The 72,089-nt window shown below is 42.4% G+C and overlaps 1 protein-coding gene across 1 annotated transcript; it reads right to left on the reverse strand.

The window, feature by feature from the left end:
- Positions 1–4,053: 4,053 nt before the first annotated feature.
- On the reverse strand, positions 4,054–54,795 carry LOC124620125. Its single transcript, XM_047146796.1, has 5 exons — positions 54,469–54,795; positions 26,713–27,161; positions 18,989–19,088; positions 6,112–6,273; positions 4,054–4,089 (listed from the first exon to the last, which is right to left on the reverse strand). The coding sequence occupies exons 1-5, from the start codon at positions 54,793–54,795 to the stop codon at positions 4,054–4,056; spliced, it is 1,074 nt and encodes a 357-aa protein (XP_047002752.1).
- Between the last annotated feature and the right edge of the window lie 17,294 nt (positions 54,796–72,089).

Raw genomic sequence — 72,089 nt, forward strand, 5'->3', positions numbered from 1 at the left:
TTTCACCACTAACGAAGGAGGTAGGAATTCGGCAGATATGAACCTGAATCGTCATCAGTTCTTAAGCCCAGTGGCTTTTCTTTTTAAAGAGCACTGGAGTCGAACAAAACAAATGTCTCAGGTTTTTTCGAGGTATTAGAAGATTACAGTAAATACTGCCACCCATATAACGTTGATAAGACAGGTTTGAGTATTGTGCACAGTAAACTGTCTCAAGAAATCGGAAGAAAGGGAAAGTATCAAACTGAAGCCTTAAATCTGCAGAAAGGGGTGCATAGCTTGTTTGAGCGTATCAGAACATTTTGTTTCTCCTTGTTTAATTTTTTCCAGGTTCAAGAGAATGAGAATAATTGATAGAGTCCCATCAGGAAGTATCATCTGAGTACTCGCATGTGGTTGGGTTCAAATTCACTTGTTTACAGAGTGGTTCGACCATTTTATAGAAACGGTCAAGCTGAATGAAGATTAACCAGTTCTCCTAGTTTAAGACGAGCACTACAGCCATGTTCGTAACGCTAAAGTGATTGATAAGGCCAGGATGAGCCCCATTTGCATACTTTCATTGCCTCCTCACTCAACACACACACTCCAGCCCCCTTGATAAACCTTCCATAGTAGCATTTAACGTCTACTACAGTGAACAAGCAAGACAGTTTACAGTGCATGCTCAGCAAGCTATTACGGAATTGCTCTGGCAGTCTATCTACAAGGTAACACTGGTTAGAGTGGCGAAAGTGGCTTTAAAGCCATAGGGTTTTATCCTTTGAACGACCACCTGTTCACAGACGCCGATTTCCCACGTGCTTAACAGAAAGCTCAAAACTCTTGTAACAGTCCATCACCACCAGCTTGTTGAGGTACTACCAGACGCTGCTGATGTCTCCTCACCAGTACAAGCGTCTGCTGTCTCTTCCAACTCTGAGCCAGGTTAACACATGACCTCCAACAGCACCGCCGTATACGCGGTTATCCTCAACCAGAAAAGTCTTCAGAATGTCCGCTGCACACCCATCCTACATCGGAGGCCCACCCAGGACTGTCGGCTGCTGTCAGCCCTTTTGACACTTTTTCACCACCCACAGTCGGAAAGAAAACTTCCAACAGAGGTCGGAAGGCTGCAGTAGTTTGCTTGATTACAGGATCACCGCACAAAAAACAGCTCTCACATTCATTGGACAGGTCAGCGACGAGGAAGAAACAGATGTTTCTTCCTCACGCACAATTGAAGCATAATCAAAAATAAAATGAAAAGCTAACAGATATTTAAAAAAATCAACGGAAAAAGAAAGAAGTCCCGGTTCGAGTCCTCCCTCGGGCATGGGTGTGTGTGTTTGTCCTTAGGATAATTTAGGTTAAGTAGTGTGTAAGCTTAGGGACTGACGACCTTAGCAGTTAAGTCCCATAAGATTTCACACACATTTCAACATTTTTTTTTTTTTTTTGAAAAAGAAGGAAGTATCTACGTCTGACGAATTCATATGATGAGAATAAACCTTCCCTGGATGAAAAGGAGTGCGTGTATGGGTACATGGTGTATGTGCAGGTGTGGACAACGACGTTTACAAACGTCATTATAAAAAACAAACTTACACTTTAAACTTGTTTTTCAATTTCTTCCCTTCACGTTAAGGGTGGTCCATATTAGAACTCAAGCAAAAATTTCGCGTTTCTGTAATGGTTTTCGAAATAGATTACTTAAAATAAATAGTTTTATTTTTAATATGCTTAGTCCTCCAAAATATTGAATAGTACATGCTATACTACAATTAGAGGGGTCTTTTAGCGACTTCACTGCCACAAAAATTTTATTGCCTAAAAGCAAACGGTAGCCCATACTTTGACCTTCTACCCTGTTCTTTATTTTATGAAGCTTGTGACCTACGTGTATGCGGCAAGCAATACTGATTCAGAGCACGTCCTCTTAATCCTAAGACCACTTCCTAGATTTCAGGTAGGTACTTCTTTAACACCTCATGCTCCACATAACCATCTGCTTGTCTCTAAATAAGGCGTTTGAAGTCTAAGAGCTGTCCTTGGAATTTCCCTTATAGACTGTATGGGATTATTACTGGACAAAGCATCAACACAGCTGTGAAAAAGTCTTGCATCTTAGAAGTCACCTATAAAACACTAAATCTACCAGTGCTGCGTTTCATCGATGATTATCATGAATTCTTTCGAATTTACAGTATTATCCGATCTTCGAATTCTAGAAATAACTTTGAGCCCAGACCTAATCGAGATGTGCACATGAAAAATGTTATTTCAATATGCTATGCGTACTTTGTCTAAGGCATCTTTCTTAACAGCTGGCCAATTCAAAACCATCCAGCATACTTTTCCCGCTTTCAAATTTATATTTGCTCCAATTGGAGTATGCCATTATCTGGGGATGTGAAACAGAGCTCGCATGGGTTTCAGTTTTGAATAGGTTAAAACATTGTCTATGGTGTTTACTTTTTTATCCTTGCATCTTTTCTCCCTTTTTTGTACTTGGTCATCTTTATGAACTCTTTCTATTCGATTGTGAAATGTGAGATAATTTATTTTCTTTGCACGCTTCTCTCTAACTCCCTTCATCACAACATGTGTATAATTGGTGTATATAAATGAAAGAGATGCCTTATTCTATCCACCGGCCTTATAACTAAGGTTTTGATTATGTTAGCCGCATCTGGGAATTGAAATGTATCAATGATAACATGTGAAATTTGTGCCAGACAGGGATTAGAACCCGGAGTTCCCACTTTACGTCAGCGGTCGCCTTGATTGCCCCGGCCATCCGAGCAAGTTTCCATTCCGACCCAAATTCCCGGCCTGTTGCACATTACGGACATAGCGACACTACCCGTGAAGTCCTTACTTTCAGTGCCTGATTCCCGTAAGAGATCAGGCATGGTGTGCATCTGCACTGAAAGAAAGGATCGTTGGTTGTCGTCGCCTATATATATATATATATATATATATATATATATATATATATATATATATATATATATATGGAGGAAGAGTTATAAATGTGGTATAGGGGTAGTAATAAGAAATACTATGATTTCTCGCCCTATAACTGCTGTACTCTAGTAAACTGCTTATAAACAAACCTTAGCAACTGTAAAATTCTTTGGGATGCATTCATATTACAGCTGGCAGCCAATACGGGTAAGTAGAGTTGTTTTAACGAATTGACTAGTAAGAATAATTGTTGCTGTTTTGTCGAGAACTGACGTTCTGAGTCCGTGGCTATATACAAAATATAGGTTGACTCTTACAGTGTCACTTTTTATCATGCTATTTATTTATTTAAAAAGCGCCGTTACCAATTTCGAATCGACAGATTCAATATCAGACGGCTTGTTGCCGTTAAGATACGTGTAAAATGTCTCTTAATATGAATAAGCCGTTAGATGATGAACCTGTCGGTTCGAAACCGGTAACGGCGCTGATTAAATAAATAAACAGCATTATAAAAAGCGGCTGGTTGCTGCTGGCTTCTCTGTAAGAGTCAACCTATATACAGAATAATTGTTGCAGGCTGGTTGTTTTCAGTTTCATTCTTGTCATAATACATAAATTATTAATATATTTTCCAGACAGACATTTAGGTAATACATTAAGCTTTAAAATGGGGTGTTTGTTGCCTTTTTAAAATTTAATTTTTGATTATATTCACATTTCAAAATTTCAAGATGGCTCTGTCACTAATACGGAATATTAGCATTCCACATTTGTACCTTACTATTCTATATTTATACCCTATCCACAACTTGTTTTATTTATAGGTATTGCTTCAGAATGTCTTCAGGAGCTGGAAAGCAGTGGGATGAGTCTGCTACACAAACAGCGATTAAATATGTTACAGAAGAAAAGATGGGTACACTGAAGGCAGCCAAATCTAACCAAGTTCCCATGGCCACTCTATTTAGGCTAGTAAAATCAGATTTACCAGCTGATTTAGCCACGAAGACCAAACTTGGACATAAAACTGTTGTATCTCCCGAACAAGAACAACAGCTGATTGAATACAGCATGAGAATTGAAAGTAAATTTTTGGACTTACCCGAAAGGATCTTCAACAGATGGCATTTCAGTCTGCAAAAGGCAAAAATATCCAGAATGCATTTTTGGGCTCGAAGAGCGTGGTTACGTCTGTTATTAAAGCGGCACAAAAAGGATACTTCGATTATAAAGTCCAAAGTAACTTCATGTAATAGTTCTCTAGGACTCACATGAGAAAATGTGGCAATATTTTTCTCTCTGGCTTCACAAGACATAGAGATAAACAGATTTCCGTTAGACAGAATGTACATTGTTGACGAAACTGGTCTAAGTCTTGTGCAGAGCTAAGTTCCCTTCTTCGGAAAGAAAAGCCACAAGTAGGAGGCATCTCTTCTGCAGATGGTATATCATTTGTGACCACTTTCACCTGCATGGGTGTTACAGGAAATTTTGTCCCACCCATGATATATTCCCTTGTAAGAACCGCAGCAACAGATAATGTCCATTCTCGCATGCCATCCCTCTAGGTGGGTTGAAAGCCAGCTCTTCACTTATTAGTTTCAACATTTCCTGAGAAAGGTGAAGCCAACAGCAGAATCACCGATGCTTTTGATTCTGGCTGCGAATTACAGCCAATCCAGAAATCTGGATGTTACAAATCTCGGACGCGAAAACCATGTCAGCATCTTGTGTCTGTCTCCCCATGCCTTCCACAAGATGCAACAGCTGGATAAAACTTTCACGAGTCCTTTGAAGGCCTGTTACTCTGAGCGTGTGTACGTACGGATGAAGGAAAACGCATGTCCAGTAACAAGCATAGACATCGCCGAATTGTTTTGGAAGACCTACCTCAAGTGCCAGACAGGGGAGATAGCAGTAAGTGGATTTGGGGTGAGAGGAATGTACCTAGTAAATCCTCATATTTTTCAGATGCAGATTTAGTTGCCAACAGTTCCACACAATGAAGCATCTGTAGGAGCTGCGTCTTCTAAAACTGAAAAGGCTACTACTTAAGGGGGGGAGACTGGAGGGGGGGGGGGGGGGGAACATCTTCGGCCACATCTGGAAGTTTCGTAAATAAAGAAGAGACCAGGCACCAGGGAAAGAAAAGCAGGTTCTTCAGCAGCCTTAACCTCGTCGCCATACAACAGATCTCTTGAAGTATCACCGACAGCAACAAATAAACCGTAGACAAAGAAATAGAGGCCACCAAACCATAGAAACCAAGAATCATCTGATTGTGAGGATGATGTTTTAGTGATGATTCGTCCACACTCAGTATTGTTCCGGACAATAGTTAACCCACTAATGAAGATGCCAACTGACTCTTCTGTTCAGTAAATGTTTGCAGGACAAAGCAAGGGGACAATGGGTAATGTGTGTAATGTGTGAAATGTGGGCACTCACTGAATGCGAGCCGCGTGGGATTAGCCGATCGGTCTAAGGCGCTGCAGTCATGGACTGTGCTGCTGGCCCCGGTGTAGGTTCAAGTTCTCCCTCGGGCATGGGTGTGTGTGTTTGTCCTTAAAACAATCTAGGTTAAGTAGTGTGTAACCTTAGGACTGATGATCTTAGCAGATAAGACCCATAAAATTTCACACACATTTGATTTTTGAACTGAATGTTCACGTTACGATAAAGGACGATGTGCGTGAGACTTTTGCAATTGAAATTACTTAGAATAAGGAATTTAATAACCAAAAGTTGTATATTTTTGTGTTTTTCTATTGTGCTGTTATATGTTATAGTGTTTTCTTTGACAATGAATGGACATTTCCATATTCCTGACGTTAACCTTAATTTAGAAATGTTCTTGACGGGCCGGCCGGTGTCGCCGTGCGGTTCTAGGCGCTTCAGTATGGAACCGCGTGACCGCTACGGTCGCAGGTTCGAATCTTGCCTCGGGTATGGATGTGTGTGATGTCCTTAGGTTAGTTAGATTTAAGTAGTTCTAAATTCTAGGGGACTGATGACCACAAATGTTAAGTCCCATAGTGCTCAGAGCCATTTGAACCATTTTTTGTTCCTGACGTAGTATGTTTTCAAAAATACAGGAAGCACTAAAATACATCCCCAAGCATGTGCTACAGATATTTTATTTTTAATCTTCCTCACCGCCACGAATGACTCCCTGGAGAGGGGGAAGAACCCTCCAGCAGTGATCCGCAGAGGTCTCTGCGCGCGGTGCATCATCAGCAGCAGCGACTTCTTGATGGACACGGGGCATCCCTGCAGTGACGTCACCGCGTCGTATGCTGCCACGGCCAGATTCTCGCTCTGCAACAGTCCAGCAGCATAGGGTTGTCAGAATTTGTTGCTATCAAACCGGGACGTCTCTCTAAAATTAACTACAAACGGCCGTAACTTGTGAACCATAAACCGGAACATTTCGGGACACTTTTCTTAACGTTAAAAAAGTGAAATATTTGTGCAAATTACTGCTGTATTCAATTTATTCAGTAAAATAAATAAATAAATGAACGCTTTAAACTGCAATTAATAACAGAACCCAAGGGAGGGCATTTCAATGGTAATAACATTTTACAATATTAGTACTGGTAACACAAGAATTTTTTATTTTGAAACATTAATACGAGATACAAAATTGTCTACTGAAACACTGTATGTTGAAGTGCAAAGTTCACATAATTTGTTGTTCTAAGCCTCATATTTATCCGAATTCTGAGCTTAGGAGAGAAGATCTTTCCGCTATATGATGTATTCATAAAACTTAGAGCATTTCATCTGATAATTAAAAACACATTTGATTATTGCTTCGACCGTTGGTACTTGTAATCTGTTTCGTTTCTCAGTCCATTGCACATTCATGAGAGAAAATACTCGTTCCACGTTTACATTATGGCCTGGAATTCACACAGATTCGGCTACTGAGAATACTGTTCTTCGCATCCAATCTGTCGAAATTAATAACTCTATTTCTCCTGACATGATTCACTACCACAGTTATAACTATTTTGGTTGATTTGTGGTTTAGTGCACAGCTCGAGTAAAGAAAACGCTGTACAAATGTTTTTATCCTTGTGACATTGCTCCACTTAGGTTCTGTGTCCAGCAACAGCCATTTAAAAATGGAAAACTCACTGAGATTTGGTGACCATTTTTCTAATGAGCTGTACACGTTTCATGTAACTGTTCTACTTCAACATGAAATTTTTGAATTTCACTAGTCAATGTAACCTCGCTGTTCCGCAAGAGAGACATTTCTTTGAGTGGGATAAAACTTTCTTTATGGCGTTCTATGATTCTGCTAGTATTTTCCACAATAGCAGCTACTTGTATAACACTGCTGTCTGCTTTCTCAAACACGCTCAAATGACTATGCAGGAACCACAGATACGCTTCCGTTAACAGATTCTGGAAGAGAGTTGTCAGAAATTTAGGTGTCTTATCTTCTAAAGGAAGAATTATTTAAGAGCATCATAGAACATCAGTACTCTCTCTACAGCAACAAACAAAGCGAAACACCTTGTTTTTCAATGTGACAACAATGCATGATACTAAATGTCTACAAACACACAAAACTCCTTTAGACACTCCGTTCAAACTGTGTACATGGAGAAGTAATTGAAAAGTTTAATTATAAAGGTTTCTACGTCAACACTCACCACATCAGCGGCTGTCTTGGCGGCACTGTGTAGTATCTGAGCAGGGCAGCCAACTCCTAAGAGATTTTCGTTTAATCCACTTTTCAGTCTAGCAAATACATTATTTGTACCTGCTCGTCGCACTCCTCCAAAATTAGTGTTAGCATTGTCATCGAAGAATCTATTTTATTTTCTTCGAATGCAGTAATGCAGTAGGTGCCTATTGTAGAGGTGGTTTCATTTGGCAGCGAAACTAGCTTACGCAATTTCATTTGAATGCCATTCTGAGGTGTAAAATATTGGACAGTTAATGTAAATAGGTTTTCAACCTTGTGATTATTCGCATCTGTAGCTATAAAATAATAGTGGACCAGTGAAAGGTCGTCAAATATTTGTCTGACAACGTCAGGTGCCAAAACTCTTTTCAAAAGTGCTGTTGTTTTGGTTCTGACCAACGTCAAACTCTTCGCTGTGACAGAATCGTTAAAAAGATTGGAGCTTAGCCTAGAAGTACAGTCTACAGATTTCCAAGAATATTATGTTTAACGGTATGATAACATATTGTTAATTCCGCTGCTGGTACTGATTGCCTCTGTTTCGATGACTTTGAAATAAAAAAGCTGTCTAGTTTTTTGGAAGTGCTAGCATAGCACATGATTGATTTATGCTTTTGGCTGACTAAATGATCTGTATATCTTCCCTTCCTCCATGTTAAATGGAAACATATGACTTACACATTCCACATTCCACTTCATGTCATGTCTTCCTCGTTTGATGAAAGACCATTCTTCTGTATATTTGTCTTGAAAGGAACAATTTAGTTTTGGCATTTGGAGCTCACTAAAGACACACGCAAATATGAACAAGCAAAATAAGCCTCTGACAGAGAACCATGTAACTGCAACGTCTTAACTGAACTAAATTCCAAGGCAAGAGTTAATATCAGAGGCTGGTAGGTGCAGCAATGAAACAAAAATATCATTATTTTGCTTAACAGTGAAAGTTAAAATACAAATCCACTCCACCATTTGGGAAGAAATAGACGGTATGAGAGTATTACTTTGGCATTACAAAATCGTGACTAAACCGGAAAACCAGGACGTCTGGCAACCCTACACCAGCACCCGCTCCACTAATGACGACGGTCACATACGTAACTGTTCGATGCAAGCAAACGTAATCAGTTACTATATTTCTGGCAGACCTATATCGTACAATGGATCTAATAACATGTAAATTGATCAGAAGCCGTGATATCCTTTGTTTCACGGTCAGAACCATACTAGAAAAATTACATTCTGAAAATTAACACACCCATAATTACGAGATTGATACTCTCGCCCAAACTACACTGACGGGGAAAATCTCGCGTCACCAAGAAGGAATAGTGCGAGAGAAACGGAAGTTCGTAGGTATGTTTTTACATCTGAAAGATGACGTCTACTCAAATTTCGCGCCATTCGCGTAAGAGTGGCGCTACTAGCGCCATTATGAGGATGTAAATCAGATAAATATGCACTGTAACGGTGTTGAGAGTTAGCTACCTTTGGGATTGGACTTAGTGTGTTGATGTTAGTCAAGATGTGCGCCATTAAACATGAATATCTGAAATGGAAATCGGTAACAATGGTTTATTCAACAGTTTTCATTCAAAATTATTTATTCAGACATTACCAGTTTCGAGATATCAACTCTCATTGTTAAATATCATTTATATAACAAGAATCATAAAATAGGAAGGTCATTAAAAATGGTAACCACATACCTTGACAAATTATCTAACTTCAGTAGATCACTAGCTGTCAAATAAAAAGTATGGCAACGTATTTGTAACCTATAATGCTAACGGTTTACCAACATATATTATAAATAAATTGTTGTAAAATGACTCTTATATGAATAGCACTGACTTGTAAAACTGTGCATATACAAACTCCGTTAAAACAAGATAATTTCACAATACAGAAATCACAGTATGTTTTGTAAATGTAGCTTCGATTTCAATCTATTTATTGTGATTGCTGTGAAAGGTGGATTTACTTTTATAATAAAATATCATCAGTGGAGGGAATCAGATAGTATATAAAACCATTTAAGGAAGGGGCAAGCAGAATTTCTACCTGGAAGTATTAAAAGGGTGACAACAATGAGAAACTCCCTACACAGGTGGCATTTCATACTGAGCTTTTAATTTCCAGTACGTCTTAATAAAGCATTTTCACTGGTGGCTGTTAAATAAATATTTCACTTCAATTTCCACCAAATACATCAAATCAAATATAATATCCTACGATATTCACAGTTGTGGCGTCTCAAAACTGGTCTCCCTTTCACAGTTACAGTCAAATAGTTGGCATTTAATCGTATGAAGAAGTATTTTCAGTGCTGAAATTTTACTTCTGAATAATTTAAATAGGTTTAATCAACCATGTCAAACAGATAAAAAAAACACTTTTTTGCCATCAGTTTCGTGTGTTCCATATTCTATTTCTCACTATGAAGCAAATTTTTCACTAAAACAACCATGGTGCAAAGTAAAACTGTATGATACTTCATATGAGTTACTGACTGCTGAGTGACTCACTTCTGTAATTAGGTCGTCCCCGAACCAGCAGTAGATAAAGAGCTCCGCAAGCATGGCAAACAAATAGCAGCCAAATTTTCCAATCTGTTGTAGACCGTCTGCACTCTGTGAAATAACTGCAATTAAGAATCAGATAACAAAATGCTACAGACAGCAAAACAAATTCCATCACTAGCTTAAGAGTACCTTAAAGTGGGCCAGTTTCTAAGTATTTCGTTCATACACTGTATTCCATTAATCGCACCTTTAGGGAAGTGAAACGAATCAATTAATGGGGATGAATCGGATCATGCATGGACAAATATCTGTTTCCATTGGTAGGCGATGTCGGTCTTTTTTAGGATAAATGAAGACAGCACGTTTCCCTGATTCAAGAGTATTCCAGCAGTCTAAAAGATTCTGAAACGATCACTGAGAGATTGACTCTGCCATGCCAAATGACACACATACTACATTTCACAAATAGAAAGAAACTATTGGAAAAGTAACATTGCACATTTCACAGACCTAGCAATCGTTTATCATAATGTGCGCTCAATAAAGAATGAAATGCAGTAATTTGAAATTTAGATACTATCTTTTAACTTCTAAGTAGTTTGTTAGAGTAAGTATAGGTGTCGAGACACAGAAATGTAATATGTAATATTACCGTTTTATGGCAGGACAAACCCTTATTGCATGACTACTGCTAAGGTTCGAGAGTCAAGCAGTTATATTAGAAAAGGAACAAAGTTTTCATCAAGACATGCCCTTAGTACCGTAAGTGACGACAAACACTTTGAAACATCTGCTGCTAAATTAACACGACTTGATGTCACTAATAAATTAATCATTTTATGTGTATATAGATCATCCGGTGGTAACTTGGACACCTTATCCGATAAATTAACGGAAAAAGAAGATATTGTCTCAAGTGCGAAAGTCTAAATAATTTTGTGCGGAGGCTTAAACAAAAACCCAAGTATTATAAATGAAACTAGTAGCAACCGCTCAAATATCTTTCCGACTTTTGGCATAACTTTGTTAGTCAATAGTGCAACAAGAATTACTAGAATGATTACATTAATAAGCGACCGAGAGGCGACAAATATGGACAGGGATAAGTGTGACATGTCTGTAAAGGATTTTGAACGGTCAGGACATTTGTACCAAAAAATAATAACAATAAAATTGGGTATGGAAAAAAGTCAGTATGCTGCAGTCCTACAAAAGACATTTATCAGAAATCAAAATACAAGGTCTTTCAGAGAACCAGCAAAGTAAGTTGGGAAGTGTACAGAGACATCAATGTAAATGCGAAATTCTTTAAATTCTGAACATGATCTAAACTTAACTTTGGAAAGACATCTCCAAAAGTGCCCACATCGGTAACGATGTCTTACAAAAACAAGTAGATAACAGCAGGTGTTAATAAGTACTCTCAAACCCTTAAATACCTCAGTTCCATTAAAAGGAATGATAGTGTTTAAGAGCTCTTAAATTTCTATTGGAGTTGCAGAAAGATTTATAGGAAGGTGCTAATCGCTGCAAAAATGCATTTACTTCCAAGTTAATACGCAATACAGGGAATAAAAGCAAGACAGTATAGGAAGTCATTATAAGGAAACAAGGAGAGCCAAACAAAGGCATAATAATTTAATGATCAAGAAGGGGGATAAAGTAATAAATGATCCATAGTACCTATCAAACTTGGTGAATGTGCATTTTGAAAACGCTGCAGGAAAATTACAACGAAAATTCCCAGATTCCAATATATCACATCTAAGTAATTACTCAGTAAAACTGTACAAAATCTAAAAAAATTAAAAGTCGGTAGGGTCAGCTAATAACGTGTGTGCTGAAACGAACAATGTAGAGCATGCAAGCTCTACTAACACACACGAAACATTCACATCAGAATATTTAAAACAGGCAAGAGTTGTACTGCTAATGGAAGATAATGCAGAAGACATGGAAAACTACAAGTCAAATTACATGCGGTTACCATTCTCAGAAATACTAGAATAAGATATAAAAGACAAATTAATAAATTGCTTGAATAAGTACAACCTTTCATGTGTATCGCAGTTTAGTTTGCATAGTGGTAGAAGAACGGAAACAGCCGCAGTAGGATTCACAAAAGTGTTAGTGGATGCTATTGACAAAGATGAATGTGTCAGAGGCATAGTTTTATATCTTTTTAAGAACGCTGACAGTCTTGGTTATAAGATTCTGCTAAATAAGCTAGAAGCATTAAGAATAAGAGATGTAGTTAAGGCTCGTAGGATAGCTTACAAAGAATGGAGATAACAGATGCCTAAATGTATTCTAAGCTCTCAGTAAAACACTAACTAGAACCAAAATACATTAATGAGTTTCTCATCGTATCATGTTAGGGCAACGACTTCCCAGTAGTATTTATCATAAGGAAAAATTCTCTTTGCTGACTATGGCATTATTATAGTCACTGAGAGAAGAAGGGAACTCACTTCAGAGAAGACATATTTAACTCTCGAGAGAGTTTACAATTGGACAATATACAATAAAATGACATTGAACACAAAGGAAAGGAATGCCGTGCATTTCAGTCTGAAGAGGGAAAATGGCAGTGTTAAATTAAATGTAGATTGCACTCCATAGACTATGTAACAAACAGAAAATTAATATTGATTTTCAGTTGAAATGCTGTGAACACTAGGTGATACTTGCAAATATTATGTCTTTAGCGACCTGTCATTAAAGTCGTTTCATTAGTGTCCTGTGTTACAGCCAGTGGCTTTTACTTACATAATGTTCATATGTACACTCAATTCTTAAATGGTTCAAAAGCTATGAGCACTACCGGACTTAACTGCTGATGTCATGAGTCTCCTAGAACTGAGAACTACTTAAACCTAACTAACCTAAGGACATCACACACATCCATGCCCGAGGCAGGATTCGAATCTGCAACCGTAGCGGTCGCGCGGTTCCAGACTGTAGCGCCTAGGACCGCTCAATTCTAATATATGGAACTCTTTTACTGAGAATAAATACACACAATTTGAACATAGTATTCAAACTTCAGAAAAGGGCCCCAAGAATCACAATTAAAAATAGTAGTCGAGTTCGTTGTAAAGATGAGTTCAAATCACAGCGTATTTTAAATACACCATGTGAGTACATTTACCGATATATCATTGCATGTAACATTTTCACACTACATATTTTCCTTTTTTTTCTGTAAAGACGTACTCCCAGAGCTATGCGGTGTATAATACTAACACGTTATCCTCTTTCTGAGTTCAATATATCACATTTTATAGAGTGATACTCATTGTTGCAGGCTAATAAATGGGATGTTGCAATACACATAGTGGAAATTAGGGTATGCAGTGTTGGCAGTGTGCAGTGACTGGTAGAGAGAAACGAATGAACAGTGTGATACTAGCCTTTTACATTATTAAATAACTGATACATAAAAAATAAATGTACACTAGGTATGAACCAAATGAGTAGCACTTTTTAAAATAGAGCGGCCTTGTATTTTGGAAGGTGGAGGCTCGAATCTACATCCGGATATCCTGATTCAGATTTTCCGTGATTCCTCTAAATTACTACAGGCAAATACAGGGATCGTTCCTACCATATCACTACAGAAGTATAGAAAGGGATTTCCTTTCGAGCTGAAGAACAAGCTCATAGAGACACTAATACACTCCTGGAAATGGAAAAAAGAACACATTGACACCGGTGTGTCAGACCCACCATACTTGCTCCGGACACTGCGAGAGGGCTGTACAAGCAATGATCACACGCACGGCACAGCGGAGACACCAGGAACCGCGGTGTTGGCCGTCGAATGGCGCTAGCTGCGCAGCATTTGTGCACCGCCGCCGTCAGTGTCAGCCAGTTTGCCGTGGCATACGGAGCTCCATCGCAGTCTTTAACACTGGTAGCATGCCGCGACAGCGTGGACGTGAACCGTATGTGCAGTTGACGGACTTTGAGCGAGAGCGTATAGTGGGCATGCGGGAGGCCGGGTGGACGTACCGCCGAATTGCTCAACACGTGGGGCGTGAGGTCTCCACAGTACATCGATGTTGTCGCCAGTGGTCGGCGGAAGGTGCACGCGCCCGTCGACCTGGGACCGGACCGCAGCGACGCACGGATGCACGCCAAGACCGTAGGATCCTACGCAATGCCGTAGGGGACCGCACCGCCACTTCCCAGCAAATTAGGGACACTGTTGCTCCTGGGGTATCGGCGAGGACCATTCGCAACCGTCTCCATGACGCTGGGCTACGGTCCCGCACACCGTTAGGCCGTCTTCCGCTCACGCCCAAAAATCGTGCAGCCCGCCTCCAGTGGTGTCGCGACAGGCGTGAATGGAGGGACTAATGGAGACGTGTCGTCTTCAGCGATGAGAGTCGCTTCTGCCTTGGTGCCAATGATGGTCGTATGCGTGTTTGGCGCCGTGCAGGTGAGCGCCACAATCAGGACTGCATACGACCGAGGCACACAGGGCCAACACCCGGCATCATGGTGTGGGGAGCGATCTCCTACACTAGCTGTACACCACTGGTGATCGTCGAGGGGACACTGAATAGTGCACGGTACATCCAAACCGTCATCGAACCCATCGTTCTACCATTCCTAGACCGGCAAGGGAACTTGCTGTTCCAACAGGACAATGCACGTCCGCATGTATCCCGTGCCACCCAACGTGCTCTAGAAGGTGTAAGTCAACTACCCTGGCCAGCAAGATCTCCGGATCTGTCCCCCATTGAGCATGTTTGGGACTGGATGAAGCGTCGTCTCACGCGGTCTGCACGTCCAGCACGAACGCTGGTCCAACTGAGGCGCCAGGTGGAAATGGCATGGCAAGCCGTTCCACAGGACTACATCCAGCATCTCTACGATCGTCTCGATGGGAGAATAGCAGCCTGCATTGCTGCGAAAGGTGGATATACACTGTACTAGTGCCGACATTGTGCATGCTCTGTTGCCTGTGTCTATGTGCCTGTGTTTCTGTCAGTGTTATCATGTGATGTATCTGACCCCAGGAATGTGTCAATAAAGTTTCCCCTTCCTGGGACAATGAATTCACGGTGTTCTTATTTCAATTTCAAGGAGTGTATTTCCCCATTCCTAACTATTGTGATGCCATTCTCCAAGGACTTTCTTACGAAAACTCACATGGCCTGCAGCTGATCATGATTGCTTGTTTACGATACATTTGTGACTTTCTTTTTAAAACATATCACACAAGCCTACGAACAATTATCATTGCCACGTGTCGATAAGCGTAGAGGCTATCACACTCTATCGTCTTCCCAATCACAGCATTCTCCCTTATTTGTCTTCTACTCTCACTCCAGTGTCTGAACAGCACAGATGAAATACTCGTTCTCAACAAAGTAAAATTCTCTCTGTACCATTATATAGCATTACCATTTCTAAATAATTTTCTGCATCACAATCCAGACTTTCCAACAGTCTTCTTCAAAGATTATGAGAGAAATTAAGTTACTTCTAAACATCAAAAGACAGCTAATGGTCCACATTATATCACAATAACAATCTCTCCCAAATTGTGTGCAGCTCTTTCCCGTCAGACCCCTCCCACAGAAATTTTCCTTACGCCTTGTCATCATAGTTCTCCATTTAACTTATGTTTTTTCTTAACAGCCACCTTCAGTATCATTTCAATCTTCTCCTTTTCCTTTATCCATTCCGGGTCTGCCGGCCGTTGTGGCCGAGCGGTTCTAGGCGCTTCAGTCTGGAACCGCGCGTCCGCTACGGCCGCAGGTTCCAATGCTGCCTCGGGCATGGATGTGTGTGATGTCCTTAGGTTAGTTCGGTTTAAGTAGTTCTAAGTTCTAAGTGATTGATGACCTCAGATGTGAAGTCCCATAGCGCTCAGAGCCATTTGAACCATTTCGGTTCTGATAATACTAAACATGACTTCAAATTTGCTAAGCTAGTCTATGTTTGGTATGTGTTGCTCCTGGTCAGGCTAGATAAGCAATTAGTAAGGCCATGGAAGGTCTGCGGTCTCGTGTTTTTCAGAGGAGAGTTGTAAGTACGAGGTGTCCACAATCAAAGTTCCACTTTCGAAACGCAGTAGAAAGAGAACCACTGGTTAGAACGACGTAAAATTTGGACAGCATGTTCTTGACTCAGGAAGAAACGTCACGGAATAAAAAAAGCGAAAATGTTACCAATTATGGCGTTGTAAGCGTCTCAAAGTAAATGGGATCACCTTCAAATGACAGATGAATTGCAATACCACGGCAATGATCGGAACCGCACATTACGCCATCCCTACTGATCAACATGCATAGCTGCGCTAGTTAGATAGACTACAGTCGTGGCACTGTTAATTAGATAAGCCCACGCACCAAAGTCGTACCACATCGCATGGGAAAATTTGGTTTTTAATTGTCCTGAGGCCAAAAACAGCATGAAAAGCAAAATGACATCGCTTTTGAATTGTCCTGGGGCCGAAAACTGCATAAAATCAAAAGAGATCGGTTTCTAACTGTCGTTGGACTGGCGCAAGCCGTAGTAAATATGCTATCCAAAATTTGATATCGAGAAACAGCATGTTCCACAACAGATGGGGGTGTCTCGGGGATTATGCTCAGATTGCATTGCGCAATGAGTACCTTCAGTTCAGTTACTTTCGCAACAGGAGAACGGAACATCTTTGAGATAACCCCACAGCCAGAAGTCAGACGGCTTAAGATAAGGATGTATGGAAATGACGGCTGATAACTCCAGCATTTCCGAAATGGCTCTGCAGCAGCTGCTTCACTGGCTGTGCAGTGTGCGCAGGAGAGTCAACTTGCATAAGAATTATCGTACCCAGACATCCACACTGTTGAAGGATTTGACTAACGTTGGTGCGCAAAAGATTATCACAGCGTTCAAATAAATTACGGGTTTGCTGCCGGGTGACGTCGCCGACCACCGCAGATATTTCGACAGGAGCACACCCCGTCATTTGTAAAGACATTGCTTTCCCCGAAAGTCGATAATATTTTTTTTCTTTTGTGCATTGCCTTGTCATAGTACGCATGTATCATTCATTTCAACTATTCTTTATTTATTAATACGTCACATTGTTTCTTCATTCATTTTGCTACCTTTTTATATTTTGTATTGTTCGAATATGAATGTTCTGGTTCTATATGCTTTGTAAATCTTTGGTTAGGCAGGAGAAGTACTGTGTCAGAGAGAGAGCGAACAACTATCGATAGAGAGCGTGCGAGTTATGGTACGTGGTCGGTTCGTGGGTGAAAAACGTTGAAAAGTTCGGTGTGAAAGGCGGTGATACGCGGAGGAACAATTAATTACAGTGTGTCTGCTGTGTTAATAAGAGTCTGTGCATTATTAAGTGCACAGTAAAACCTGAAAAGTATATCGAGTGTTTGCGGTGACTATTTTACAAACTGTGTGAACTCGTGACAATTAGCCATGTATCAGATACCATTGTCGTTTGGAGACACTAACTGTGAAAGTGGAACAAACCAAAATGTTAAGTAAAAGAATAGTGCTGTGATTTGATCAAGAAACATTTATTATATCGTTCAAACTATCTTAAAGACGACGACGTAAATTGAACTGATGTTTAACGAATTGTTATAGTGATGAACAAATGTGACTGTTTTCCTGTGGCAACACGGTGAAAGAACTGTGCGAAGTATTGGCATTAACCGGATATATATCGTAAATACTAAAGACATTGCATAATTACGACCCACCCGCACCGCGTGATTAATAAACTTTTAATAATTAAATGTCGCGCGCGTAACGACAACTCACATACTGGAACTATTATTATCGCGCCAGTGCTGCCAGCTCATTCGACTACAATGCAGACGGGGACCACCGCCGTAACTGGAATATTAATGAAACAGGAGGATCTATCATTATCTTCACGCCACGAACCAGGATTCACTTCACACATCGTCTGCGCGGACCACCGCTGACGTCATCGCCCTGCCTGCAGCAACAGTTAAGAAAATTACTACCCTTTCTCTCATTTCAAAATTAAAGACAATTGCAGTTAAATTAACTATTTTAAAAGTACTGTCACAATATCGTAATTTTGTTTTGTCCCAATAAATATTCTTTCCATTATTTCGTCTTGTTGACAGTGTTGAAAACCCTCCAAATTAAAGTTCAATTAATAATTTTCCTTCAAAATTCTTCCCAGACATTTTTCTACTCACTCTAATTTTATTTTAATGTTTGTTTGTAACTTCTTTTGGAGGGAGTAAAATTAGTTACCATAAAGTTACGTATATTACCAGTTGATGCTGTCCGCCGTTACCGCTTGAAAACTGCACCTATTTTCTCATTGGTTGTCAGCTTCAAAACAAAATTGCGTATTTCGTGGGCATCTAGCAGATGTGCGATGTCTATGTAGGCCGCTACAATAGCTTGTTTTTACTTTTGCAGGTTTACAGGGATTATATTGACTGTAATTGTTCGTTTGGCTCCCGTTAAAGTTATTTATCGCATCTATATAATAATTTTTACTGAATTACATAATTTTTTTTTCGTTCATTACTAACAGGGGTAATCAGATTCCTTTTATAGGTCATGTTTTATTATTTAAGTGGTTTTTTTTAATTAGAAGTAGAGAACCAGTTTCTTTACACATTCTCAAGGCACAACTGCAGTTGTGTAAGTGTTTTTGTAAGTTTTATGTTGCTGTGTAATCCTTGTAATACACAAAGGGAGAACTGCTCTCATTTGGATCCAATAAAAGAGTGGTTCTCTGTGCAAGTGGCGAAACGTTAAATCGAAGAGATGGCTGGATGTTGTCACTCACCATGGCGACCTGGAACATCTGGAAGCAGGCGACGGCGCCTATGGAGAGGCTCTGTCCAAGCAACATCCCGCCAAGGCAGCGTTCCAGCAAGTCTGCGTTCCTGTCAACGCACAGCACCCAAGACACACACACTGTAAGAAATCGACCGACAGGCCTTACAGACTGTGAGACCAGCTGTTAAATGTGTCGATAAAGAAAAAAAATTACTTTTCGAATTACATTAAGTTAGCAGACAGAGGCGATATTTAATAGTTACAGCGTTACAGGTGCTCATTAGTTCTTTATACTGTGGCTATGTTTGCTAGTGTTTAATGATTCCAAGAGATCCTCACTCAGATGGAGACTAACACAGTACAAATTACTCAAAACACAAACCATGTTGCATTTATTCCACAGAAATACAATAAATCTGCATTGTAAATATCATTACTGGTGAAGTCGTCCTCAGCATGTAATCGACTCAGTATCTGTATCCGACCTTCACTTGGCACAAAGACTGCGAGGCACCTCCTGTAATTTCACATTTAATTCAAGGAGACGGTAAGTGCCTCTTAATGCAAGCACATTTCCCACACTCAATACAGTGGACACATGTAAGCCAACTAAGGAATATAACTGCTGTTCACAAAGACCTTATTGGCACGAAACATCCATAAGTTTTCGGTAGCTGCCACCATATTCATCAAAAGACTGGTGCGATATTCTGCTTTGCTGCCACACACAGAGATTAATAGCTTCTAAAGGTGTGTATGAACTACAATGCTCTAGAGTGCTAGGAATTGTCGGGGAGCAAACAGTTCGGCCTGTTACTGCGAAATGGAGAGAAATATTTACCACTGCCTTTGAACTATCCAGTTTCTCTTTAAATGCCGAGTTTAGTTCGTTCTGTCAGCGAGTTGTTAATCAGATGCGTAGCTTCGAGGCACCTTTGAGAACTCGTAAGACTTCTGTGCTTGGTGCATAAGAGGAGGACACAGAACTAATCACTGGATCAGCTTCTCAAAAGCTCGAGTCAAATTTTCGAACGAATGAAGTTAATGAAGACGATAAGATCCTGGTGATTCAGTTGGTGTTAAATAGTCAGTAAGTTACATGGTTCACAGTCCCGTTTATAGAGTGAACAACATACGAAGGTTGTGGAGTGGTGTGACGTCATGAGGGTAGACTTCGCATGTAAATACAACGTATGCTTAAAGATGAAAAATTATGAGTGCACTTACATTGATGTTCAACGCGAATTTGTAGAATGGATACCTTTTGTGAAATTACGAACCACAAAAAGAACGTAAGACAAGCAAGTATTCGCAAACATCAATATTCAGAACGGTCAATTTTAACGAAACATGAGACAAATAGTAAATGGACATGAATAAGTATGGTGTGACCGAGGCTCTCAATTTCAATGTAAAATTCAAAGCTACTTAAGTAAAGTGGTCAGGGGGATTACTTAATCGTATGCATCTTTTATGGAGGCTGATATGAAATTGGCAAACGGTAATTGCGATTCACAATATATCATTAAGTGACCTCGCTGACTATCAGTGATACGTTACCAGGTACAAGAAACAATGTGTTTTGTTAGAATTACAAGTTCGTCCATTAGGACGTCCTCATATAGCAACAAATCAATGTATATAACAATACCTATCCAAGCAGTGATAGTGAACGAATGTTCATGCGAAAAATCATGAAAAAGCATAAAATACTGATGGCACTTTCATACTGCAAATAAAATTCTGATTATCCCTGCACACGTTTAAGATGACAGAGATAATAAGACACTTAAGACAATCCCACAGGTTACACCATTCTGGCGGGACTTTTGGCATAACCTTGTACTCGAGTCGTACTCAACCTTGTACAACTCGTTCTTCCAGTCCAACGTGTGCGCGAGTGACATGAGCGCCATCGAAGTTTACCTAAATCTGCATGACCGAACTCGGATTTGAACCGTCCTCCTTCCGAATGCGAGTTCAGTGTGCTAAGCGTTTAAGCAATCATTCTTTCCGCCCTCCATGTCTGACTGGATAGGGAAGAAACCCCGATAACTAATACAGTGGACTGTATCCTTTACCAAGCACTTCGTCGTGATTTGCAGAGTAGCTGCGGTGGGTGTAGATTTCATCCAACGTATTGATACCTGTCACCACATTATTTGCAACCCGTTACCAGATAAGCTCTCTTTTACTGCCGAAGAGCTGGCCTAGTTGGTAGTGTTGACCCATGTAACTTCGACGTACTTCGTCTTCCAGGCGTTCCACGTGGAGATGCATGATTGCCTCTTAGAATACCTGTTGTGGCGATGTGAACAGTAATGCTGCTGTGGTGTACAATGTACTGCTCGGAAATTTAACCTTTGTGCATTTGTCATAACGTTACAGAATTACATAGGCGCGAAAATTTTTTTCCGTCACACTCGTACCTGTAGTTTGCGATCGCCATGCATAATGTCAGGTTTACTTCGAGCCTAGAGTAATGTGGACATTATTTTATATTGCCTTGCCTCCATGATTTCTTTTTAATACGCTCTTCCCATGAGGGGTTGTATGACGTAAGACAAAGTGTTTCACAACTCCTACTACAGGCTTGTAGGAGCTGTACGGGGAATTTAGTAGACAAAGTTTTGATAACGGACCCATGTCCGGGAATAAGTTTAAAGGTCAGATCCCTTTCAAATCTCTCGCTTCACGACATGCGTACAGCGGAGTCAATGAGCTCCACAGGAGTTGCTGCACGGGATGACAGTGCTGTTCGCTGTACAAGGCACGTATGCAGTGCCTGCTTCCAACCACATGGTCGACAAACTCTAGTTCGCGTCCTTGGAACACGAGTCAACCCTTCTATTGCGATCGTACCTGTTTCTGGCAGCAACTGTAGTAGTCAGACCAAAACGTGTACGGCGTTCAATAAGTAAAGCAACATTTTTTTCCCTCGGCCAGTTTCGGTTGAAAAAAAAAAATGCTGAGTGTACTGTGGGACATCATAGAATATTCCCGCTTAAGCTCCTATGATTTCATGATGTTCCAATAGGTGGCACCACTATACGTAGCCTTCAAAATGGCCTCTGTAGCGGAGGTGTGTTCCGAGCATAAAGCTGTCATCGAGTTTCTTTTGAAGTAAAACTGGAGCAGCGCAGTTATTCATAGGCGCTTGCTGAATGTTTACGGAGACCTCGCAGTGAACACGGTGAGTCGTTGGGGAACGTATCTGTCATCATTGCTACAAAGTCGAGAAAACCTGACCACTCGATACGATCGCCGAGGCACAATAAAACACAGCACTGGTAAGCTAGACGTCTCTGTTCGTAGTACTGACACACTAGTTCACCAGTTAGCGTACTCAAAGGAGTGTGGCCGTTGAGTTTCTCGCCACCTAACAGAAGACCACAAGGAGCAACGAAGGACCATCCGTGCGGCATTGCTTACGCCTAACGAGTCTGGCTGATTGTGAGAATTTTTTGTCGCAATGATCTGAGGCCATGAAACATGGGTTTATCGCTTCAAACCGTAAACAAAACGGTGACCCATGGGGTGGTACCACACCACCTCTCCTCCGAGGCAAAATCTGAAAGCTCCACCCTCAGCTGGTAAAATCATGGCGATGGTCTTCTGTGACTTTGAAGAGGTTTTTCTGTTTGATGTCCTCCCTCGTGTTGTAATGATCAATTCTGTAGTGTATTGTGCTACCCTTAGAAAACTGATGAAACGACTTCAGTGTGCTCGTCGCCATAAAAAAACAAATGAACTTCTAGTTTCCTATGCCAACACAATGTCTCACATCAAGTATGCGCACCCGAGAGGAGCTACAAAACTTCCTCCTCCACACAACAGACCGGATCTGGCACCTTCCGACTTTCATCTGTTGGGCTCAATGAAGGATGCATTTTGCGGCTGACAGTACATTATTAATAGATAAGTTGCAGCAAGATGTTGACTCCGACGTCGACCATGAGGACATCCAGGCTCTCTCTGTAAGGTGGCATTAAGGCCGTCACACTGAACAGAGATTATGTTGAAAAATAGTGTTTTGTAGTCAAGAGAGTGGGCTCCAATCAATCCTGACTGAGACCAACCTGATTTCAGAAAGAAATGTGTTGCATTACTTATACAACGCCTTTCGCATTATGTAGTGGACTACCCCGATCCTGGATACCTCGATACATGCGTTGCCGTGAAGAGGGACGATTTAAAATGATCCGGTCTTCAAATCTATGTTATATCGTAACAGTAGATTTCCGGACATAGGTTCCTTATCAAAACTCTACCTACCAGTTCTCCCTCTGTAATCCTAGAAGCCTATAATATGAATTGTGAAACACCGTTAGTCATGAAGGCAAGGGGATTCCCATAGTGGAAACACCGGTTCCCGTCAGCTCACCGAAGTTAAGCGCTGTCGGAAGTGGCCGGCACTTGGATGGGTGACCGTCCGGGTCGCCATGCGCTGTTGCCATTTTTCGGGGTGCACTCAGCCTCGTGATGCCAATTGAGGAGCTACTCGACCGAATAGTAACGGCTCCTGTCAAAGAAAACCATCATAAAGACCGAGAAAGTGGTGTGCTGACCACACGCCCCTCCTATCCGCATCCTCATCTGAGGATGACACGGCAGTCGGATGATGCCGATAGGTCACTTGTGGCCTGAAGACGGAGTGCTAAGTAATGAGGAACAGTAAATACTTGGTTGAAATTTAACGTTGGTTATATGTTATTGAACGCAGCCGATGGACAAGCTACGGCATACTTACAGTGACCCAGGAAGGCCTGTATGTCTTTATCCCAGTTGTGGGCCACGGTCTGATGAAACAGGAGTTAATTTTCTGTTTACATCACAGTTACATACCTTAGCTGGATGTGATTGAAAATCGTTTGTCTCTGGTCTTGAAGGTGATGATCATACGTCGTCCACCTAAAAAGTTCCAAGACTCATTTGATTCCTGTCACGGTATCTACGGTGGCAGGCTGAACTGACAGATGTGGATTCAGCTAGTCGGTTGTGAGCAGGAAGTGTTCAGTAGTGGACGTGAGTCAGCGATGCTGTGTGACATATGTCAGTGAAGCAACGTCTCTAAATCAATGTGTCAAGACATTGTCCAGATTGTTTTGAAAATAGAAAAGAGCGAGCGTAGTTTATCCCACACAGCTTGACTTCCGAACGAAAGTAACGACGCGTGACGCCTGCTATGACTTGATTGAAATCGGAAACATGGATAATTCTCATCTGGAAAACACCATCACGGATGGCGAGACTTTATGTTATCAATACGAACCTACCTAGAAACGGCAAAGTGCGGAAATTCATATGAACGGTCGACGTTTTGATGACATAACGTAAGTTCAAGCTAGTTGTGCTCGCGAGTTGAACAACATCCCAAAGGAGATATTTTCTGAGAGTTTCAAATAGTTGTATGAACGTTCTATGGGTTGTACTCAAGTTATGGAAGACTACGTAGTACACCTACAGCTTTAAAACCATCATCTTAACTTTTTCCTATTTTTTATGAATACTATCTCAAAACTTTTCGGGCCGATGGAGTAGGCTGAAATTAAATGCGTCTTCTATAAGACTGTGGTCCGTAAATTGAATAAAAACTTAAAAACCTGTGGACAGTTGCTGATTATATAAGGGACACTAAAAAATTTTCCCTCTGACGGCGTTGCTGGAGCGTTTATGCAACGTAGCGCAACTTCGATACGGTATATAAGCACCGACATATAGGCTAGCGATCAATACGTCATTCGTGTCTTTCCGACGCGCAGTGCAGTAAATGCGGAAGCATGAGCTATGGCTACGTTGTTACCAAATGCGTTCAAGCAGGACCAACGTGGCGTTATTCTTTCCTTGGCTACCGAATGGCAAACAACGGAATAATACATATGAGAATGAAGAATGTGTATGGAGAAATTACGGGGTTCAATTAACACTTTGCCATCCGCACGTCTCGTACAAATTTATTCGCTTGGCGCCGGCAGCGCTAATTCGGAGTACTTGGCGTGTCGCCGGCCGCTTGCCACCTTTCCGTTAATGACAAGCTTTTGCGCGTTTCAATTTTTCCAGAAATCCTCTATTTCGCCGTATCGTTCCACAAACTCGAATTTTCTTTTCATGTAACATCTCTGCAAGTTCTACATTGTTATAATAATTATCCATGTAGAGATAATGCAACTTTCCATAATAAGGTGTCAATAGTTCCTTCACTGTTTTTGCTAAAGGTTGTTCAGCACCGGAATATATCTTGAATGAGGAAATGTATCTCGTACTCGAATCACACAGCATCCGAATGGGCATGCCATATTTCGTAATTTTCGACGGATTGTAAACTTTAAAATTTAGCTGACCACTCCACGGCATCATTCCTTCATCAGTTGAGATGTTCTGACTTAGATTAAACGTTTCTTTAAACTTTTTGGAAAAATAACCAATTACGAATTGCACTCTGAAAAGCCGGTCGGCAGTATCCGATTTATTGTTGTTGTCGGAAAAATGCAAAAATGATAATATTTATCTGAATCGGTTGCAGGACATCGTTTCGCGAAATATCGGTGCGTCTATCAACGAATTCGTTGACTAATGATCATCGATCCTTGCTTCTTTTACAGTTCCCATAAGGATAGCAACCCCAAACGATTTTCTAAGTTCCCATCCCGTAACGTCGACAAATTTGGCACTTTTTTAATCCAGTTTCCTTCTATTGCAATTTAGACTGTGATACCTGTTGGTTTCGTTGCTAATATATTCAAATAGATCGTTCCCAATATATAATTCTACGATATCCACGATGCTCTATATATCTTTGGGAAATATGTGTGGACCCGGAGATCCTTCAACTTTAGTGTTGGTCCTCAGTAAATCATAGTTTGTGTTCTTCGTATGATTCATCCGAATCAGTTCGCAACCGTAGTGTTCGGTGAATTCTTCTTGGATGTATTTTGCTATCTTCCGACGATTCTGCTTCTCTTTCATTTTTTTGATATCCACTGTCTTCTTCCCAATCGACCAAGTCTTCCGGAACGTCAGACAAGACGTCCGCGCATTGATCGTAAATAATCGTATCGACTCTTTCGTCGACCATGATGAAAGTGCACAAGTACTTACAGAAACAAAAAACTTGTTGACGTGTGTAAATTATTGTTACCTAAACAAAACTCCAACAGAATGAAAACGATACTAAAGTGCTGTCACCGGCCACTGCGCGATACTACGCTCACGACACCACTGTGGTGTCGCCGGACGGCAAAGTGTTAAGACGAAATATCAGCTGAAACTGAGACAAGGACTGCTGTTGCTACATGATAGCGCACGCCCCCATATCACAAATGTCGTAACGCAGAAGTCACGTTAACTCAAGTGGGAGACACTCGAGCATCCGCCCTTTAGTCCTGATCTCTCCCAATACGAATATCACGCCTTCTGTCCCTTAAAAAAGACCTTGAAGGGAAGACGACTTCTGTCAGACGAGCATGTGCAGCAGTCAGTTAGGGACTTCTTCATACAGCAGGACATGTTGTTTTACCAACTGGGTACTTTCAACTTGGTGCGTCGTTAGGACGATTACCTTAAAACTCACGGAAATTTTTCCTGACTGAGGTACGGATTCTGGACTGTAAGGCCTTCGAACGAAAACTTTCTAATCGACCCTCACACCTTGCCTTTCCGTAATATAGTAGCAAATGAACACTCAAAACATACAGGCATCCGTACTATTGTAGCATCTTGCTATAAACTTGCCTGATAATGGCTTGATGATGTAGGACGCATTTCTCTAGTCGGTAGTGAAGGTCCCGGTGGTCTATACTTTGTAATGAGTCCAAGGGTCTCGAAGTGTTTTCTTTGGCGACACGGATAATTTTCCTGTTGAGCAACGTGAGTTGCATGCGTAGCTGAGCGATGAGGCTGACGTTGAAGGCGTCGAACACCATGGTCATCACGACGACGTGCACGGTGACTATCGTGCAATAGAGCCACGAGACGGCGTAGCCCAGGGGAGTCGTCGCGTCGTAGGGCAGAGCGAGGATGAAGGGCAGGCCCTCCGGGCTGACGGGGGAGACCAGCCAGTAGGCGGAGGCGGCTATGCCGAACCAGATGTAGGTCAGCGTGAAGCGGCGAGCGGCGCGGCCCTGGTCCAGCAGCACCGGCACGTCGTCCGCGCTCAGGAACTCTGCGAAGTCTTGGCCCACCTGCCGGCGCAAAGGTACAATTTGAGCCAATGCCAGCGAGATGTCCCTGGCTGCCGCCGTAGACTCTAATCGTAGGGGCTTTACGTTCACAACTGATGACAGTTGCCTGCAACACAATACAAACGGCGCCGACAACATGCATATCAGAGATGGCCAGAAGGCAGCACACGAGCAGCATGTGGCTTGCTTTAGGAACCATTTGTATACCCAACGGAAGGACCGTCTCGCTCTAACTATCCTACAGTACAGAACATAAGTTTAAATTACACACGCTTCCTCCAACTTAGGAAAAATGGAGCAGATTGGTAGGTTCTTTCTGGATTAAATGTGGTCTATGGTGCCTCATAAGGGACTGATGGAGGTAACATTTAGTTCATGGGCGTTCCTGAGAAAACCCGAAAAAATATGGCTTTTGGATACCAAAATCGAGAAGCGGATTACAAGATTATAGCGCACAGAAAATTGCTGTAATTTTTACAGTATTTTCATAACAACCGGATCTTGATCAACCTAGAAAATTTTCTTCACCTCTTTACCCGTTTCTGAGCTACAGAGGTTCAAAGTTACCCTACTTGTACATGGAAAATACGCACGTAAGATCCGATACGAGGCGAATAACGTAGCACGGTGAAATATGCTCTAAAGTGTCTCCTTCACCATCAGAAGTGTTCCGGGGACCCCGTGTTGTTGTAGTACTGAAGCACAGGCAAAATGTTTGTGCACATAAAATCCGAAATGAGATGTAGAGCCGGCAGGAGTGGCCGAGCGGTTCTAGGCACTACAGTCTGGAACCGCACGACCGCTACAGTCGCAGGTTAGAATCCTGCCTCGGGCATGGATGTGTGTGATGTCCGTAGGTTAATTAGGTTTAAGTAGTTCTAAGTTCTAGGGGACTGATGACCCCAGAAGTTAAGTCACATAGTGCTCAGATCCATTTGAACCATTTTTTTGAGATGTAGAATTGTATGGCTCTACGTTACTTCCATTTCACATAAGTAAATTTTACTGACCTCTAAAGTTCTTTTCATATGAGTGACGTGCCGTACTCTAGCAGGGAAAGGAAGGAAACCAGCGGTAAAATACCCCTATCGGAGAACAAAAAAGATGAATATGTTCCTCTTTATTAAAAGACTCTGACTGAAGAATTGGTACCAGGTGCCTCGTTCTATTTTCCTCAGCACTTTCAAAAATTTTCCCTGAGATTTTGGAATGCAAACGTATTCGCTCTTTTTTATGTTGAGAGAGAAGGATGCAGTGTCAGTGAGAAACAGATGTAAAAGTAATAATTATTGGAAGACAGAACACAGTGGTTGTGCTATAGGAAGAGTGAAGGAAACAGCGGCAATGTGACAGAAAGAGAGGGACAGTGGAACATAATTGACGCTGGGCACTGGCAGTGATTGGAATAGCGTGAAGGAACCAGTGCCAGTGGGAAGGAGAAAGTGGAAGTGAGTGAGAGCCAGTAATAATGAGAGACCGTGTCTATGGAAATAACAACAGAGAAGAGAGAGATAGTGACACTGAAAAGAGACAGCAGCAGCGGGAAGCTAAGAATGAGATAGTAGCAGTAAGAGAAGACAGAGCAAAAGAGAAACAGTGACAGTGAAAGGAGACGGTAGTAGTAAGACAGAAAGAAGTATATTGCGGCTGTGAGACAGTGGAGAGTTACAGTTAGAGAGGCACGGAGAGGTAACGATAGTGAGTTGGGGTGAATGAGTGAGTGAGAATGGGCAAGTGGGAGCGGATGGCAATGGACGACTTCCAGCGATATAGTGGCTGTGAGCGAGCTACAGTTAGAGGTGTTAGTGGGAGTAAGATGTGAGTTGAATGTTAAAATGAGCGCGAATGTGTTGGCATGCCAAAAATTTTGGGAACATTTTAAGGGTGCCTAGGAAACTAGATTGTGGCAGCTGGTACCCCACTTTTCAGTCTGATTCTTTTCATAATCAGGAACATATTCCCCTTCTTGGTACTCAAACTGGAGCATTTTTCGGGTAGTAACTTCATACATGACAATTTGTGTTCAGTCACTCAGTCTATTGGTGAGAACATGAATGTTGTTCTTCGTGCAGCAAGATTGGTTAAATACTACTGCAGCTGTTGCTGGTGCCCTAACTTACACTTTGTTGTCTAAGAAGCGCAAATATGAAGAAGAGAACAGAGTAGTAAAGAGTGAGAAAACGAATTGCTGGCCACACACGAGAGAATTTCTATGACGGGCCAGTTCTGTTGACTTCTGGCTGATTAAGCCTGCCGGTGCCGGGTCTGTCCTTTACCACTAACCCGACCGTAGGATCTAGTTTTTTAGACCTGCTCGGACTCATGATCCCTTCGTGGATGTCGTAGATCCGCGAATTTCGTGGGGAGTGTCGTAGGACCGTTGCTATTCACAATATACAGGGTGGTCCATTGGTAGTGACCGGGCCAAATATCTCTCGAAATAAGCATCAAACGAAAAAACTACAAAGAACGAAACTTGTCTAGCTTGAAGGGGGAAACCAGATGGCGCTATGGTTGGCCTCCTAGATGGCGCTGCCATAGGTCAAACGGATATCAACTGCGATTTTTAAATAGGAACCCCCATTTTTTATTACATATTCGTGTAGTACGAAAAGAAATATGAATGTTTTAGTTGGACCACTTTTTTCGCTTAGTGATAGATGTCCCTCGCCGTTGCACACTGAAACGTTTTTACACATTACCTTATAAAATTGGTTTATGTCGTCGACACGTGGTAAATATGGATGATACTATGAAGAAAACTGTGGCAGTGGCCGGCGATTTGTATGTCACCTAATTTCTCGAGAGAAAAAGCACCACAATGGGTCAAAAAATTGATTGCCGAAAGGCAACATTCCAGATTTATGGATATGACTCACATTCGCTCCCATTCCTCCAACAATCGTGAACATTCGATATATTAGAACGAGTAAGTCCTTTGTACGGCACAGTATTTCGTAATACCTATGCAACTATGGACATATTACATTTAAGAGCAATACAACGTGAACACAGTACAAGCAACTTTTTATTGCCGCTCACCACAGTGTTCACCTCCATTTCTTTCAGAAGCCTGCACTTTCCTTGGCTCTTTTCTGCAACTATATTTCTATTTCTTAGCTTAGACTTGTTTTAGACTTTGATCCACAGCTGGAATACCGCCTAGAAATGTTATAGCGATCTCTTCATACTAGCCATCTTTTACATTCTTGTTCGCGAAATGTTTTTGTGTAACTTTCCACAAACAATTTATTGCGTGGTATAATTGTATAAGTTTTTCGATATGGCCATTGGTCCACTCGTTCACTACGCCTGTAGTAACTACAAGTCTCACACCTAAAAACCACAGGATATTTCACAGACTTTCTGAACATGGTTCGTTGCAGATATCTGCTCGTGTCTATCCAGCTGGGGAGGTGGGATAATTGGTTCTGAGAACTGTAGCCTGCAGCTCCAATCGTCAATAACGCACCGGTGAGGCTTTCGAATTTTGCAGAATCCGTCGGAAATTTCCGTAGCTCATCTTTAAAATCGTGTGTGGCAGCTAGTTCGTTTTCGTTGAGAGAAACGATATACTCCTGTCAGATGGCTCTGTCGCAGTACAAGGCTAGTAATCAGAGATAGTATTATAATATTAACAAAAGTAGTTTCATTAAAGACTTCCCTGTTGGTTTTTAGTTATTAAAAACTAACCTGATACAACTGAAGTAAAACATCAAGGTGAGAGTAATGTCCATGTTTACAAAGAAAACCAATTTGAGAGCTGGAACTTAATATTGCAGAAATAAAGAAAAACTTCCACAGAGGAGGAATTTGTAAATAATTGTTCCTGTTTTAAACCCAGATGAACGAAAAAAAAAATGATTGACCATAAGGCCACTGCTACAGATGGAATAGAGAGGCGACTATCAATTATCCATGGGGTCACTGTAAATTATTTGCAAAGAAATTACTGAGAGGTCTAGGCTAAGTGTGGCAACGGCCTTGCCGCACTGGATACACCGGTTCCCGCCAGATTACCGCAGTTAAGTACTGTCTGGCGTGTCTGGCACTTGGATGGGTGACCATCCGGATCACCATGCGCTGATACTATTTTTCGGGATGCACTCAGCCTCGTGATGCCAATTGAGGAGCTACTCGACCAAATAGTAGTGGCTCCAGTCACAGAAAACCATCACAACGACCGGGAGACCGGTGTGCTAACCTCACACCCCTCCTACCCCCATCCTCATCAGAGGATGGCACGGCGGTTGGATGGTCCCGGTGGGCCACTTGTGGCCTGTAGACGGAGTGTGCTTAGACTAAGTCTGTCATTCTATTTCTCTAAAGATAACAAATGTCGTCCACAACTTGCTATATTTCTAAGACTCGAACACAATAGTGTATCCCTTTATCCTTAAAGGTCAGTTGGTTGTGTCTGGCTTTATGCACATTAATGCCGTCACAGTGAGAACAACAACATAGGCATACAACAGGATATATTTGTTGGGTGGATCACCTAACAATGAAAAAGTTATGGACAATTCAGAGATCTTGAAATCTATTTCATATGTCAGTGCAACAGATTTGAATTTGTTCTTTACGACATGCACTATTCCCATAAAACTGACTGAGAGCAAAGTTCTTTAAAATCTCACTAGTAATTACACACAAAGACTATAATACTGGAAGTGGGGTTACCATATTATATGGAAGACCTTATGGAGAAAATGCAGCAAGGTTTCCTCATCTGGGTAGCTCGCGAATTCAAAGCCAACGGGACAAAAAAAAGGACAAAAGTTACGATCAAGTAGGCAACTCAAATTGTATGTCACAGCAAGTAAGTTGTGAACTGTTCACAATAGGAATTGTGCTATGACAATTGTTAGGCCTTGTAATGGTACTTGAATTACGTAACCATTACGGCAGCTCACCTGAACCTCTCGATACCAGTAATATTCTACTGTGTTTCTGTAAAGTAGTTAACATATTTCTGAGACAACATTCCAGTTTGATTTCATTAATGTAGAGGTACTTTGATACATCGATATGCTTATATTGCTAAGATATTATTCTTATGTGTATTCTTTCTTTTGTCACCACTATGATCTTTGTCGTACTTGTAACTCTGATTTTTGGGCGCGTAAGCGATTATTAGTTGTTAGAGAGTCGGACCTTGAAAAAGTCAAGTCTTGGACGTCATGTTGGAAAGACACATATTGTCGTCAGCTTATAAATTGTGAACTTTAACAGTGAGAAAGATGTTTTCAAGTATGTTTTGTATTGTGAAGTGATGTTTTGTGTGTTACGTGATATTGCAATAAAAGCAATTAAAAGGAAGTGTAACTTAAATTCGGAGTGCTGATTACTTTTTTTACAACACCATTGTCCTGCACAAGTGTAATCTTCAAGAATGGTTTGTGAAATACATCTATAAAACTTTTGAATATCGCAGAATACAACCTAGGCCTCTTTGCATCCGAGCATGTAATCATCACCACCTAGATTTTCGACGATTGAGCCATGATTTTACAACGAGACCAGCATGGGAAACACGAAAAGATGAGTGCCTAGTTTATTCATTATTACATGAAATGACTTTATTAACTGTGCCCTAATGACACCTGCCACATAATAACTTCGTTCTTGCCAGAAAATGCAGTATTTAGCAGCGTGAGCAATACCACAATCATTATTAAATTTTGACCTTTGTTGTGGTAGGGTTGTTAGAGCCTGCATTTCTCCAAAAATCCAAAAGCTCAGATACAACCTTCTCCATTCTCAACTCTCAACTACTCACAACAAAACATGGAGGGGAGGATTTAGTGATGTTGCCTGTGTTACGAACAAGAAGTGTTCTGGCGTAACCACAAGCGTCGGAACGAAGATGCGGAATGCAAGAGCAGAGAAGCCGGTGAGGAAACGCCGGCTAAGAGTGACACCTGGAAGAAGGGAATATAAACGCCACTCCTGCTGGCCTCAGCGGCTCAGATCGGCCCAGTGTGCAACGGGTCTGGTGCTACGCTATCAGATTGTCGTGATCCGTATCAAGTGCTCACTAGGACTCGGTGTATAGCAAGAGCTTGACTGTTTTCATGTCACCTCTCGCTAGCGACATTTGCTGTAAAAAATGTGAAGTATTGTCAATTGTTTTTCTAGAAATAAACTAGTAATGTTATTTGTTTGAGTTGTTGTATAGCATTCCCAGAATGCAGCATCCTTTAGGCACCCTAAAATCAACGAGTGGGCAAGAGCCCACAAAATGATTCAAATGGCTCTGAGCACTGTGGGACTTAACATCTAAGGTCATCAGTCCCCTAGAACGTAGAACTCCTGAAACCTAACTAACCTAAGGACAACACACACACATTCATTCCCGAGGAAGAATTCGAACCTGCGACCGTATCGGTCGCGCGGTTACGGATTGAAGCGCCTAGAACCGTCGGACACAACCGCCGGCAAGAGCCCACAACTGGGGACGTGTCGTCAAACATACTACACGCCCCGATGGCCACAGAACTATTATTATTATTTTTTTCTCAGGCACCTTAATTCTCTCTTGAATTTACTTTGCAGGGGCGCATATTGCTTCAACAGTTTCTTATCGTTTTGCTAATTCGTGTTTTCTGGTGGGCGTTGCAGAACATTTCTTTGAACAGCGTTTTGTCTATTTGTTGCTTTTGTATCTTCCAACATGACCCCCCCCCCCTCATCTCCCCCTGTTCCGCCGCCTGCTCAGGTGCCGCAGCCACAAGCCATATAACTAATGTCGATATTTTAGTTTCAGACGAACCAGATTTGTACGCCGCTCGACAGGGTGCAGCAGCTACTCGCCAATGCTGCGCACCCGACAGAATAGGCCCCTCCTACTACAGCTGCTGTACCACCTTTCCGGAAATTTAGTGAGCAAGAAGAAGAATGGTTCGAGTGGTTACAACAGTTTGAGGCACATTTACTCACCCTATACTACAGGCTCTTGTAATCTCTGAGGTCATATGTAGATTCAGCGTTGGCATGCACTCACCACATGTGTTGAATGCCATGCTTAGACAATTTGTGCCTAAGAGTAGAGTATACAGATTATAAAAGGATACACTACATATAAAGAAAAGAACTGATTTTAACTGTCACAAACATCACACTGAGGAAGGCTGACATGTTGCAACAGAACTGTGTCACCTACGCAAAGAGGTCGTCAACTCGAATCTAGGTGTAAGAGTGAACCAACATATATTTTCAAATATAGTCAATTGTATATGATGTTCACGACTGATGCTGTATACAGTCAGGTACTTTATCGTAGACATTATCTTACATTTATATACGTTTATAGATAGCTGTCATCTGACACACACCAGTCCATCACTGGACTAATGTATCTCATATGTTATTCGTAATTTGATTTAAAATCATTACTAGCTGATCTTTATTCTCATGACTCAATAAAATGGTTAACTGTTGTAATGAATAATTTCAGTGATTGTCAGGAGTAAGCCCCACGCTTCTATAATATTTTCTGCATATTTCTGGTGCTCGTTTTGTATCACTTTTGTCTGTCATTCAGTTGGACATGTAATGAGACAAGCTGGACGGACAGGGCTACTCCACCGACCCGATGTTCAGGTGGACTTCCATATGGGTGGCGGCCTGCCTCTTCAGAGGAAAGCGCAAAGCGAGGCGACCGCTAAGAGCAGGTACCGGACACTGGCACGACTTTTTTCAGCGGTGCCGATGGCCTGTTGACTTCTTGCTGTTTTCACATAATGCTATGAACTCTGCATGATACGGGTTCAGGTATACATTCACAGAAGTAGTTAACCTGGCGTGAGAAACATCTGCTCTTTTGGAGGTTCAAGGTTTTTACACGCAGGGGCATCCGTGGAAAGCAAATTTCAAAGGAACCTTGTTTTGCATCGAGAAGTCCCTTTCCGGGAATGCTAGGTGATGGGTAGAAAGTGAGAAGCAACTGGACTGCTATGTGAACAGGAATTCTTTTCTCTTTGTAAAACATTGGGCCGCCTTTCCGCCACCGCTTCATGTGAGGTGAATAACAGCTGGCCTAACAAGTTGTAAGAGAGCATATCATTGGCTAAACTAAACAAATAATAGAGTTAAGGAAGTGTGGACACAATTTCTGTAAAGTATGTACATGGAGGTGATCGATTGGCTAAAACACTGAACTGGCCGAACAGTGGAAGAGTAACTGAGAACTGTAGTTAAATACCGCAGGCCTGGATGTGTAGCAACTGGATAATGTTGAAAAACGTTTGGATGAAGGAGAGAGTGTTGTCTTGCTAAGAAAAAGAACATTGGACAGCACATCGCACAAGCTCTTTCACTGACACTTGAGAATTGCTCGGACTGTAAATTGGAGAATGAAGACATTATCAGTAGAGAACACTGTTCAATTTGAGGATCAGTATAGGAAACAATTATGTTTAAACTTCAGTAGAGAGATTTTGTAGAAGACACTTCGATTCGGGGGATGGGAGATTGGGTTTCACGTCCTGTCGACATACAGGTTATTAGAGACGGAGCACAAGCTCGGATAGTGTCAAGGATGGGGAAGGAAATCGGCCGTGCTCTTTCAAAGGAACCATTCCGGCATTTGCCTGGAGCGATTTAGGGAAATCACTGGACACCCAAATCCGGATGGCTGGACGAGGGTTTGAACCGTCGTCCTCCCGAATGGGGTGTCCAGTGTGCTATCCACTGCGCCACCTCGCTAAGCACGGAATACACTTGAGTTGGAGACTTTGTGGAGAGCTGAGGGAGTGCTGAGACATCCTGCGGCAGATTATGGCGCCCACTACGCACCACGCCCATGACTGCGGAACATGGTATGAGATTGCATCTTTTGCGAGCAGCGTGGAAAAATTAACGTGTGTCTGTACGTACGCTGTTCAAGTTAGTCTCACTTCAGAATCTAATACTTTTGCGAGCAACTGAATGGGCATTACGACTCAATCGGAAATGTTAGTTGCATATGTTCTACCTCTATCAAATTCAGGCAGCTCTTGCGAAGTAATCTCCCTATAATTTATGTGCAGATTAGGAACTAGTCATATTCACCTGAACTATGCCATCTTTGCCAAGTTATTCGTTTGTTTGATTAGTGTTGACCCAAGTTAAAATTTGATAATATTCTTGTCTCCTGTATTACTTGTAATGGAACTGATTTTGTAATAATTTGTTATTCATGTGTGTCAGCTGGGAATTCTGTAATGAACAGAGATTAATGTTGGCCACAGTTTCATTTTATAGGTGAACATCCTGTTTATTATCTTCATCTGCATAACTACACTGCAATTCACAATGAAGTGGTAGGCGTAGGGTTCATCGGACCACCTTTGAGCTATATTTCTGGTGTTCCACTCTCGAACAGCACTAGGGAAAAACAGACACATAAATCCTTCCGTACGAGCTCTGATTTCCCTTATTATAATGATCATTCCTCCCTAACTAGGTGACAACCAACAAAATATTTTCACTCTCTGGGGACAAAGTTGGTGGCTGATATTTCATGAGAAGATCCTGTAGCAACGACAAACGCCTTTGTCTTAATGATTTCCACTGCAATTCCTGTATCTTATACGTAGCATTCTCATCCATTTTTCTCAATAGTACAAAACGAGTTGCCCTTCTTTAAACTTTTTCCATGTCCACAGACAATCCTAGCTGATATGGATCGCACACTGTATAGCAATATTCCAGGAGAGGGCGGAGAAGCGCTGTGCAAGCAGTCTCTTTAGCTGATCTGTGGCATTTTCTAAGTGTGCTGCCAAAAAATCGCAGTCATTGATTTGTTTATCCCACAACATTATCTGTGTGATCGTTCCAATTTAAGTTATTCTTAACTGTAATCCGTAAGTATGTAGTTCAATTTACAGCCTTTAGAACTGTGTGATTTATTTTGTAACCGAAATTTAGTGGATTCCTTTTAGTACTCACGTGAATAACTTCTAACTTTCCATTATTTAGAGTCAATTGCCGGATGCCTTTTACAATTTTTTGCAGTTTGTTTTCAACATCTGATGACTTTATAAGACTGTAAATGACAGCATCATCTGCAACCAATCTAAGAAGACTGCTCGGATTGTCTCCCAGTACGTTTATGTAGATCAGGAACACTTCCTTGGGGAATGCGGGAAATCACTTCTTCTTTACTTGATGATTTGCCGAGGATTACTATGTACTATGACCTTACTGACAGGAAATCACGAATCCCGTCTCACAAACGAGACGTCAGTCCAAAGGCATGCAATGTAATTAGAAACGCTTCTGGAAAGCTAAAAATATGGAATCAATTTGACATTCCCTGTTGATAGAACTTCGTGGAACAAAGAGCTAGTTGTGTTTTATAAGAACGATATTTTTTGAATCCGTGTTGACTGTTGTCAATAAATCACTTTTTCGAAGTAATCCAAAAGTGTAAACACAGTACGTGGAGAACAGCAATAAAACCGACAAACTGCAGGGACGGATTGCTGACTGGAAATGGAGGAAGAAAGGTCCTATGAACATGTGTCGGGAAATGCATCGTTCCAACCGTGGAAGGAGCTGACGAAGACAGTTTCTCTGATCACGTTCCGTGTTTTTGTTATGTGTCGCAGGCTGTGTGATTGATGCAACGTACTATAAGCAGTAGAATGGCACGGTGTTCATGTCGGAAACAAACCGCGATGCTGTTTGTGTACGGCCAAACAGATGGAAAATGTCGAGAGGCAGGGCAGCTATAACAAAACAAATACCCTCACAGACACCAACAACATCACACTGTATTTAAAGTCCTTTCGAGGCGTTTGTGTATTCATGGGTCCTTTCAGACAGAGGAATATGGCAGGAAGGCTGCGGACTTTGCGTACACCAGATTTGGAACACCAACTAGTACACGCTCCAGGCAAATGGCCGCCAGTATGGTGTAAGCCAAAGCACAGTTGTGTGTCCAGAATGAGATTTTCACTCTGAGCGGAGTGATATGAAACTTCCTGGCAAATTAAAAATGTGTGCCGGACCGAGACTCGAACTCGGGACCTTTCCTGTTCGCGGGCAAGTCCTCTACCATGGACTTTGCCGTTGGTGGGGAGGCTTGCGTGCCTCAGCGATACAGATAGCCGTACCGTAGGTGCAACCACAACGGAGGGGTATCTGTTGAGAGGCCAGACAAACTTGTGACTTCTGAAGAGGGGCAGCAGCCTTTTCAGTAGTTGCAGGGGCAACAGTCTGGATGATTGACTGATCTGGCCTTGTAACACTAACCAAAACGGCCTTGCTGTGCTGGTACTGCGAACGGCTGAAAGCAAGGGGAAACTACAGCCGTAATTTTTCCCGAGGGCATCCAGCTTTGCTGTATGGTTTGACTTATCTTAGAAGCTAGATTAAGGAAAAGCAAACCTACGTTTCTAGCATTTGTAGACTTAGAGAAAGCTATTGACAATGTTGACTGGGATACTCTGTTTCAAATTCTGAAGGTGGCAGGGGTAAAATACAGGGAGCGAAAGGCTACTTACAATTTGTACAGAAACCAGATGTCAGTTATAAGAGTCGAGGGACATGAAAGGGAAGCAGTGGTTGGGAACGGAGTGAGACAGGGCTGTAGCCTCTCCCCGATGTTATTCAATCTGTATATTGAGCAAGCAGTAAAGGAAACAAAAGGAAAATTCTTACTAGGAATTAAAATCCATGGAGAAGAAATAAAAACTTTGAGGTTCGGCGATGACATTGCAATTCTGTCAGACACAGCAAAGGACTTGGAAGAGCAGTTGAACGGAATGGATAGTGTCTTGAAAGGAGGATATAAGATGAACATCAACAAAAGCAAAACGAGGATAATGGAATGTAGTCGAATTAAGTCAGGTGATGCAGGGTGAATTAGATTAGGAAATAAGACACTTAAAGAAGTAAAAGAGTTTTGTTATTTGGGGAGCCAAATAACTGATGATGGTCGAAGTAGAGAGGATAAAAATGTTGATTGGCAATGGCAAGGAAAGCGTTTCTGAAGAAGAGAAATTTGTTAACATCGAGTATAGATTTAAGTGTCAGAAAGTCGTTTCTGAGAGTATTTGTATGGAGTGTATGGAACTGAAACATGGACGATAACTAGTTTGGACAAGAAGAGATTAGAAGCTTTCGAAATGTGGTGCTACAGAAGAATGCTGAAAATTAGATGGGTAGATCATATAACTAATGAGGAGGTATTGAATAGGATTGTGGAGAAGAGAAGTTTGTGGCACAAATTGACTAGAAGAAGGGATCGGTTGGCAGGGCATGTTCTGAGGCATCAAGGCATCATCAATTTAGTACTGGAGGGCAGCGTGGAGGGTAAAAATCGTAGAGGGAAACCAAGAGATGAATACACTAAGCAGATTCAGAAAGATGTACGTTGCGGTAGTTACTGGCAGATGAAGAAGCTTTCACAGGATAGAGTAGCATGAAGAGCTGCATCAAACCAGTCTCAGGACTGAAGACCACAACAACAACTAATTTTGTTCTATATTGTTCGTTGAATTTGTTCGAGGCGGACGTCCGATGACACCCACTCAGGTTCTTCTTTGATCCGTTCACTCAGTTTTTTTATTACAGGGGGTAGCTATCCCTCTGACCGAACGCGCTGAGCTACCGTGCCGGCACCATCTGAGCCACCCAGACACGACTCACTGATTTACTCCCGCCAGGACCTCGTCTTCTACCTTGCAAACTTCTCAGGTTCGCAGGACAGCCTCTGTAAAGTTGGGTAGCTCAGATGGTAGAGCACTTGCTCGCGAAAGGCGAAAGTCCCGAGTTCGAGTCTCGGTCCGGCACCCAGTTTTAGTCTACTAGGAAGTTCCATACAGTTATGTGAATTCTGCAGAAAGCCGCTACTAACCCAATCACCTGCAATTCCATCGAGTTCACTTTGAACATCTGTTGTGACGTGGACGCAATGCAGCTCTGTACTGTGTTCTAAGACGATTTGTTGTCTTTGCAAGTACACCGTCCATTTCTGGACACGTGTTCATAAGACCCAGTTTCCTCCACTTCCGGCCAGGAATGCATCCCTGCAATTTGTCGGTTTTATTAATGTTCAGCCTGAATATTCCAGAAATCTTACAACAAATAGACGTTACCAATATGGATCTGTAATTCAGCGAATTACTCCTATTTCCTTTCTTGGACTGTGGTATGAATTGTCAACTTTCCAGTCTTTAGGTACGGATCTTTCTACGAACGAGTGGTTGTATGTGATAGCTGTGTATGAAGCTATTGAATCAGCATACTCTGAGAGGAACGTGACTGGTATGCCTTCTGGACCGAAGGCTTTGTCATTGTTAAGTGATTTAAGCTGATGCATTACAGCATGGATATCCACTTCTCAGTTACTTTGTTGGCAGTTGTTCTAGATTCGAATTCTGGAATATTTACTTCGTCCTCTTTGGTGAAGGAATTTCGGAAACCTGTATTTAGTAACTCTTTAGTGGCAGTGCCATCTGTCACATCACCATTGTTATCGCTCCGTGAAGGTATTAAAAAAAAAAAGACTGTGAGTACTATGGGACTTAACATCTGAGGTCATCAGTCCCCTAGAACTTAGAACTACTTAAACCTAACTAACCTAAGGACATCACACACATCCATGCCCGAGGCAGAACTCGAACCAGCGACCGTAGCGGTCGCGCGGCTCCAGACTGAAACGCCTAGAGCCGCTCGGCCATACCGGCCGGCTTGAAGGTATTGATTCTGTCTTTCCGCTTTATCTAGGACCAGAATCTGTTTGGATCTTCTGTCAGATTTCGGGATAGAGTTTCGTTGTGGACGGTATTAAAAGCATCTCGCTGTGAAGTTCGCTGTAAATTTCGAGCTTCTCCAAAACTTCGCCAATCTTGGGGGTTTTGCGTTCTTTGAAATTTGTCATGCTTTATTCGTTGCTTTTGCTACAACGTTCTGATCTACTTTGTGTACCATAAGGCCAATGCCACTACCCCTTATTAGTTTATTTGATACACATATCTCTATATTGCCGTCGATACTGATTCTCTGAATCGAAATCACATCTGGTCTACGCTTTCATAGTCAGACTGGGAGTAGAGATTGTCTCTTTGGAAGGCGTGATGCGAATTTTTATTTACATATCAAAATATAAGTATTTTTTGTGGGTTTGTATGTTACGGTGTTTATTCTAGCTACAACAACCTTGTATTCACTAATCCGTGATGCTCTCCATTTGGTGAGGATTATTTGTTGCGAAGGAGTCAAGTATGTTTTCGCAGCCATTAATACATTGAGTGGTCTCCGGAAGTAATTACTCAAAATAATTTTCTGAGAATGCATTCAGAACTGTCTCGGAAGACGTTTTATGCCCGTCACAGGTTTTAAACACATGTTTTCGCCTACATATCGAAGGCAGATTGAAGTCATCATCAATTATAGTTTTATGAGTGTGGCACTTATTTAAAATAAGACTCAAGGTTTCTTTGAGATGTTCAGCAACTAAATTATTTGAGTCGGACATTTACTACAGTTGTCAAATATAATCTGTACCCATGATAACTCACAGGAACTATCTACTTCAGTTTCATCACAAAATGAACAACTTGCATCTCTGTGAAGCAGAGCATCCACGTCCTCATGTTTGTCCTGTTAGTTCTCCGTTGTGCGAGTCCTATCTCATCAACTGCGTACTGCATTGGGGGCGATCCGACTATTGGCCAGTCCAGCCGATGTGAATCATTCCGATATCCACAGGGGTACGTCAAGGCCTCAGCCGTATCTTTACGAATCAGTTGTACCAAATCGAAACGTTCCCCAGGTCTTTACTCTCATTTCCTTTCGATCTGCCAACAACTATACTTTCCAGAATCATCAGCGAACGATCTTATCAGTTATATACACTGACAACGTTAGCTTCCTTGGGACACACCCCACACTACCTCACTTCCTATCAAACTTTCACCGTACTAGCTTCTACTTGTCTAACATGCAAGGTGAATCAGATCTCCAAACAAAATTTTCAGAGACTGACATGGATGTTTATACTGTTATATTTTCAACACCCCACACTACCTCACTTCCTATCAAACTTTCACCGTAGTAGCTTCTACTTGTCTAACATGCAAGGTGAATCAGATCTCCAAACAAAATTTTCAGAGACTGACATGGATGTTTATACTGTTATATTTTCAACCTATGACTACAAACTGTAATATCGGTGCGACGAATTGATTTGTGATGAACGGCATATACCGACTGCGAGAATCGGACGTTCCGTGCTACGAACGCATCTCTGTGGATTGCTGAACCAAATATTCTGTTATTGGGACGTTTGGTGAAGGAAATGGGGAGATCGGACGTGTGAGGAGAGGAGAGAGATTGTATTGTCGTGAGACGCTATTACGGTATGTAGCAAATGTTCAAATAGTTTTTGGCAAAAAATAAAATCCAATAACTAAGATCAAGTATTCAAAGTGTGTATATCTCCATACCGAAATTACTTAATTATCACGGTACAGATATTATGAAACGTAGTTCGCTCGGAGGGGAAGTTTGGAACGATAGTGCGAACCTGCGTTTTCCACGGTCAGAATTTGTCGAGAGCCAAATGGGGCCTCCCGGCAAACAATGCCATACGCTCAATTCCATTTGTTTTTTAAACTTTAACTTGCTAAATTGCTGGACCTATCGTCCAGACTCATCAAACAATATATCACACCGTTGTCCCGAACGATCAGCGTAGCGTGTAAAGAGTTTAGAGATTTCAGGTGGAGCAGATAACGACGACAAATTTCCGCAAGATAGCCGCTGCGGAATACATCTCTTGCCCTCCTGTAGTATTTAAAACGAAAATATTTATATTTCCAGGTCTTCAGGAGAGTAGAGGTAAAAGGTAGTAAGGATCTAAGTTAAACCAACTGAATCCAATAACTAAACCAATAATTAAACTAACAGCACACATAAATAACGTTATTGATAGTAATAAATAAATAAAGAATAATTTTTAATGAACTAACCAACTATAACAATACATTAAATTGTCTTCCGAGCAAAAGACGTCCAATAATTAGCAATTGTTGTACATATTGTATTCCACTATTATATGCATGTACTAGTCCATATATTGTGTGCATTTCATGTACAATAACTAATATTAGTGAAGTCCGGTCGTGTGAGCTGAGCAGCCCAGATCCCCACCGCAGAACTCCACATCGCTGCAAGCTGTATAAGGCAAGCACACACAACGATCAACATTCTTGTCTCAGTCTGGGTCTATGATCTGAGCAGTGTCAATCCGTACTTTATAGAATAGTGCTATATTTTCGGTTCATTTATGTATTTTCTTCAGAAGTTATAACAGAAAATTAGTCTGTGCATTCTCTTCAGGAGATATTTTTAATGTAAAGTAGTATAATTAGGTGCTAGAGCATTTAGGTATTCTGTGTTTCTAATTTGGTTTTGGTCAAGACTCTATCACAAATTAATATGGATAAAGACAAAGTTTCAGAGGTTCAGGAAATCTGTGAAATGCCTAGTGTAGAGGAGATTGCAGTTTCGCTCAACAGGAGACAAATCCTTTAAGTTTAATTTTGGAACAGCCGAGATTTTTATCTGAGTCGATGACGACAATATTACAAAATCAAACTGGTATGTCATTAGTGGTGCAGGATATGTCACAGAAACAAGCTGATATGTCACACAAACATGATGATATGTCTGCGGTGGTGCAAACTATATCACAGAAGCAACTAGACATCTGTCAAGAACAAACTGACATGTCAACTGCAATTCAGGCAATAGTTAGCAAGCAACAACAAATCTCAACTGAGACAACCGAATTTTGAAATATGCAAAAGCAGTCTCCTCTGGAAATTCAAAAGATTACCCAAGAAATGCAAACCATTAGATCGAAGAAGGTGGAAGTAGAAATTTCCGTAGGAAAGTTAACACAAACTGTGACTAGTATAGCTTATGTGTGTTATCAGTTGATACAAGCAAATTTCTATTGGCACCAACAAGATTTCTCAACTAAACTAAACGAATGGGCATCCGCTAAAGAACTGCAGGTGATGCAACGTGAAGACGAAAGCATAAAAGAAGTGGTAAGCTAACTGCCTATTGAAAGATTAACAATTTCAAATAATATTACGGAAGGTATTAAGGAGGCAAAAGAACAATTAGGAGTGAATTTCAAACAATGGAATGACGAAATAGTCCATTCTGTCGAAAATATTTCGAATGATGTGGGCCCGATTCGAAGAGTAACAAAAGATGTAGGAATGAGCTGCGTGAAGCAGAGCGAATGCAGGCCTCGAGCCACGAATCATGTTTTGGTTACGGACATGCTTCGCCTACGGTAAATGTAAATTGCAACGGGATGCATGCAGTGCCACAAGCTTATACTGTTTACGCTGCAACGCTAATGGAAGAAAAATTGTTGAATTCTCGGCAATTTCAGCCGTTCTCACCTGAACGAAAATCAATAAACCCGGTCGCGTTCATACGAGGATTTCGTGGAGTATTACCAAGGGCATGGACTGAAGCGCAAAATACTAGCTACGTTTCATGTTACATCCAAGGTGATGGTGCGTTATGGGCCACGGATACGATGGACAGGTGCGAAACTTACGAGGAATATGAGAAGGCGTTTCTCGCCAAGTATTGGTGCCGCGGAATGCAAGAACGATTGAGGAAAGAAGTATTTAACCCGGAACCTTTCAGTGCAAAATCTGGAAGTTTACGGCGATACTTCGAGAAGTATTTGAACAAAGCAAGATACTGGGATGAGTCTATAACGCATAAGGATATTTTGCGGATTTCAAAGGCGAAACTTCCGGTTGAAACGCAAGAAAAATTAATACACGCATCAGAGGAGAATTTAGAAGCATTTATGTCGGTCTTTGACTCTAATGACGTGATCCAAGAAGACATTAAGGAAAGAGCAGATAGATACAACTCGAACTCGCAGCAAATAATACCTGTGGAAGCCGTTCCCGCAATCAGCTGATTCAAGAAACAGTTGCGAGTCGCGCCTCGCAGCATTTTAATAATTACGGCCAACATCGTAACCCGCGTAGCGGTAATGGGAATAATTTCCGTTATGGCAAAAACAGACAGAATAGATATGCTAGGCGATACAACACAGGGTACAATGTGAATCCAAATACTACGAATTGGGAAAACAGATGCAGTCGTCTGTGCCAGTGAATAATGACAAGAGACAACAGAAACCAGTAATTACAGAAGTGAGACAGGGTGCCATTAATGCAAATGACAAGCTCGGAAAACTAATTCCGTCCGAATCGTGTCCCGGTGGAGCGGTCGAGGAAAGGCATAGTAGCTTTGGGCAGAAAGTTCGTATGATGAGATATAACGAGGGAAAGTTAATAGGAGAGGAGCTTTGTCCCGACACAAACAAATGAACGGGAAAATGCTTACGAGAACACACATCTGCAATTAAAGTTATAATAGAGGGTATTCTAGTGACAGTAGTTCTGGATACGGGCTCATCGGTAAATGCAGTATCTACGAACCTATTTAATAAATTAATGAAGAAGACCCAGTTACCGACTTTTCCTGCACAACATTGCAAGATACTGCGAGCGTTTGGCACACAATCCCAACCCGTGAGGATGCAGGCGATGCTGAAATTGAATCTAGGAAATGCAGAGATAACATGCGCGTTCCTAGTAGCTGATAAATTAATAGTCTACTGTGTTCTTGGATTAGAGACTATCTGGGAGCAGGGCGCAAAATTAGACTTCTCTATCGGGAAGATAAATTTTATGATCGACGGAGCCCTAGCCCAGGTAGACTTGCTAAGGAACGAGGGAATACATGGAAGATACTGCCGTGGGGCAAAGTTACAGTTAATAATAAAAGAGCGCCACCCATTCAAGACAATTTCGATTAGAGTAATGCAAGTAGTAGAAGTATTTGAGCAGATACAACGGAAGTTAAGTGAGCCGCAGCACTTTAAGGAAGAGCAAAGGACACAATTGTCTGCTCTATTATGCAAGTATACGAGAGTGTTCGAAAAGCAATCAGGTATCATCAAGGGTTATACATGTCGTCTGAACGTCAAGCCACACAGATCATACGAGGGCTATCCACAAAGTACATTACGTTTCCGTTTGTGTCCGTTAGGGGCGGGCCTAGCGCGGCCATCTTGGTGTCATGGCATTCCGCCGCACAGTCGGCATCCTGCCGTGCTAGTGAGAGGTTCGTGCTGTACTCCGTTGAGTTACTGTGACAGTTTGAAATGTCAGCGTTCATTGAAAATGCCGCGAAGTGTGAAGTGCGTGCTGTAATAAGGTTTCTGACTGCATTAAACTGTACACCGGTAGAAATCTATCGGCAGCTTTGTGAAGTGTATGGGGACAACATAATCACTGAAGGTGGAGTGCGTCAATGGGTCATAAAATTTAAAAATGGCCAAACTAACGTTCACGACGAAGAGCGAAGTGGAAGACCCTGCATAGTGACTGCCGAACTTGTCGAAAACGTCGATGCCGCGGTCCGTGAAAACCGTAATTTCACAATAACGGAACTCTCTATGAGTTATCCACAAATTTCACGAAGTTTGTTGGACGAAATCATTACCGAAAAGCTTGGTTACCACAAGTTTTGTGCAAGATGGATACCAAAAATCTTGACAGAGAACACAAAAATCAGCGAATGGCTGTAGCGTTAACGTTTTTTGCCGTTTACGAGAAAGATGGCGACTCATTACTCGATCGCATCGTTACTGGTGACGAAACATGGGTTAAGCATGTGAACTGCGAGACAAAATTGCAGTCAATGCAGTGGGGGCACACAAATTCCCCCCCAAAACCCAAGAAATGCATGCAGACAATGTCGTCAAGGAAGGTGATGGAGACTGTCTTTTGGGACGGAAAAGGTGTCATTTTTGTGGATTTCCTGGAAAGAGGCACTACAATAAACTCTCAAAGGTGTTGCCAAACTCTGCACAACCTCAGAAGAGCAATACAAAACAAGCGCAGGGGAAAGTTGGGCTCAAAGATCTTGCTGATTCACGACTACGCCCGGGCCCATACGGCAAACGCCACTCTTGAAGTTCTCGAATCTTTTAAGTGGGAGTTGTTTCCTCATCCGCCGTACAGTCCCGACCTGGCACCGAGCGACTTCCACTTATTCCCAGCAATGAAGAAGTGGTTGGCTATGCAGCGTTTTGATGACGACGCACAGCTTCAAGAAGAGGTAACCACGTGGTTGAAGGAGCAGGCGGCCGAATTTTACGACGGAGGAATTTCCAGGCTCGTCCATCGCTACGATAAGTGCCTTAATTTAAGTGGCAACTATGTAGAAAAGTAGTATTTAAGTGTGGCTTTCATCTGTATATAATAAAAAAATTTCCAATACTTTATTTATTTTTAATTCCAAAACGTAATGCACTTTGTGGATAGCCCTCGTACTACCATAGTTTCTATCCTGTTCCTTGGAAGCTACGCAATTCAGTGGTCCAAGAAATACAGAGGATGTCAGACTGGAATCTCACTGAACCTTAAAACAGTCCCTACTCCAGTCCGCTTCTCACTGTGCCAAAACCAGGGGGAAAAGTACGTCTAGTACTCGCTGCTCGTGTAATTAACACAATTATTGTATCAGTATGTACTCACCCAGAAAATATAAATAAGCTGATTCAAATGTTCAGTGGAATAAAGTATTTTAAAACAATTGATTTGCGTACTTCATACTGGCAGGTGAAGTTAGATGAAGATTGAAGAAAGTATACTGCATTTGTATACGTCGATAGGATTATCATTTCAAAGTTCTTCCATTTGATTTGAATATCAGTGCAGGAGTAATCATATCCGCATTGGATGCTGTTTTAGGATCTGAACTAAGGAGTCAGCTAACATTATTTGTCAGTGACATCCTGATAGCTATAGATACCTGGGAAGAACATGTGAATATACTGACACGAATATTAGAGATATTTTCTAGTCTGGGAATAATAGCGAATCTACAACAGTCACATTTCTACTTGAAGAAAATAAAATTATTAGGACATTTGATAAATTCAAGAGGTATTTTACCTGATGAAAAGAAGATCAGTGCAATAAAAAAATTTCCTGTTCCTAGAACGAAAAGGCAGTTAAAAGGATTTCTAGGTCTTGGACCGTCTTTTTGTCGATTCGTTGAGGATCATTCGAATAAATTTGTTAAGGAAGAATGTGCGTTGGTAGTGGACTGAGGAATGTCAACGAGCATTCGAAGCAATCAAGCAAGCTTTGCCCAACGCTAAGATTCTATATCATCCTGATATGTCAGTTGAATTTAGATTAATGGCTGATGCTTCATCTGTTGGTTTGGATGTATGTCTGTTCAAAATTCGAATAATAAATGGCAAGTCCATTTTTTCCCATTATCTTTCTCTACTAGGACACTGTAAAGTTACGAGAGATCTTATACTACAACAAAACAGGAGACTCTTGCAGCAGCGTGGTCGTTCAAAAAGTTTCATTATTATTTATATGCAGCAAGAACCACAGTGTATTGTGACCATCAAGCTCTTAGCTTTTCACAAACCTGTAAGCTATTACATGTGGGATCAGGAAGGTGGACGGTTGTTCTTCAGGAATACCAATTTCGTATTGTATATACCCAAGAAAAGGAGAATATCATAGCAGATGTGTTATCCCGTCTTCCAGAAGGATTAGAAGAACGCGTCATCTAGGATGAAAATGAAGAAGAGTTTCCAATATTATTGATGAGAGATCAGGTAAACCGAAGACACTATTTAGAATTATGTGGAGATATGAAGAGATTCGAACAAAGTGATCCAAGATGGATAAATATTCGACAGAAATTAGAAGCTCCAAAAGAATATAAAATAAGCTAGTACTATAAGGTAGTGAATGATGTATTACTTCATCGTCGGAGAAATATGAATCAAAATTGGTGTGTGTGTGTGTGTGTGTGTATAACTGAAGAATATAAGGAGAGGTTAATAACGTATACTCACACCAGTTGGGGACATTTTGGTGTTGTGAAATGTGCAAACAAGCTGAGAATGTACTGTTCCTTCCCAGACTTATGTAGGAAAATATGGAGGGTACGGAGAAAATATGTAATATGTCAGAATACAGAACCGAAAAACAGAGATGGTATAGGCCTGTTACTATTCGATCGTTCCTGAAGGACCGCTAGCTGTTTTATCGGTCGATTCTCTGCGGACCGTTACCGATGGCCGATCCAGGCTGTAAATACATTGTAGCTTTTTTGGACGTATTTATCAAATATGTACAATTCTGTCCAATGAAAACTGCTACAGCAGCATCAGTTCTGAATCGTCTATTCAGTGACTACATTCCGCGCGTTGGGAAGCCGAGCTCAGTTTTATCCGACCGACAAACTGGTTATAACAGCATTAATAACTCTCACCAAAAAGGCAAGAAAAAGGAAGATAGACTAATGTATGAAGCACCATTTGAGATTATTAGGATACCAAATCCAGGAGCATATCAATCAGGACATCCTGAAACAAGAAATTTAAAGGGATTATATCCCCATCATGATTTTAAGAAGTTTCATTCCTGAAGAAAAGAAGGAATGACAGAGAAAGAAAATAATTTTAACTAAGAATAATACAAGCAAGTTTTTTTTATAATTTCAGGTAAACGTATGATGATTCAATAGAATTGCATAAGAGATGATTCATAGTGATTATGTAAAAATTATAATTTGTTCAGCAAAATAATTTTTAGTTTTATTAAGGAAATGTTAGTTATGATGTTTCTTAATTTCAGTTAAGACTATAGTTATGAGTGGATACCTCTTTCAGTTTTTTTAATGAGAATGTTAGTATTAGGTATATGAGAATATTCACGTCAAGAATATACGAGTACATATATTCAAGACAACGGTATATGGCTAGAGATGATTAAATATTTTCAAGACAAAAGTCAGTTCGCTTTGTGGAGCTTATCCGAAATTTGGTTGAGATAGATTACAAACGAGGATATTAGGAAAGACAATGCTGGAACAGGTTGAAAGAGATATATGTGATCCTTGTGGGATGTTTGAAATTAAATTGTCATTATTTAAAGTAAGAGGTATGACAACAGATTAAGAGAACCAACTGGGCTGAATTTATGTACATTTGGGGGTGTTGTTGTTGTTGTGGTCTCCAGTCCTGAGACTGCTCTCCATGCTACTCTATCCTGCGCAAGCTTCTTCAACTCCCAGTACCTACTGCAACCTACATCCTTCTGAATCTGCTTAGTGTATTCATCTCTTGGTCTCCCTCTACGATTTTTACCTTCCATGCTGCCCTCCAATACTAAATTGGTGAGCCCTTGATGGCTCAGAACATATCCTACACACCGATTCCTTCTTCTAGTCAAGTTTTGCCACAAATTCCTCTTCTCCCCACTTCTGTTCAATACCTCCTCATTAGTTATGTGATCTACCCATCTAATCTTCAGCATTCTCTTGTAGCACCACATTTCGAAAGATTCTATTCTCTTCTTGTCCAAACTATTTATGATCCATGTTTCACTTCCATACATGGCTACACTCCATACAAATACACTCCTGTAAATTGAAATAAGAACACCGTGAATTCATTGTCCCAGGAAGGGGAAACTTTATTGACACATTCCTGGGGTCAGATACATCACATGATCACACTGACAGAACCACAGGCACATAGACACAGGCAACAGAGCAAGCACAATGTCGGCACTAGTACAGTGTATATCCACCTTTCGCAGCAATGCAGGCTGCTATTCTCCCATGGAGACGATCGTAGAGATGCTGGATGTAGTCCTGTGGAACGGCTTGCCATGCCATTTCCACCTGGCACCTCAGTTGGACCAGCGTTCGTGCTGGACGTGCAGACCGCGTGAGACGACGCTTCATCCAGTCCCAAACATGCTCAATGGGGGACAGATCCGGAGATCTTGCTGGCCAGGGTAGTTGACTTACACCTTCTAGAGCACGTTGGGTGGCACAGGATACATGCGGACGTGCATTGACCTGTTGGAACAGCAAGTTCCCTTGCCGGTCTAGGAATGGTAGAACGATGGGTTCGATGACGGTTTGGATGTACCGTGCACTATTCAGTGTCCCCTCGACGATCACCAGTGGTGTACGGCCAGTGTAGGAGATCGCTCCCCACACCATGATGCCGGGTGTTGGCCCTGTGTGCCTCGGTCGTATGCAGTCCTGATTGTGGCGCTCACCTGCACGGCGCCAAACACGCATACGACCATCATTGGCACCAAGGCAGAAGCGACTCTCATCGCTGAAGACGACACCTCTCCATTCGTCCCTCCATTCACGCCTGTCGCGACACCACTGGAAGCGGGCTGCACGATGTTGGGGCGTGAGCGGAAGACGGCCTAACGGTGTGCGGAACCGTAGCCCAGCTTCATGGAGACGGTTGCGAATGGTCCTCGCCGATACCCCAGGAGCAACAGTGTCCCTAATTTGCTGAGAAGTGGTGGTGCGGTCCCCTACGGCACTGCGTGGGATCCTACGGTCTTGGCGTGCATCCGTGCGTCGCTGCGGTCCGGTCCCAGGTCGACGGGCACGTGCACCTTCCGCCGACCACTGGCGACAACATCGATGTACTGTGGAGACCTCACGCCCCACGTGTTGAGCAATTCGGCGGTACGTCCACCCGGCCTCCCGCATGCCCACTATACGCCCTCGCTCAAAGTCCGTCAACTGCACATACGGTTCACGTCCACACTGTCGCGGCATGCTACCAGTGTTAAAGACTGCGATGGAGCTCCGTATGCCACGGCAAACTGGCTGACACTGACGGCGGCGGTGCACAAATGCTGCGCAGCTAGCGCCATTCGACGGCCAACACCGCGGTTCCTGGTGTGTCCGCTGTGCCGTGCGTGTGATTATTGCTTGTACAGCCCTCTCGCAGTGTCCGGAGCAAGTATGGTGGGTCTGACACACCGGTGTCAATGTGTTGTTTTTTCCATTTCCAGGAGTGTACTTTCAGATATAACTTCCTGACACTTAAATGTCTCTTCATCAGAAACGCTTTCCTTGCCATTGCGTCTACATTTTATATCCTCTCTACTTCGACCATCATCACTTATTTTGCTCCCCAAATAGCAAAACTCCTTTACTACTTTAAACATCTCATTTCCTAATCTAATTTCCTCAGCATCACCCGACTTAATTCGACTACATTCCATTATCCTCGTTTTGCTTTTGTTGATGTTCATCTTATATCCTCCTTTCAAGACACTGTCCATTCCGTTCAACTGCTCTTCCAAGTCCTTTGCTGTCTCTGACAGAATTACAATGTCATCGGTGAACCTCAAAGTTTTTATTTCTTCTCCATGGATTTTAATACCTACTCCGAATTTTTCTTTTGTTTCTTTTACTGCTTGCCCAATATACAGATTGAATAACATTGGGGAGAGGCTACAACCCTGTTTCACTCCCTTCCCAAACACTGCTTCCCTTTCATGCCCCTCCACTCTTATAACTCCCATCTGGTTTCTGTACAAACTGTAAATAGCCTTTGGCCCCCTTATTTTACCCCTGCCACCTTCAGAATTTGAAAGAGAGTATTCAAGTTAACATTGTCGAAAGCTTTCCCTAAGTCTAGGAACGCAGGTTTGCCTTTCCTTAATCTTTCTTCTAAGATAAGTCTTAGGGTCAGTATTGCCTCACGTGTTCCAATATTTCTGCGGAATCCAAACTGATCTTCCCCGAGGTCGGCTTCTACCAGTTTTTCGTCTGTAAAAAATTCGCGTTAGTATTTTGCAACCGTGACTTATTAAACTGATAGTTCGGTAATTTTCACATCTGTCAACACCTGCTTTCTTTGGTATTGGAATTATTATATTCATCTTGAAGTCTGGGAGTATTTCGCCGGTCTCATACATCTTGCTCACCAGATGGTAGAGTTTTGTCAGGACTGGCTCACTCAAGGTTGTCAGTAGTTCTAATGGAATGTTGTCTACTCCAGGGGCCTTGTTTCGACTCAGGTCTTTCAGTGCTCTCTCAAACTCTTCACGCAGTATTCTCCCATTTCATCTTCATCTACATCCTCTTCCATTTCCATAATATTGCCCTCAAGTACGTCGCCCTTGTATAAACCCTCTATATACTCCTTCCACCTTTCTGCTTTCCCTCCTTTGCTTCTACAATACCTTCATTTAGTTCTCAATCGCATCGTAATTAAACTGGCTTCCTACAGAGTATTTTTAAATACAGAAATTTTCTCTATTATTATAAGTTTTGCTAATAAATTATGACAGTACCTTGTATCTCTTATTTTGTCTAAGAGGCGATGACGTATGAATTGTTCTTCGGATTCTGTGTAGAAGTTTTGTCGCCGTGCAGTTATATGTCCTTCATTTCCTTGTTGTAGATTCTTTTTCCGTAAGGCTCTTTCGGGACATAACTTGAAATAATTTTTGATACACATTTTTCTCTTCTGTAACTCACTTATTATTTCATTTCATGGAATTACCCGTACTGCAGTGGCGTCTTTCAGGCTTCAGCCATCTTGTGCATGAGATCCTGCACACATTAGCGCACGATTGATCCAGAAGTGTACCTCCTCTGGTTCCTATTATGTTCTTCCCATCCTCACATAGTGCTGTATTTCATTATTTTACCCTTTGTATTTCCTTACTTTACGTGACTTATTTTCAGTTACGGGTTCATCCATAGCGCGATATTTTATATTACTTCTATAGCCTCATGTGTGAAACTATATCCTGTAAGGGTTTTCGTTTTGATGTTAATGGCTACATTACGTTTGCAGTCAGTAGATTTTGAGGTGACTATTCAAAATCCACCAGTTTATGGTAGCTTCTCCATCCAGTCATTATGGAAAAAAATGAAAGTGATCTTTGAATACATCGAGTATTACAAACAATCTGGACCTTGCATGAATTAAGCTAATAAACCTGCAGAAAATATTTCACTGTTTACGAAGTTATTTGCCCTGCCTCTTGTAGACAAATCCTCAAGTCGGTATCCCTATGGTAGTTATTTACTTATCCTTGCACGTTAAAAAAAGTGGTTCAAATGGCTCTGAGCACTATGGGACTCAACTTCTGAGGTCATCAGTCCCCTAGAACTTACAACTACTAAAACCTAACTAACCTAAGGACATCACACACGTCCATGCCCGAGGTAGTATTCGAACCTGCGACCGTAGCAATCGCGCGGTACCGGACTGAAGCGCCTAGAACCGCTCGGCCACCGCGGCTGGCGCGCACATGTCGCTTGTGACCGCAACCTGACTATGAAAGACGAGCATGGAGGTTCAAAATAAATCCAAAGTGCACAGCGCCAGCTTTCAATGTGCCCAGCGTGGCTGGACTTCGCCTCACTCGGTTCAGATACTGACCTGAAGAGCGAGCCGGTGGAAGTCGTGCTCACGGATTGCGATGTGCACCAGGCGGACGAGCCAGGTGCCGGTGGTGTCCGAGACGCTGAGCGTCAGCGTGAAGACGTCCAGGTCGGCGGTGCCCTGGCGGCAAACCACGGCGATCTCGGAGCAGAAGAAGGACAGGGAGATGGCCGCCAAGACGAGGGTACACAGCCGGAAGAGGAGAGCTGAGCCAGCGACGCTGCGCGGGTGCCTCATGATGGCCGTCCAATGGAGTGGTGCAAGCAGGTAGCCCAGGTCGCTGGCCGCCTCTGCTGCCCCCACCGTCGCCTCCGCTGCTGTCATGGCGACCAATCCCTACGCATACAGCATTGATCGGCACTGTTTCAGGCTAGAGATCAGTCAGGAATAATACTCTACAGACAAAGATCGATTTAATAGACAACTGGCCATTAAAATTGCTACACCACGAAGATGACGCGCTACAGACGCGAAATTTAACCAACAGGAAGAAGATGCTGTGATATGCAAATGATTAGCTTTTCAGAGCATTCACACAAGGTTGGCGCTGGTGGCGACACCTACAACGTGCTGACATTAGGAAAGTTTCCAACCGATTTCTCATACACAAACAGCTAGCTTATCGCGATTGCGGTTTATCGTATCGCGACATTGGTGCTCGCGTTGGTCGAGATCCAACGACTGTTAGCAGAATATGGAATCGGTGGGTTCAGGAGGGTAATAAGGAACGCAGTGCTGGACCCCAACAGCCTCGTATCACTAGCAGTCGAGATGACAGGCATCTTATCCGCATGCCTGTAACGGATTGTGGAGCCACGTCTCGATCCCTGAGTCAACAGATGGGGACGTTTGCAAGACAACAACCATCTGCACGAACAGTTGGACGACGTTTGCAACAGCATGGCAGCGACTACCCTTGACGCTGCATCACTGACAGGAGCGTCTGCGATGGTGTACTTAACGACGAACCTGGGTGCACGAATGGCAAAACGTCATTTTTTCGGATAAATCCAGGTTCTGTTTACAGCATCATGATGGTCGCATCCGTGTTTGTCGACATCGCGGTGAACGCACAGTGAAAGCGTGTATTCGTCATCATCATACTGGCGTATCACCCGGCGTGATGGTACGGGGTGCCATTGGTTACACGTCTCGGTCACCTCTTGTTCGCATTGACGGCACTTTGAACAGTGGACGTAACGTTTCAGATGTGTTATTACCCGTGGCTCTACCCTTCATTCGACCCCTCTGAAACCCTACATTTCTGCAGGATAATGCACGACCGCATGTTGCATGTCCTGTACGTGCCTTTCTGGATACGGAAAATGTTCGACTGCTGCCCTGGCCAGCACATTCTCCAGATTGCTCACCAATTGAAAACGTCTAGCCAATGGTGGCCGAGCAACTGGCTCGTAACAATGCGCCAGTCACTACTGTTGATGAACTGTGGTATCGTGTTGAAACTGCATAGGCAGCTGTACCTGTACACGTCATCCAAGCTCTGCTTGACTCAATGGCTAGGAGTATCAAGGCCGTTATTACGGCCAGAGGTGGTTGTTCTGGGTACTGATTTCTCAGAATCTATGCACCCCAATTGCGTGAAGATGTAATCACATGTCAGTTCTAGTGTAATATATTTGTCCAATGAATACCCGTTTATCAACTGCTTTTCTTCTTGGTGTAGCAATTTTATTTGCCAGTGGTGTACGTTGTACAGCCAGGAGCAAATAAAAGTGGCCCGGATGAGTGGATACGATTGGACGCGAATGCTTGCTTATAACCACACACCGTGACGCGCACACCACTTGCACGTCCGCCACGTGATCCAGTGCGGGCTGTGTCAGTGTGAGTGGAGTAGTCCAAAGGGAGCGATGGTACTCACAATGGAGCAGCCGGTGTTTGTTGTGGTAAGTTACATGTCAACGAAGTCGTTAATGGTGTCAGAAATGTGCGCTCGCCCCAAAAAATGTGGCTGCAGTTCACCCGAAAATGCTTCAGAGTCCTACAAGTTCAACCTGATGCCTGTCGCAAGAGACTGGCATATCAAGTCGATCATGCGGACGAATACTCCACGTGGACCTGCGCGTTAATCCCGAAAGAGTGTCTGTTGTTCATGCTTTAAAACCAGCAGATGCTTCTCAGTGCCTCCAGTTCTGCCGGCCGCTGTGGTCTCGCGGTTCTAGGCGCGCAATCCGGAACCGTGCGACTGCTACGGTCGCAGGTTCGAATCCTGCCTCGGGCATGGATGTGTGTGATGTCCTTAGGTTAGTTGGGTTTAAGAAGTTCTAAGTTCTAGGGGACGGATGACCACAGTAGTTGAGTCCCATAGTGCTCAAAGCCATTTGAACCTCCAGTTCTCTGAGTGCTTGTTCACTGAGTTAACAATGAATGACTTGGACATGGATCTGTTCTTTTTGTCTCATGAAGCCTGTTTTCACCTGAGTGGTTATACCAACTCACAGAACCGTAGGTTTTGGCAGTGGAAAAGCGGCATAACTTCCACGAAACGCCACTGCATGTGTTTGGGGTTTTGCATGCAGCATTACTGGTATCGCGTTTTTTCATCAGATGCTAATTTTGGCAAGTTGTACTGCCTACATTTTGAAACCATTTGCGGCAGCATTAACGGTGGTGGGAAAGACCTACAGTTACTTCCATCAGGATGGAGCAACTGCCCATACAGCCAGCTGACCATTGGAGCACATTTACGCAATCTTCACATATGACAGAATTGTTAGCAGAGGTCAGTCTGGTCGCTGCCCATCCTGGCCACCCACGTCACCTGATCTGCCCGTGTATTTAAGATGTACCGCCACAACCCTAACAGTCCTCGACAACTGCAACAGAACATTTTGGATGAGACTGTAGGAATTCCAGCACTCCAGCTTCGATTCTTCTTCAGCAACTTGCTGACCAGGGCTCAAAAGTGCCAAGAGATGAATGGTGATCGCTTTCAACATCTGCTATAGTCATTTTCCTCTACTTTATTTCCTTGTATCCTTGAATTCTGTTCTTCTGGCCACTTTTATATTCCCCACCCTCTACATTTTCATCTTAAATACCTGAAGGTAGCAATGCAATAACGTTGTACAGGTGCGGGAAGAGTGGGCTGTTGCATCCCGCTTCTGGCGACAACTTGCAGGAGGTCGAGCGGATGGACTTATCAGGTGGGCGTCCAGGGCTGACGTTACATGACAGAGAAGGAAATTAGGTCAAATAACGAGAATATACTTCAGACAATGGGATCGATGGGGCGCACCTGGGGTCGGAAGTTACCAGGTGGAGGCAAGTCTAGGAGGTCGACTAAAATAAATACGGTGAGTGACGGGGCAAGTGGCGGTTCATGTTAAGATTTGTTGGTCATGGGGTGCAGAGCCAAGGATTTGCGTCTCGAGAAAGATGTCTGTTCCACATGAGGGCTCGATCACAAGCGAGAGAGCAAATGTGTTCTGCTCCGCAGAAACATCCACCGTCCACGCAAGTGACCTGCATCCTACGCACTTACTGACTAAACCGAATGTGTGCATCTGCTTGCAAACATCAGCAGAGGGCCGAGCGCGTCTTTTGTCAGAAACTTAGACCAGACAGAAATGCCTCGGTTCTGAAAGGCAGGCAACTTGGGTCACGTAGGCGCAGCCGAAATTGCTCTGGGCAAAAACTTGTAAAAACTGGGCTCGGGCCATTAAAATAAAATTTTTTAAACCAATTACTTTAAATATTCCTTGACTGGCTGCCACCTTATCCAACGTCCATGAACAGGACGTTTGGAATAGCTGCTCATCTGACTCGTAGGACATGCAGCTGCAGTACCTCATTTATGTTCTTCTGGACGTTAATAGAATTCTTCAGACCGCCAAAGATGACGTGAGGATCCGTGTATCATTTCAGTGCGTTCTTATACCAGTATCTGAATACTACCAAACCTCTTTCTTTGAACAGTGATCCTATGACAGTGGCGACTATCATTTTCTCTCCAGACAACGTACGACGAGAAACAATTTGTAAACTGATGCGAAATGACTAAAATGACATTACTTAGTCCATTCACGGTCCAGTCTCATTTTGAAATTCCTTCATCCATTTATGGTCAAATCTCGATTTGTGAAATTTCTGAGGGAGCAGAAATGTCGGCGCACAATTTTATGTGTACAGTTAATGATACAAAGTCTAGGGTGACGTTGTCTGGCCCACCCAGAATATTTACACCAGATCGGAACCTACAGCAGCGGCTTGAAACGACAATTTATGATGCATTTAACGGCGAAGCGATGGAGGATGCGACGACCCACCTGACGTTAAGAACCATTACAAACATTTGAACTTTAAAAATGTCAAATTAAGTGCACTTTTCTATAACTGCAACGATGTTACACTGTAGATAAATGTCTGAGAAAGAAGATCATTGAATAATAATTACTTTTTGTCATCTTCTTCTTATGGCTCCTCATCGAAAATGAGGCGCGCTGATACAATAATGCAATGATAATGTCTAGGTTGTATGATCCGGTTTTTGTCTTTCAGATAAATTGTATCGATCCTTCTGTTTATTTCAATTATTTCACATATAATATTTTTGTTACTCCAGCATCATGAAATTACAACTGCTCAATATGGCAATATTTGCCAACAACAACCAGTCACTCTCCCGCGAAATTCGTACTTCAGCTTCATCTTACAACAGAGCAGAAGCGATTCCTATTCCTGGGCCAGGAAGACTACAGAAACAAAACTCGCAGCACAGCGATCTTACAGTCTATCGACTTTTTTAAATCCAGAGATATTTGTAAATGATTAATTATTTTCTTCACAATTTTATTCAAATTTATACTAGAATAAATTACGGAAATAGCAGTACGTACTGAAAATAATTTCAAAAGTAATTACAGTTTTGAAAATATAAATATCTGTATAATTTGGAACATAATTAAGTTAAGAATTTTACATCGGATTCATCGTTTGAGTACAAATTTTTATATTTGAATATAAATAAAATAATACTTTATAACTATAACACATAAATTTATGTTAATTCAAAAACAATAGTCTGTGTATCGGATATTCCAAGAATATCTATGTATTGAGTATTCCCATTGTTTGAGTGTATCAAATATTGTTGTTCGTGGTTCAAATAGAATACTAGACCAGTTCCATTACATGGTGCACTATAAATAACAGAGTAAAAATGGATTTTTGTTGAGAAGAGTGTAAAAAAGGGGATAAAGTAATTCTCAGCTAAAACTATACTTCTTCATTGCGGTTACCACAACCATACATTCATTAAATGAATGTAACATTTTCTCATTTACACTGTATTTATTCAAATTTTTCTTCGGTCCGCAAAACGTAGCGGCTTTTTAAGCCATTACCATGTGTTTATCTACGAAAATGTGTCATTGTTTAAAAATGGCAGTGTTTTGACATTATGTGCTGTTGTTCGTTTTGCCTTTGCCTTACGAATTTCAGTGTTCTTGATGATCTGACAGATAATTGGTGCACATTTCCCGCATAAGTAGAAAATGCTGCATTCATTTAACAGAAGTGTACTATTGTTTATGGAAATAAAATATTAAACGGCCACACCCACAGCTCACAATTTGTATAAAGCTCCGTATTGTTGTTTCAGATATCCAATATTTGGGCGGAAGAACAGAGGGTAAACAAGGAAAACTGTGGTTCGTATTGTGTTGCATCACATTTGCAAAAGGTAACAAATCGGTTGCCGTTACTGGAATGTTCACTCGGACACTATCTGCGAAAACTACATATTCTAATATTACATAAGGTAGCCAGACGAAGTGGTTAAGAAAATTTCTGTGACGGCACTTTATTCAGATGTAATCACCCTTAATTCTGGTGGTGCAAGAAACTTTTGTCAGTACAGCTCCATTCAGAGAAAGTGGAAGCGGCGTGAATTCTGATCAGCCGGCTACACACCAGTGGCCAAGGTAGAATTCCGAACCTCCCGTTGGCGTATGACGGGATGAGGTTATGTGGCACCGCTGATGGCAATCTGTTCAGTGGATGCAGATATTAAGTTCAGCGGCCCCCTTGATGCTACTCCAGGAGAGTGGCCATGTGCTTCTGCAGTGTTTCAGTTTCTACTTTTACGATATGCAGTACGGGCACTCTTATCTACACGCATTTACTTGACTACACTAAAGTCGTAAAGCCCACTTTCCAGTTACGCGACTGAACAACCCCACCGAGCTCATATGACGCTATATGGAGGAGCGGTGTTCAAATCGCCATGCAGCCATCCATTTTAAGATTTTGTATGGTATCCCTATTTCTGTTAAGGCAACAAAAGCCCATAGTCAATCTCCTACCTCGTCATTTTCCAGTACGACTTTGTGCTCCTTTTCACGCGCCACTTTCGTTTACATTCGTGAAGTCATGAGAGCAGGTCAGTGATCTAACATGATGCCACAAGTCACATCTCCTTATATATGATGTCATCATTGTGCCATCAAAAACCCAACAACTTTTTCATGACGTCATCAAGATCGCATATGTTAGGGAATTTGAAAAGTTAAATATGGCGGATTTCCGACAGTTTAAAAGTGAAGGTGGTGGAAAATTTAAAAATTAAATAGGGAAACAAAGTTTCGAAAATTAAAGATATTTGCAAATATAAAAACTGTAAATATTGGCAACTTTGTAAATAAAAGGTGGCAGTAAACTTAAAAATTAAATATGGCAAGTGGTGGTAAACTTACAAAGAATCGAAATATTACAAATGAACTGAGAAACAAAAAAAAAAAAAAAAAATCTCAGTCAAAGAAACACTCAAAGTATAAAAATTATAATGAAAAAGAATAGTTTTCAAAGAAAGTTAAATACATTCAGGTACTTGCTTAACTACGCCCTTTTACATACAACAAAACATATTTAAAGTTTAAGTTGCACGTTTTTTTACATCTAACACTTTTTACATTTTTCACGCATTTCACCTTTTTACATTTTCTCAGACTAAAGAAATACCCTACTGCCCTTGCCGTATATTCAACTGGCTTGTCACACTGAAAAAGAATCTCCTTTTATAATGTCGTGCACAGTGGAACCATACCAGTTTAATACACATTTTACTTTATCTTCAACATCTTTTAGAATATGAGATCTCTACTAGCCATGCAAGTCTTGATAGCTGTATTTGCCTTTATAAAACCGAAATGACATTGAATTGCATTTTGTGAGCAAATTGTGTAACATGTGAATAATATATCCATAATATATCAATCAACCATTTTGTTATAGTTAAAAAAACACTACAGTTAAATAAAGACAATCATACCTATCATAAATTTTAAAAGCAATGAAGTGTTTAGAATCTGTAAAGAAGTCCTTTGTAGTGACTTTATTATTTTTAACATTCCTTTCTGGATCGATACCAAAAACAATGATTTTGTCTGTGAGAACTAAAGACACTTGCGAATTAAGCACAGAGCTTCAACAATATTGTTTAAGAGGGTGAACATTCACATCACTTATAGTCTCTTTATTTGATGCACTATGTGAATAAAGTATCCGGACACTTGGCTGAAAATGACTTACAAGTTCGTGGCGCCCTCCATCGGTAATATTGGAATTCAGTATGGTGTTGGCCTACCCTTAGCCTTGATGACAGCTTCCACTCTTGCAGGCATACGTTCAATCAGGCGTTGGAAGGTTTCTTGGCGAATGACAGCCCATTCTTCACTCCTGCACTGAGGAGAGGTATCGATGTCGGTCGATGAGGCCTGGCACGAAGTCGGCGTTCCAATACATCCGGAAGGTATTCTATTTGATTAAGTTCAGGACTCTGTGCGGGGCAGTCCATTACAGGGATGTTATTGTCGTGTAACCAACCGCTCCGGGCATTCACCATAGCCGGCCGCGGTGGCCGTGCGGTTCTGGCGCTGCAGTCCGGAACCGCGGGACTGCTTCGGTCGCAGATTCGAATCCTGCCTCGGGCATGGGTGTGTGTGGTGTCCTTAGGTTAGTTAGATTTAAGTAGTTCTAAGTCTAGGGGACTCATGACCTCAGACGTAAAGTCCCATAGTGCTTAGAGCCATTTGAATCATTTTACCATCGGATCGCCACATTGTGTACCGTGATTCGTCACTCCACACAACGTTTTACCACTGTTCAGTTGTCCAAGCGAGGCGTCGTTTGGCATTTACTGGCGTGATGTGTGGCTTATGAGCAGCCGCTCGACCATGAAATCCAAGTTTTCTCACCTCCCACCTAACTGTCATAGTACGTGCAGTGGATCTTGATGCAGTTTGGAATTCCTGTGTGATGGTCTGGATAGACGTCTGCCTGTTGCACATTACGACCATCTTCAACTATCGGTTGTCTCTGTCAGTCAACAGACGAGGTCGTTCTGTACGCTTTTGTGCTGTACGTGTCCCTTCAGGTTTCCACTTCACTATCACATCGCAAACAGTGGACGTAGGGATATTTAGGAGTGTGGAAATCTCGCATACAGACGTATGGCACAAGTGACACCGAATCACCTGACCACGTTCGAAGTTCGTCAGCTCCGCGAGCACCCCATTCTGCTCTCTCACGATGTCTAAATGAGGTCGCTGATATGAAGTACCTGGCAGTAGGTGGCAACACAATGCACCTATTATGAAATCCGTATGTTTTTGGGAGTGTCCGGATAATTTTGATCACATAGTGTACCTTACGAAAAGGAACTGACATTTTTATATACCTAGTTTTCTACTAGGTACAAGTGCAAAAATATGTTAGTTTCTATTACTGTTTTCGAAATCAACTGTGTCCATGTTGTTCAGTGTTCCACGATATATCATGCACATCTCTCCGCTGTTGAGAGATTCAAACTCTTCTTCACTGTAATTGAGGCGATAAATAAATTTGCAGTTCTTCAGGTAAACTAGTACTGGTGCTCCAGATTTAGTGCAGTCATGTTATACTCTCAAGATTGGGTATCTGTCGCCCTTCTTCAGCGCTGAAAGTCTTTCGACGCATATTACTTTTCCGCCTTCATCCAAATGCTTCAAGTCCTATAACTTGGAAGCCGACGAATGCCTGCATTTTTGAACTAAACAAGTAACTGACAAGCAAAACACAAATTTTATTAATACTTTTAGTAGCGTATAAAACATTCAAACTTTTTCCTAACTGAATGACTCACCCACAGAGGACAGCAGCAGCAGCAACAGTAGCAACAGCGACAGTACAAATGGTGCCAATTATGTACTTGTATTACGGTTGTCTCATATTTATACATAATTTACTGCTGAGGCAGCAATTTCCGCATTGTTCCAACAGGCAAAGTGCTTATTCAACAAGTGAACATGGTTTGCAATGTATGTCATTGAATCAACAAGTTAAGACAAGTTGCGGTTTGCAAAATGAGTAGACTGCGAGTTTACACTGGTTTATGCCCATATGGCATGCGTGTCAAATTACTCTAAGCTGAGAGTCAAATGCGTTGGTTCGGCACCTATGTGCGTCGCTGTTGTGGAACAGTTACATGTCTTATTTCATAGTTTTTATAACAACATTCACTTTATTCCTGACAGACATCGTAAACTTCAAGCAATTATCGATGCTTTCCAACCTTCCTCTTCTATAGATATTATTTCACTATCATGTAAATTTCTGCTAGCCGCCTTTGAAGCTAGCAAGAAGACTACCTGGTTTACCAAATGATTTGGGTGCTTTCCAGGAGCCACAGTCAATATGTGTTGATGATTTGATGGACAGTTTCTTTCACTTGTGAACGTCATTTTCCTCATTGTAATCATCTGCTTCTATTTCTTTATGTTCTTCATCTTTCTCTTCATCTTCCTCCTCGTACTCCTCTTCCTCATTATCATATTCCTCCTTGTAATCATCCTTTTCTTCTTCTCCTCCGATATTTCCACCTTCTGGTTTCATAAACACATTGTTTCCTTTGGCTTAAGCGTCTACATTCTGTATTATATGAATGAGTGGCGTCTGCTGTTTTGGACATGTCAGAGAGAACAGTCACCATGCGGAATCCGCTACTGTGACACATTGTTTGTAAATTGAAGGTATGGGGGGGGGGGGGATGGGGGGGGGGGGAGGGGAGAAATGAAAGGAAAGGGAAGGGATCACTGATGTCAGTTGAATCAGGACATTACGTGGAATCATCGGCGACGAATGAAAATGTGTACCCGGCCGGGATTCGAATCCTGCATCTCTTGCTTACTAAGCAGGCATTTTCACTCGTCGCCGCTGATTCCCGATGCAATGACAGCAGTAATCCCTTCCCTTTCCATTCTCCCCTCCCTTCTGCCTCCACCTTCAATTTACATGCGGTCTTCATCCTGCCCTGTCTCCTCCTTTTGGAACAACTGTCCCAGTCTCTGTATTAGCTGAGAAACGGATTTAAATGGTTCTCCGGCAAAGCCTCAGCTTCAGCTTCCATTTGTTGCAGTAACAGCAGGTTTTTGTGTAAATTTTGTGGAGAACAAAACATGGTGCGGTTTTTTTTTGTCCCCAACGATAGGCAGAGCTGGATTGTGGTCTGGAACTGAGAATAATGTCTCCATTAACATCTCGGTTATTTAACGGCAAGAAACTATATAAACATTGTCCTTCTACATATTCTCTCACTCTGTTTGGAAACGTGTCTGATAGGAATACATTCTCTTACAGGAATACGTTCTCCTTGAATCGCAATTCAAACATAATGTAACTTTAAGTGGTTTAAATGTTGTGCGTGCTTCCTTCCTAAGTTCAGGCCCGATTCATTTCCCGACTTTAATCTGGTTTGCAGTGGACTGAAAGGTATTCCAAAATTTTCAGGAGCTTACTTAATCTGTTTAATTGGTAAACCTACAGCAACAGCTCGTTTTGCATTTTTCCAATCTTAGCTTAGCTTTGTCTATCTTCCTTGTATTTTATGCCCATCAAAAACAAAACAAACAAACAAACACACACATACACACACACACACACACACACACACACACACACACACACACACACATTGCTGAACCGACTTGAGGCCCAAGTGGACCCACAGATTGGCGAGTATCAGGCGGAATTCAGGGAAGGGAGATCATCAGGCGGGAATGAGGAAAGAGAGGTTCTGTATTGAACAGGTATGGAACCTCAGAACCACACTACACGTCACACGATGGCAAGCCCTAAGGTCATCACATGTGTGGCTTTCGAAAAAAGCTTACGATTCTGTTGACAGACAAACGCTCCTCAATAGCCTAGAAGTCGATAGATAGACCAGAGCTATAATCCAGGAAGTCTTATCAGAAATCATCTTAAAGGGGAAATTCATGGGTAAAATCACAAACTAATTCGATATTCACATATGAGTCCGACAAGGAGACATCTTATCGCCACTCTTGTTCAACGTCGTACTGAAAAAAAAATCAAGGAATAGGGGAAGCATGTCAAAGTTATCCGAAACGGAAAAGAGAAAGGAGAAAGAGTCCCTGTGAAATGCTGGTATTTATTGATGACCAGCCTATATTAACAAACAACAAAGATGAATCCAAAGTAGCGCTAGATAAACTACATGAAATCTCACAATTTCCCAAGAAAAATCTCAGTATATGGACACCGGAAAACTTCCGCGGAAAACAGCATGGAAAAATCTTACGAGCCATTCACTTCAACTACTTAGGAGAAACCATTCAACCAAGAGGACTGAACACACGGAAAGAATATTCAGACTGCAAAAGACGTACAAACTGACATGGAACCACAACACCAAAAGAGCAATATCTTGTGATGCAAAACTACAGCACTACGACACGGCTGTTAACCAGAAGCCTTGTAAGCGGCAGAAACCACAGTTATTAAAGGAATGACAAAGCTAATGACGTAGAAAAACAAGAACGAAAAATTTTTAGAAAAATCTATGGTGCTGTTCTCCGACACAACCTACAAAGAAACACCCACAACATCACAGATAAATTTATGAAAATACGCCTACAGTTCTACAGAAACCATATAGGAAAACAGACCCACAAAGAAAATTTTTAACATCTTCAACGCAAGCAAATTAAAGTCCAATCCGATAAAAGAAATACAACAGCTGTAGCAACTGAAAATTTCTGAAGAAGAAATTGAGGAAAAACATAGCTCAGAAGAAACAACAGGGAAAAACTGACAGAGGAAGAAAGGAAAAACAAAGTAAATTAATGAAGTGATTTTGGAAAGAAAAGAAAAGAAGAAAAGGAAGTGAAGCTGTGATTGTCTCAAGTTCACACACTCTCCTAAAGGAGAATAACCTAAAATTTTATACATACATCAAAAAAAGTTTTGCATCACCACGGTTCCCAGAACTCCTGAAGATAGACGTTGACTGCGGATGATGTATCACAGACACAGTCCCTTTGACTGTTCAGAGATGTCTCCAAACCCGCAAAAATATCCAAACAACCTTGCATGAGCAGCACCTAATAGACTGAGGTGGTCCGACAGCCGATCAGTTCCAGTCATTCCACCAGGAAGGAGGTACACGGCTCTTGTTGTCTGTAGTTAAACCACGCCTAGACGGTCAGTACCGCGGTTCGATTGCGTCCGCATTGTTACTTTGTGCCAGGAAGGGCTCTCAACAAGGAAAGTGTCCAGCTGTCTCGGAGTGAACCAAAGCGTTGTTGTCCGGACATGGAAGAGATAAAGAGAGACAGGAACTGCCGATGACGCCTCGCTCAGGCCGCCCAAAGGCTACTACTGCAGTACATGACCGCTACCTACGGATTATGGCTCGGAAGAACCCTGACAGCAATGCCGCCACGTTGAATAATGCTTTTCATGCAGCCACAGGACGTCATGTTACGACTCAAACTGTGCGCAATAGGCTGCATGATGCGCAACTTCACTACCGACGTCCATGGCGAGGTCCATCTTTGCAACCACGACAGCATGCAGCGCGGTACAGGTGGGCCCAACAACATGCCGAATGGACCGCTTAGGATTGGCATCACGTTCTCTTCAGCGATAAGTGACGCATATGCTTTCAACCAGACAATCGTCGCAGAGTGTTTGTAGACAACCCGGTCAGGATGAACGCCTTAGACTCACTGTCCAGCGAGTGCAGCAAGTTGGAGCTGCCTTGCTGTTTTGGGGTGGCATTATGTGGGGCCGATGTACGCCGCTGGTGGTCATGGAAGGCGCCGTAACGGCTGGACTATACGTGAATGCCATCCTCCGATAATGCAATCATATCGGCAGCATGCTGGCGAGGCATTCGTTTTCATGGACGACATCGTGCACATCTTGTGAGGAACTTCCTTCAGAATAACGACATCGTTCTACTAGAGTGGCCAGCATGTTCTCCAGACATGAATCCTATCAAACATGCCGGGGATAGATTGAGAAAGGCTGTTTATGGACGACGTGACCCACCAACCACTCTGAGGGATCTACGCCGAATCGCCGTTGGGGAGTCGGACAATCTGGACCAAGAGAGCCTTGATGTGGATAGTATGCCAAGACGAATACAGGCATGCACCAATGCAAGAGGACGTGCTACTGGGTATTAGAGGCACCAATGTGTGCAACAATCTGGACCACCACCGCTGAAGGTCTCGCTGTATGGTGGTACAACATGCAATGTGTGGTTTTCATGAGCGATAAAAATGGCGAAAATGATGTTTATCTTGCACTCTATTCCAATTTCCTGTACAGGGTCCGGAACTCTCGGAACGGAGGTGATGCAAAACTTTTTTTTATGTGTATACGTATATATGGTTTTGTTCAACAATTAAAGAAATAACGTATTTAAAGTCCTTAACAAACAACTGTGTGATTGAAATGATGCTGTGTGATCATTAGTAAGTCAGCGGAAGCAGTGATACAGGTAATTAATTGTTACATGCTCTATACCCTTGCTTACAACAGAAAAACACTCAGTCATTTTCAACATAAAAAATCTGTCAAAATGGTCCACACTATCCCTCCTATCCTTAGGCGTCTGGTATGCTGTGCTCACTATAGCACTGGCGGCCCCCGTTAGCTGAGTGGTCAGCGCGACAGAATGTCAATCTTAAGAGCCTAGGTTCGATTCCCGGCTGGTTCGGAGATTTTCTTCCACTCATGGACTGGGTGTTGAGTTGACCTAATCATCATAATTTCATCCCCATCGACGCACAAGTCGCCGAATTGGCGTCAAATCGATAGACTTGCACCCGGCGAGCGGTCTACCCGACGGGGGGTCGTAGTCACAATACATTTACTATAGCACTCACCCTGCGCATTATTTCATGGGAGGCAATGATGCTAAGATTACTGGGTGACCAACATTACCGCAGTTATGGTGATCATCATTGCACCAGACACATGGTGGATATTATAGGTGTAATGAGGATCAGTGATTGTCATTACCCTCATCACAGTGATCGCAATTAGCCAGACGCTTCATAAATACTATGGGGGGGGGGGGGGCAATGAAGGTCCGTTGACATGGTTGCTGTCTTTACCGTAATAGTGGTGATCATCATTACCCCACATCAAATGTTCATGAAAGACACAATGCTTGAAGTAAGTGACTTCAATCGAAACAGCAATCGTTCAGGATGTTAACAAATAGTAGACAAACCTGATTCTCACTATCATACTTTTCCGCTGTTTGTGGTCTAGCGTCTAGCGTTGCTGCCTCCGGATCTCGGGGTCCCGAGTTCGATTCCCGGGCGGGTTGGGGATTTTCTCTGCCTGGGGACTTGGTGTTTGTGTTGTTCTCATCATTTCATCATCCTCATCATCGTCATTCGTGACAGTGACTTGATCGGACTGTGTAAAAATCTGAGTGAGTAAAAATTGGGACTTTGTGCATGCACTGATGACTGCGCAGTTGAGCGCCCCGTAAACCAAACTCCATCATCATCATCACCACTATCATACTACCTGCACCTCATGTGGGAATCACGACCTCTGACGATGCCCAAAACTGCGCTGTAAATCTATATTAACTGATATGAAAGAATCTGGGTCAAGAAATATGTTATGCATTATCGAATAACTATCTGTTGGAATAAGTCTCATCACAACATTAATACACTGTAGCTAAACGTTCGACAATCTAGTATATTTTATGAGCTCTATTCTGGCAGATCTATAATCTGTACCTGCTCCACTAGTTAAGATCTGGGCTTGTTTACGTGTCAATGAAATCAGCAGCTTTCCGTCAACAATGAGCCAGTTTCGTTAATCGTAGTCAATATTTCGTACTTGACTTAGCTGCGAACATTTTAAAAACCTATCATTTTGCTTTCCTTTTATTTTTCTGTCACGCTGATATCCATCCACATATGGTACAAATAAGATTTCTCATGTACTGCTTAAAAACGCATAAGGTTAATAACTTCTCACTTCAAAATTTATCAGCTCAACAACCAATGAGTATCCCAGTACAACTCTCTCTCGTATTCACAGACTCTAATAGCTCTTTGTGCCTTGATGAAAATTATTCCATGGTCACTGGATGACAGAATCTGACTAAATGTACATTCAAGCATGACAGTACATAACGTTCATATATGAGCAATTCAGTTTTTACACAACACTGCATAATTTGCTCACTGAGTGAACAAGAGCTGTCGTCCGGTCATAATAGACCACGCCTTGCTGTTTTCTCGTATATAATGTGCGTGGCGAATGTTTGGCCTTGTCATTAAATCCAAATGTTTAAAGATATTGCACGAATGGAAGCGAAGAGAACCTCGTATTAGTGAAACAGTCGGCGTACGTGTGAGCAGTCTTCAACAAAATATCGTTAAGAAAAGTTGTTCAGTCTTGGTGCTGCAAGAAGCCGCATTGTGGACATGGTGCTGCGAATTTGACAAACTCTCTTACGCAGTTTTTCAGAGTAAACGCGATAACCAGTGTATTTTGTGTACATGTTCCGAAAGAACAGGTATCATTGGTGATTTTGCAGCTCACGAAGAATGAAAATACAGTGAAATCCAGGCCATTAACTGCTTACAGGCGTTGATAAATATCAACTGGGACAGTTGAAAATGTACCCGCCAGGGTAGCCGGGAGCGCTCAGTCTGCTGCCGGTAGTGGTGCAAGGCGGTCACGCGCCAGAGCGCTGCAGGCGAGGCGCGCACCTTGTGTTTGTGTTTACTTCTGCCGCTGCAAGTGCCGATTTCCTTCTAGACCACCATGGCGTACAACTATCGGAAGAAGACATTACGTTTCCACTTTTGTTCGGACTTCGCTCGACCCGAGGTCCTGGAGGTAGAACGATTTATCTGTGATGAAGTTAAAATACCACCAACGGGTCTAATTGGCATCCACTTGTTCCTTAGTTATCAGTACTGTATACGTGAAAATGATCAGCGATGCGGCGTGCGACAAGGTGCTTCACGAGGCAAAACGTGGACTGCGTTTCTGTCATGCCGACGGCAACGTCGGACCCGTTACCGTCGATCACGCAGGTCTCGGCACACGAACGATAAGGATCTTCGAACTGCCGTTCGACCTACCTGCAGACGTTGTCATCCCGGCACTCCGTCCCTATGGTAATGTGCTGGAACGTGTCTCCGTACGATGGGTACAATGTCAAACTTATCCCGTTTTAAACGGTGTCAGACAGGTCCGCATCAAGTTGCAGAAACACGTGCCTTCCTATCTACGTATCGGAGGCTGCTGTGCCATCATAATGTACGACGGGTAACCTCGCACCTGTTCCGGTTGCGGGAAAGAAGGTCATTTACGATCTGAATGCATTCAACGACGTGTCGCGCAACTCCCGTTCTCGGAAGCGTCCGTCACACCCACGATGACCGCCCTACCGGTCACTTACGCAGCGGTTCTTGCCACGTCTACGGTTTCGTCCAGCCCTTCGCCCGGTCCCTCCGATCGGCACGTCCCACCGTCCCAGTCACCTACGGACGGTGCAGACGTCCCACCTGACAACCTTGCCGCCGAACAGGCTCCCGCGCCGGACGCTGAGGAGACCAGTACTTCTTCACAAAACCTGTCTGACAATTTCATTGTGCCCAGTGACGCCTTCGAACCAGGCCGACGCTCCTCCTTGCCGTCGTACGACATTGAGGAACACGTACGAAAACAACGCTCGCCACGTAGGCGCAAACGCCGCCGCCGTTCACCCACGGGCTCTCAAAGCGCCGCCACCCAAGACGACAGCCAACCAGCCGACATTTCCACGCATATGTCGGCGGACAGTTTTCATGATGAACAAGACTTTTCGCAGGACGGGACCACCATTGAGGTCGCCACGCACAATGTAACGTTCGGTGCGGAGGTTGACATGCCTGTCTCCCCGCCGACAGCTCCAGATCTCTCTCACCACGATTAAATTCCCATGGACATTGGACAGACCCACGGCACAGGAGCATGGGCCGACGACATTGAGGAAGACACGCCCCCTCCTCCGGATGAGTTGCCTCCCCCGGACGAGTCAGCCTGTTAACATCAAAAGCGAGGCACTGCAGCTGATGGGACGGGACTTCCTGTCGGTGCCTCCTCATACTCTCCTTGGTGATAGTAGATGTGCATCCACCACCACTGAAACAAACGTACCGGTTCGCCACACTGAACGTCAACATGATCGGCACTGCACCCAAGCTGCAGCTCCTATGTGATATGCTTCGGGCCTCTGACGTCGACGTCGTCCTTCTTCAGGAAGTTCGCTTTGCCACACTACT

The sequence above is a fragment of the Schistocerca americana genome, chromosome 6 (assembly GCF_021461395.2).
Source record: "Schistocerca americana isolate TAMUIC-IGC-003095 chromosome 6, iqSchAmer2.1, whole genome shotgun sequence".
Taxonomy (NCBI): domain Eukaryota; kingdom Metazoa; phylum Arthropoda; class Insecta; order Orthoptera; family Acrididae; genus Schistocerca; species Schistocerca americana.

Bases quoted from the DNA above. Each gene is read 5' to 3' on its own strand.
- LOC124620125 (XM_047146796.1), bottom strand. From the start codon at position 54,795: ATGACAGCAGCGGAGGCGACGGTGGGGGCAGCAGAGGCGGCCAGCGAC. The intron at 27,162-54,468 runs GTCAGTATCTGA...TTGCGCCGGCAG, and splicing joins TCCACCGGCTCGCTCTTCAG to GTGGGCCAAGACTTCGCAGA. The intron at 4,090-6,111 runs GTGAGGAAGATT...TGCCTTTTGCAG, and splicing joins CCAGGGAGTCATTCGTGGCG to ACTGAAATGCCATCTGTTGA.